General features: G+C 41.1%; 2 protein-coding genes and 1 long non-coding RNA gene across 9 annotated transcripts in view; all 3 read right to left on the reverse strand.

The window, feature by feature from the left end:
• Positions 1 to 29967: 29967 nt before the first annotated feature.
• LOC308323192 lies at positions 29968 to 34110 on the reverse strand. Its single transcript, XR_013964807.1, has 2 exons — positions 32422 to 34110; positions 29968 to 32276 (listed from the first exon to the last, which is right to left on the reverse strand). It is a non-coding gene; the product is annotated as an uncharacterized lncRNA (long non-coding RNA).
• Positions 34111 to 34284: 174 nt separating this feature from the next.
• Positions 34285 to 52215, reverse strand: LOC308327980 (peroxisome proliferator-activated receptor delta-like). Its single transcript, XM_080781645.1, has 8 exons — positions 52182 to 52215; positions 51421 to 51630; positions 46563 to 46714; positions 46148 to 46286; positions 42672 to 42886; positions 39880 to 40089; positions 38858 to 39101; positions 34285 to 36896 (listed from the first exon to the last, which is right to left on the reverse strand). The coding sequence occupies exons 2-8, from the start codon at positions 51533 to 51535 to the stop codon at positions 36649 to 36651; spliced, it is 1323 nt and encodes a 440-aa protein (XP_080637771.1). The 5' UTR covers positions 51536 to 51630; positions 52182 to 52215; the 3' UTR covers positions 34285 to 36648.
• An 18534-nt stretch (positions 52216 to 70749) lies between these two features.
• LOC308323153 (uncharacterized protein) overlaps positions 70750 to 72089 on the reverse strand; it is a 16274-nt gene continuing 14934 nt past the window's right edge. For 6 of the 7 annotated variants that reach the window (XM_080774807.1, XM_080774806.1, XM_080774803.1 and 3 more), the window contains 2 exons: positions 71974 to 72000; positions 70750 to 71569 (listed from right to left, as the gene is read on the reverse strand). In XM_080774807.1, coding sequence (XP_080630933.1) covers positions 71316 to 71569; positions 71974 to 72000 — 281 coding nt within the window. In that variant the 3' untranslated portion in view covers positions 70750 to 71315. The remainder of the gene's footprint in view (positions 71570 to 71973; positions 72001 to 72089) is intronic. The other variant, XM_080774808.1, reaches the window with a different exon arrangement.

The following is a 72089-nucleotide window of genomic DNA, read 5'->3' on the forward strand; positions in this document are numbered from 1 at the left end:
AATGGTCCAAAATGATGAGAAACAAGGCTAACTTTTTTTTCCCAAAATTTCAAAAAACATGGGCTATAACCCATCGTTTTTGTCATTTCGTCATTTTTTTCAAATCCTCAAAAATGATGAAAAACGGCGCGCTATAGTATGCCGTACGATATGGGCTATAGCCCACGGTCCAAAATGATGAGAAACGAGGCTAACTTTTTTTTTCAAAATTTCAAAAAACATGGGCTATAACCCATCGTTTTTGTCATTTCGTCATTTTTTTCGAATCCTCAAAAATGATGAAAAACGGCGCGCTATAGTATGCCGTACGATATGGGCTATAGCCAATGGTCCAAAATGATGAGAAACGAGGCTAACTTTTTTTTTCAAAATTTCAAAAAACATGGGCTATAACCCATCGTTTTTGTCATTTCGTCATTTTTTTCAAATCTTCAAAAATGATGAAAAACTGCGCGCTATAGTATGCCGTACGATATGAGCTATAGCCCACGGTCCAAAATGATGAGAAACGAGGCTAACTTTTTTTTTCAAAATTTCAAAAAACATGGGCTATAACCCATCGTTTTTGTCATTTCGTCATTTTTTTCAAATCCTCAAAAATGATGAAAAACGGCGCGCTATAGTATGCCGTACGATATGGGCTATAGCCAATGGTCCAAAATGATGAGAAACGAGGCTAACTTTTTTTTTCAAAATTTCAAAAAACATGGGCTATAACCCATCGTTTTTGTCATTTCGTCATTTTTTTCAAATCTTCAAAAATGATGAAAAACTGCGCGCTATAGTATGCCGTACGATATGAGCTATAGCCCACGGTCCAAAATGATGAGAAACGAGGCTAACTTTTTTTTTCAAAATTTCAAAAAACATGGGCTATAACCCATCGTTTTTGTCATTTCGTCATTTTTTTCAAATCCTCAAAAATGATGAAAAACGGCGCGCTATAGTATGCCGTACGATATGGGCTATAGCCAATGGTCCAAAATGATGAGAAACGAGGCTAACTTTTTTTTTCAAAATTTCAAAAAACATGGGCTATAACCCATCGTTTTTGTCATTTCGTCATTTTTTTCAAATCTTCAAAAATGATGAAAAACGGCGCGCTATAGTATGCCGTACGATATGGGCTATAGCCAATGGTCCAAAATGATGAGAAACAAGGCTAACTTTTTTTCCCCAAAATTTCAAAAAACATGGGCTATAACCCATCGTTTTTGTCATTTTGTCATTTTTTTCAAATCCTCAAAAATGATGAAAAACGGCGCGCTATAGTATGCCGTACGATATGGGCTATAGCCCACGGTCCAAAATGATGAGAAACGAGGCTAACTTTTTTTTTCAAAATTTCAAAAAACATGGGCTATAACCCATCGTTTTTGTCATTTCGTCATTTTTTTCAAATCCTCAAAAATGATGAAAAACGGCGCGCTATAGTATGCCGTACGATATGGGCTATAGCCAATGGTCCAAAATAATGAGAAACGAGGCTAACTTTTTTTTCCAAAATTTCAAACAACATGGGCTATAACCCATCGTTTTTGTCATTTCGTCATTTTTTTCAAATCCTCAAAAATGATGAAAAACGGCGCGCTATAGTATGCCGTGCGATATGGGCTATAGCCAATGGTCCAAAATTATGAGAAACGAGGCTAACTTTTTTTTTCAAAATTTCAAAAAACATGGGCTATAACCCATCGTTTTTGTCATTTTGTCATTTTTTTCAAATCCTCAAAAATGATGAAAAACGGCGCGCTATAGTATGCCGTACGATATGGGCTATAGCCCACGGTCCAAAATGATGAGAAACGAGGCTAACTTTTTTTTTCAAACTTTCAAAAAACATGGGCTATAACCCATCGTTTTTGTCATTTCGTCATTTTTTTCAAATCCTCAAAAATGATGAAAAACGGCGCGCTATAGTATGCCGTACGATATGGGCTATAGCCAATGGTCCAAAATGATGAGAAACGAGGCTAACTTTTTTTTTCAAAATTTCAAAAAACATGGGCTATAACCCATCGTTTTTGTCATTTCGTCATTTTTTTCAAATCCTCAAAAATGATGAAAAACGGCGCGCTATAGTATGCCGTACGATATGGGCTATAGCCAATGGTCCAAAATGATGAGAAACGAGGCTAACTTTTTTTTTCAAAATTTCAAAAAACATGGGCTATAACCCATCGTTTTTGTCATTTCGTCATTTTTTTCAAATCTTCAAAAATGATGAAAAACTGCGCGCTATAGTATGCCGTACGATATGGGCTATAGCCCACGGTCCAAAATGATGAGAAACGAGGCTAACTTTTTTTTTCAAAATTTCAAAAAACATGGGCTATAACCCATCGTTTTTGTCATTTCGTCATTTTTTTCAAATCCTCAAAAATGATGAAAAACGGTGCGCTATAGTATGCCGTACGATATGGGCTATAGCCCACGGTCCAAAATGATGAGAAACGAGGCTAACTTTTTTTTTCAAAATTTCAAAAAACATGGGCCATAACCCATCGTTTTTGTCATTTTTTTCAAATCCTCAAAAATGATGAAAAACGGCGCGCTATAGTATGCCGTACGATATGGGCTATAGCCAATGGTCCAAAATGATGAGAAACGAGGCTAACTTTTTTTTTCAAAATTTCAAAAAACATGGGCTATAACCCATCGTTTTTGTCATTTCGTCATTTTTTTCAAATCTTCAAAAATGATGAAAAACGGCGCGCTATAGTATGCCGTACGATATGGGCTATAGCCAATGGTCCAAAATGAAGAGAAACAAGGCTAACTTTTTTTTTCCAAAATTTCAAAAAACATGGGCTATAACCCATCGTTTTTGTCATTTTGTCATTTTTTTCAAATCCTCAAAAATGATGAAAAACGGCGCGCTATAGTATGCCGTACGATATGGGCTATAGCCCACGGTCCAAAATGATGAGAAACGAGGCTAACTTTTTTTTTCAAAATTTCAAAAAACATGGGCTATAACCCATCGTTTTTGTCATTTCGTCATTTTTTTCAAATCCTCAAAAATGATGAAAAACGGCGCGCTATAGTATGCCGTACGATATGGGCTATAGCCAATGGTCCAAAATAATGAGAAACGAGGCTAACTTTTTTTTCCAAAATTTCAAACAACATGGGCTATAACCCATCGTTTTTGTCATTTCGTCATTTTTTTCAAATCCTCAAAAATGATGAAAAACGGCGCGCTATAGTATGCCGTGCGATATGGGCTATAGCCAATGGTCCAAAATTATGAGAAACGAGGCTAACTTTTTTTTTCAAAATTTCAAAAAACATGGGCTATAACCCATCGTTTTTGTCATTTTGTCATTTTTTTCAAATCCTCAAAAATGATGAAAAACGGCGCGCTATAGTATGCCGTACGATATGGGCTATAGCCCACGGTCCAAAATGATGAGAAACGAGGCTAACTTTTTTTTTCAAACTTTCAAAAAACATGGGCTATAACCCATCGTTTTTGTCATTTCGTCATTTTTTTCAAATCCTCAAAAATGATGAAAAACGGCGCGCTATAGTATGCCGTACGATATGGGCTATAGCCAATGGTCCAAAATGATGAGAAACGAGGCTAACTTTTTTTTTCAAAATTTCAAAAAACATGGGCTATAACCCATCGTTTTTGTCATTTCGTCATTTTTTTCAAATCCTCAAAAATGATGAAAAACGGCGCGCTATAGTATGCCGTACGATATGGGCTATAGCCAATGGTCCAAAATGATGAGAAACGAGGCTAACTTTTTTTTTCAAAATTTCAAAAAACATGGGCTATAACCCATCGTTTTTGTCATTTCGTCATTTTTTTCAAATCTTCAAAAATGATGAAAAACTGCGCGCTATAGTATGCCGTACGATATGGGCTATAGCCCACGGTCCAAAATGATGAGAAACGAGGCTAACTTTTTTTCTTCAAAATTTCAAAAAACATGGGCTATAACCCATCGTTTTTGTCATTTCGTCATTTTTTTCAAATCCTCAAAAATGATGAAAAACGGCGCGCTATAGTATGCCGTACGATATGGGCTATAGCCCACGGTCCAAAATGATGAGAAACGAGGCTAACTTTTTTTTTCAAAATTTCAAAAAACATGGGCCATAACCCATCGTTTTTGTCATTTTTTTCAAATCCTCAAAAATGATGAAAAACGGCGCGCTATAGTATGCCGTACGATATGGGCTATAGCCAATGGTCCAAAATGATGAGAAACGAGGCTAACTTTTTTTTTCAAAATTTCAAAAAACATGGGCTATAACCCATCGTTTTTGTCATTTCGTCATTTTTTTCAAATCTTCAAAAATGATGAAAAACTGCGCGCTATAGTATGCCGTACGATATGGGCTATAGCCCACGGTCCAAAATGATGAGAAACGAGGCTAACTTTTTTTTTCAAAATTTCAAACAACATGGGCTATAACCCATCGTTTTTGTCATTTTGTCATTTTTTTCAAATCCTCAAAAATGATAAAAAACGGCGCGCTATAGTATGCCGTACGATATGGGCTATAGCCCACGGTCCAAAATGATGAGAAACGAGGCTAACTTTTTTTTTCAAAATTTCAAAAAACATGGGCTATAACTCATCGTTTTTGTCATTTTTTTCAAATCCTCAAAAATGATGAAAAACGGCGCGCTATAGTATGCCGTACGATATGGGCTATAGCCAATGGTCCAAAATGATGAGAAACGAGGCTAACTTTTTTTTTCAAAATTTCAAAAAAACATGGGCTATAACCCATCGTTTTTGTCATTTTGTCATTTTTTTCAAATCCTCAAAAATGATGAAAAACGGCGCGCTATAGTATGCCGTACGATATGCGCTATAGCCCACGGTCCAAAATGATGAGAAACGAGGCTAACTTTTTTTTTCAAAATTTCAAAAAACATGGGCTATAACCCATCGTTTTTGTCATTTCGTCATTTTTTTCAAATCCTCAAAAATGATGAAAAACGGCGCGCTATAGTATGCCGTACGATATGGGCTATAGCCAATGGTCCAAAATGATGAGAAACGAGGCTAACTTTTTTTTTCAAAATTTCAAAAAACATGGGCTATAACCCATCGTTTTGTCATTTCGTCATTTTTTTCAAATCCTCAAAAATGATGAAAAACGGTGCGCTATAGTATGCCGTACGATATGGGCTATAGCCAATGGTCCAAAATGATGAGAAACGAGGCTAACTTTTTTTTTCAAAATTTCAAAAAACATGGGCTATAACCCATCGTTTTTGCAATTTCGTCATTTTTTTCAAATCTTCAAAAATGATGAAAAACGGCGCGCTATAGTATGCCGTACGATATGGGCTATAGCCAATGGTCCAAAATGATGAGAAACGAGGCTAACTTTTTTTTTCAAAATTTCAAAAAACATGGGCCATAACCCATCGTTTTTGTCATTTTTTTCAAATCCTCAAAAATGATGAAAAACGGCGCGCTATAGTATGCCGTACGATATGGGCTATAGCCAATGGTCCAAAATGATGAGAAACGAGGCTAACTTTTTTTTTCAAAATTTCAAAAAACATGGGCCATAACCCATCGTTTTTGTCATTTTTTTCAAATCCTCAAAAATGATGAAAAACGGCGCGCTATAGTATGCCGTACGATATGGGCTATAGCCAATGGTCCAAAATGATGAGAAACGAGGCTAACTTTTTTTTCCAAAATTTCAAAAAACATGGGCTATAACCCATCGTTTTTGTCATTTTGTCATTTTTTTCAAATCCTCAAAAATGATGAAAAACGGCGCGCTATAGTATGCCGTACGATATGGGCTATAGCCCACGGTCCAAAATGATGAGAAACGAGGCTAACTTTTTTTTTCAAAATTTCAAAAAACATGGGCTATAACCCATCGTTTTGTCATTTCGTCATTTTTTTCAAATCCTCAAAAATGATGAAAAACGGCGCGCTATAGTATGCCGTACGATATGGGCTATAGCCAATGGTCCAAAATGATGAGAAACGAGGCTAACTTTTTTTTTCAAAATTTCAAAAAACATGGGCTATAACCCATCGTTTTTGTCATTTCGTCATTTTTTTCAAATCTTCAAAAATGATGAAAAACGGCGCGCTATAGTATGCCGTACGATATGGGCTATAGCCAATGGTCCAAAATGATGAGAAACAAGGCTAACTTTTTTTTTTCAAAATTTCAAAAAACATGGGCTATAACCCATCGTTTTTGTCATTTTGTCATTTTTTTCAAATCCTCAAAAATGATGAAAAACGGCGCGCTATAGTATGCCGTACGATATGGGCTATAGCCCACGGTCCAAAATGATGAGAAACGAGGCTAACTTTTTTTTTCAAAATTTCAAAAAACATGGGCTATAACCCATCGTTTTTGTCATTTCGTCATTTTTTTCAAATCCTCAAAAATGATGAAAAACGGCGCGCTATAGTATGCCGTACGATATGGGCTATAGCCAATGGTCCAAAATGATGAGAAACGAGGCTAACTTTTTTTTTCAAAATTTCAAAAAACATGGGCTATAACCCATCGTTTTTGTCATTTTGTCATTTTTTTCAAATCCTCAAAAATGATGAAAAACGGCGCGCTATAGTATGCCGTACGATATGGGCTATAGCCCACGGTCCAAAATGATGAGAAACGAGGCTAACTTTTTTTTTCAAAATTTCAAAAAACATGGGCTATAACCCATCGTTTTTGTCATTTCGTCATTTTTTTCAAATCCTCAAAAATGATGAAAAACGGCGCGCTATAGTATGCCGTACGATATGGGCTATAGCCAATGGTCCAAAATGATGAGAAACGAGGCTAACTTTTTTTTTCAAAATTTCAAACAACATGGGCTATAACCCATCGTTTTTGTCATTTCGTCATTTTTTTCAAATCCTCAAAAATGATGAAAAACGGCGCGCTATAGTATGCCGTACGATATGGGCTATAGCCAATGGTCCAAAATGATGAGAAACGAGGCTAACTTTTTTTTTCAAAATTTCAAAAAACATGGGCTATAACCCATCGTTTTTGTCATTTTGTCATTTTTTTCAAATCCTCAAAAATGATGAAAAACGGCGCGCTATAGTATGCCGTACGATATGGGCTATAGCCCACGGTCCAAAATGATGAGAAACGAGGCTAACTTTTTTTTTCAAAATTTCAAAAAACATGGGCTATAACCCATCGTTTTTGTCATTTCGTCATTTTTTTCAAATCCTCAAAAATGATGAAAAACGGCGCGCTATAGTATGCCGTACGATATGGGCTATAGCCAATGGTCCAAAATGATGAGAAACGAGGCTAACTTTTTTTTTCAAAATTTCAAAAAACATGGGCTATAACCCATCGTTTTTGTCATTTCGTCATTTTTTTCAAATCTTCAAAAATGATGAAAAACGGCGCGCTATAGTATGCCGTACGATATGGGCTATAGCCAATGGTCCAAAATGATGAGAAACGAGGCTAACTTTTTTTTTCAAAATTTCAAAAAACATGGGCTATGTTGTCATTTCGTCAAAACATGGGCTATAACCCATCGTTTTTGTCATTTCGTCATTTTTTTCAAATCCTCAAAAATGATGAAAAACGGCGCGCTATAGTATGCCGTACGATATGGGCTATAGCCAATGGTCCAAAATGATGAGAAACGAGGCTAACTTTTTTTTTCAAAATTTCAAAAAACATGGGCTATAACCCATCGTTTTTGTCATTTCGTCATTTTTTTCAAATCTTCAAAAATGATGAAAAACTGCGCGCTATAGTATGCCGTACGATATGGGCTATAGCCCACGGTCCAAAATGATGAGAAACGAGGCTAACTTTTTTTTTCAAAATTTCAAAAAACATGGGCTATAACCCATCGTTTTTGTCATTTCGTCATTTTTTTCAAATCCTCAAAAATGATGAAAAACGGCGCGCTATAGTATGCCGTACGATATGGGCTATAGCCCACGGTCCAAAATGATGAGAAACGAGGCTAACTTTTTTTTTCAAAATTTCAAAAAACATGGGCCATAACCCATCGTTTTTGTCATTTTTTTCAAATCCTCAAAAATGATGAAAAACGGCGCGCTATAGTATGCCGTACGATATGGGCTATAGCCAATGGTCCAAAATGATGAGAAACGAGGCTAACTTTTTTTTTCAAAATTTCAAAAAACATGGGCTATAACCCATCGTTTTTGTCATTTCGTCATTTTTTTCAAATCTTCAAAAATGATGAAAAACTGCGCGCTATAGTATGCCGTACGATATGGGCTATAGCCCACGGTCCAAAATGATGAGAAACGAGGCTAACTTTTTTTTTCAAAATTTCAAACAACATGGGCTATAACCCATCGTTTTTGTCATTTTGTCATTTTTTTTAAATCCTCAAAAATGATAAAAAACGGCGCGCTATAGTATGCCGTACGATATGGGCTATAGCCAATGGTCCAAAATGATGAGAAACGAGGCTAACTTTTTTTTTCAAAATTTCAAAAAACATGGGCTATAACCCATCGTTTTTGTCATTTTGTCATTTTTTTCAAATCCTCAAAAATGATGAAAAACGGCGCGCTATAGTATGCCGTACGATATGGGCTATAGCCCACGGTCCAAAATGATGAGAAACGAGGCTAACTTTTTTTTTCAAAATTTCAAAAAACATGGGCTATAACCCATCGTTTTTGTCATTTCGTCATTTTTTTCAAATCCTCAAAAATGATGAAAAACGGCGCGCTATAGTATGCCGTACGATATGGGCTATAGCCCACGGTCCAAAATGATGAGAAACGAGGCTAACTTTTTTTTTCAAAATTTCAAACAACATGGGCTATAACCCATCGTTTTTGTCATTTCGTCATTTTTTTCAAATCCTCAAAAATGATGACAAACGGCGCGCTATAGTATGCCGTACGATATGGGCTATAGCCCACGGTCCAAAATGATGAGAAACGAGGCTAACTTTTTTTTTCAAAATTTCAAAAAACATGGGCCATAACCCATCGTTTTTGTCATTTTTTTCAAATCCTCAAAAATGATGAAAAACGGCGCGCTATAGTATGCCGTACGATATGGGCTATAGCCAATGGTCCAAAATGATGAGAAACGAGGCTAACTTTTTTTTTCAAAATTTCAAAAAACATGGGCTATAACCCATCGTTTTTGTCATTTCGTCATTTTTTTCAAATCTTCAAAAATGATGAAAAACTGCGCGCTATAGTATGCCGTACGATATGGGCTATAGCCCACGGTCCAAAATGATGAGAAACGAGGCTAACTTTTTTTTTCAAAATTTCAAACAACATGGGCTATAACCCATCGTTTTTGTCATTTTGTCATTTTTTTCAAATCCTCAAAAATGATAAAAAACGGCGCGCTATAGTATGCCGTACGATATGGGCTATAGCCAATGGTCCAAAATGATGAGAAACGAGGCTAACTTTTTTTTTCAAAATTTCAAAAAACATGGGCTATAACCCATCGTTTTTGTCATTTTGTCATTTTTTTCAAATCCTCAAAAATGATGAAAAACGGCGCGCTATAGTATGCCGTACGATATGGGCTATAGCCCACGGTCCAAAATGATGAGAAACGAGGCTAACTTTTCTTTTCAAAATTTCAAAAAACATGGGCTATAACCCATCGTTTTTGTCATTTCGTCATTTTTTTCAAATCCTCAAAAATGATGAAAAACGGCGCGCTATAGTATGCCGTACGATATGGGCTATAGCCAATGGTCCAAAATGATGAGAAACGAGGCTAACTTTTTTTTTCAAAATTTCAAAAAACATGGGCTATAACCCATCGTTTTTGTCATTTCGTCATTTTTTTCAAATCTTCAAAAATGATGAAAAACTGCGCGCTATAGTATGCCGTACGATATGGGCTATAGCTCATGGTCCAAAATGATGAGAAACGAGGCTAACCTTTTTTTTCAAAATTTAAAAAAACATGGGCTATAACCCATCGTTTTGTCATTTCGTCATTTTTTTCAAATCCTCAAAAATGATGAAAAACGGCGCGCTATAGTATGCCGTACGATATGGGCCATAGCCCACGGTCCAAAATGATGAGAAACGAGGCTAACTTATTTTTTCAAAATTTCAAAAAACATGGGCTATAGCCCATCGTTTTTGTCATTTCGTCATTTTTTTCAAATCCTCAAAAATGATGAAAAACGGCGCGCTATAGTATGCCGTACGATATGGGCTATAGCCAATGGTCCAAAATGATGAGAAACGAGGCTAACTTTTTATTTCAAAATTTCAAAAAACATGGGCTATAACCCATCGTTTTTGTCATTTCGTCATTTTTTTCAAATCCTCAAAAATGATGAAAAACGGCGCGCTATAGTATGCCGTACGATATGGGCTATAGCCAATGGTCCAAAATGATGAGAAACGAGGCTAACTTTTTTTTTCAAAATTTCAAAAAACATGGGATATAACCCATCGTTTTTGTCATTTCGTCATTTTTTTCAAATCTTCAAAAATGATGACAAACGGCGCGCTATAGTATGCCGTACGATATGGGCTATAGCCCATGGTCCAAAATGATGAGAAACGAGGCTAACCTTTTTTTTCAAAATTAAAAAAAACATGGGCTATAACCCATCGTTTTGTCATTTTGTCATTTTTTTCAAATCCTCAAAAATGATGAAAAACGGCGCGCTATAGTATGCCGTACGATATGGGCTATAGCCCATGGTCCAAAATGATGAGAAACGAGGCTAACCTTTTTTTTCAAAATTTAAAAAAACATGGGCTATAACCCATCGTTTTGTCATTTCGTCATTTTTTTCAAATCCTCAAAAATGATGAAAAACGGCGCGCTATAGTATGCCGTACGATATGGGCTATAGCCCACGGTCCAAAATGATGAGAAACGAGGCTAACTTTTTTTTTCAAAATTTCAAAAAACATGGGCTATAACCCATCGTTTTTGTCATTTCGTCATTTTTTTCAAATCCTCAAAAATGCTGAAAAACGGCGCGCTATAGTATGCCGTACGATATGGGCTATAGCCAATGGTCCAAAATGATGAGAAACGAGGCTAACTTTTTTTTTTTAAATTTAAAAAAACATGGGCTATAACCCATCGTTTTTGTCATTTCGTCATTTTTTTCAAATCTTCAAAAATGATGAAAAACTGCGCGCTATAGTATGCCGTACGATATGGGCTATAGCCCACGGTCCAAAATGATGAGAAACGAGGCTAACTTTTTTTTTCAAAATTTCAAACAACATGGGCTATAACCCATCGTTTTTGTCATTTCGTCATTTTTTTCAAATCCTCAAAAATGATGACAAACGGCGCGCTATAGTATGCCGTACGATATGGGCTATAGCTCATGGTCCAAAATGATGAGAAACGAGGCTAACCTTTTTTTTCAAAATTAAAAAAAACATGGGCTATAACCCATCGTTTTGTCATTTCGTCATTTTTTTCAAATCCTCAAAAATGATGAAAAACGGCGCGCTATAGTATGCCGTACGATATGGGCTATAGCCCACGGTCCAAAATGATGAGAAACGAGGCTAACTTTTTTTTTCAAAATTTCAAAAAACATGGGCTATAACCCATCGTTTTTGTCATTTCGTCATTTTTTTCAAATCCTCAAAAATGCTGAAAAACGGCGCGCTATAGTATGCCGTACGATATGGGCTATAGCCAATGGTCCAAAATGATGAGAAACGAGGCTAACTTTTTTTTTTTAAATTTAAAAAAACATGGGCTATAACCCATCGTTTTTGTCATTTCGTCATTTTTTTCAAATCTTCAAAAATGATGAAAAACTGCGCGCTATAGTATGCCGTACGATATGGGCTATAGCCCACGGTCCAAAATGATGAGAAACGAGGCTAACTTTTTTTTTCAAAATTTCAAACAACATGGGCTATAACCCATCGTTTTTGTCATTTCGTCATTTTTTTCAAATCCTCAAAAATGATGACAAACGGCGCGCTATAGTATGCCGTACGATATGGGCTATAGCTCATGGTCCAAAATGATGAGAAACGAGGCTAACCTTTTTTTTCAAAATTTAAAAAAACATGGGCTATAACCCATCGTTTTGTCATTTCGTCATTTTTTTCAAATCCTCAAAAATGATGAAAAACGGCGCGCTATAGTATGCCGTACGATATGGGCTATAGCCCACGGTCCAAAATGATGAGAAACGAGGCTAACTTATTTTTTCAAAATTTCAAAAAACATGGGCTATAGCCCATCGTTTTTGTCATTTCGTCATTTTTTTCAAATCCTCAAAAATGATGAAAAACGGCGCGCTATAGTATGCCGTACGATATGGGCTATAGCCAATGGTCCAAAATGATGAGAAACGAGGCTAACTTTTTTTTTCAAAATTTCAAAAAACATGGGCTATAACCCATCGTTTTTGTCTTTTCGTCGTTTTTTTTAAATCTTCAAAAATGATGAAAAACTGCGCGCTATAGTATGCCGTACGATATGGGCTATAGCCCACGGTCCAAAATGATGAGAAACGAGGCTAACTTTTTTTTTCAAAATTTCAAAAAACATGGGCTATAACCCATCGTTTTTGTCATTTCGTCATTTTTTTCAAATCCTCAAAAATGATGAAAAACGGCGCGCTATAGTATGCCGTACGATATGGGCTATAGCCAATGGTCCAAAATGATGAGAAACGAGGCTAACTTATTTTTTCAAAATTTCAAAAAACATGGGCTATAGCCCATCGTTTTTGTCATTTCGTCATTTTTTTCAAATCCTCAAAAATGATGAAAAACGGCGCGCTATAGTATGCCGTACGATATGGGCTATAGCCAATGGTCCAAAATGATGAGAAACGAGGCTAACTTTTTATTTCAAAATTTCAAAAAACATGGGCTATAACCCATCGTTTTTGTCTTTTCGTCGTTTTTTTAAAATCTTCAAAAATGATGAAAAACTGCGCGCTATAGTATGCCGTACGATATGGGCTATAGCCCACGGTCCAAAATGATGAGAAACGAGGCTAACTTTTTTTTTCAAAATTTCAAAAAACATGGGCTATAACCCATCGTTTTTGTCATTTCGTCATTTTTTTCAAATCCTCAAAAATGATGAAAAACGGCGCGCTATAGTATGCCGTACGATATGGGCTATAGCCAATGGTCCAAAATGATGAGAAACGAGGCTAACTTTTTTTTTCAAAATTTCAAAAAACATGGGATATAACCCATCGTTTTTGTCATTTCGTCATTTTTTTCAAATCTTCAAAAATGATGACAAACGGCGCGCTATAGTATGCCGTACGATATGGGCTATAGCCCATGGTCCAAAATGATGAGAAACGAGGCTAACCTTTTTTTTCAAAATTAAAAAAAACATGGGCTATAACCCATCGTTTTGTCATTTTGTCATTTTTTTCAAATCCTCAAAAATGATGAAAAACGGCGCGCTATAGTATGCCGTACGATATGGGCTATAGCCCATGGTCCAAAATGATGAGAAACGAGGCTAACCTTTTTTTTCAAAATTTAAAAAAACATGGGCTATAACCCATCGTTTTGTCATTTCGTCATTTTTTTCAAATCCTCAAAAATGATGAAAAACGGCGCGCTATAGTATGCCGTACGATATGGGCTATAGCCCACGGTCCAAAATGATGAGAAACGAGGCTAACTTTTTTTTTCAAAATTTCAAAAAACATGGGCTATAACCCATCGTTTTTGTCATTTCGTCATTTTTTCAAATCCTCAAAAATGCTGAAAAACGGCGCGCTATAGTATGCCGTACGATATGGGCTATAGCCAATGGTCCAAAATGATGAGAAACGAGGCTAACTTTTTTTTTTTAAATTTAAAAAAACATGGGCTATAACCCATCGTTTTTGTCATTTCGTCATTTTTTTCAAATCTTCAAAAATGATGAAAAACTGCGCGCTATAGTATGCCGTACGATATGGGCTATAGCCCACGGTCCAAAATGATGAGAAACGAGGCTAACTTTTTTTTTCAAAATTTCAAACAACATGGGCTATAACCCATCGTTTTTGTCATTTCGTCATTTTTTTCAAATCCTCAAAAATGATGACAAACGGCGCGCTATAGTATGCCGTACGATATGGGCTATAGCTCATGGTCCAAAATGATGAGAAACGAGGCTAACCTTTTTTTTCAAAATTAAAAAAAACATGGGCTATAACCCATCGTTTTGTCATTTCGTCATTTTTTTCAAATCCTCAAAAATGATGAAAAACGGCGCGCTATAGTATGCCGTACGATATGGGCTATAGCCCACGGTCCAAAATGATGAGAAACGAGGCTAACTTTTTTTTTCAAAATTTCAAAAAACATGGGCTATAACCCATCGTTTTTGTCATTTCGTCATTTTTTTCAAATCCTCAAAAATGCTGAAAAACGGCGCGCTATAGTATGCCGTACGATATGGGCTATAGCCAATGGTCCAAAATGATGAGAAACGAGGCTAACTTTTTTTTTTTTAATTTAAAAAAACATGGGCTATAACCCATCGTTTTTGTCATTTCGTCATTTTTTTCAAATCTTCAAAAATGATGAAAAACTGCGCGCTATAGTATGCCGTACGATATGGGCTATAGCCCACGGTCCAAAATGATGAGAAACGAGGCTAACTTTTTTTTTCAAAATTTCAAACAACATGGGCTATAACCCATCGTTTTTGTCATTTCGTCATTTTTTTCAAATCCTCAAAAATGATGACAAACGGCGCGCTATAGTATGCCGTACGATATGGGCTATAGCTCATGGTCCAAAATGATGAGAAACGAGGCTAACCTTTTTTTTCAAAATTTAAAAAAACATGGGCTATAACCCATCGTTTTGTCATTTCGTCATTTTTTTCAAATCCTCAAAAATGATGAAAAACGGCGCGCTATAGTATGCCGTACGATATGGGCTATAGCCCACGGTCCAAAATGATGAGAAACGAGGCTAACTTATTTTTTCAAAATTTCAAAAAACATGGGCTATAGCCCATCGTTTTTGTCATTTCGTCATTTTTTTCAAATCCTCAAAAATGATGAAAAACGGCGCGCTATAGTATGCCGTACGATATGGGCTATAGCCAATGGTCCAAAATGATGAGAAACGAGGCTAACTTTTTTTTTCAAAATTTCAAAAAACATGGGCTATAACCCATCGTTTTTGTCTTTTCGTCGTTTTTTTAAAATCTTCAAAAATGATGAAAAACTGCGCGCTATAGTATGCCGTACGATATGGGCTATAGCCCACGGTCCAAAATGATGAGAAACGAGGCTAACTTTTTTTTTCAAAATTTCAAAAAACATGGGCTATAACCCATCGTTTTTGTCATTTCGTCATTTTTTTCAAATCCTCAAAAATGATGAAAAACGGCGCGCTATAGTATGCCGTACGATATGGGCTATAGCCAATGGTCCAAAATGATGAGAAACGAGGCTAACTTTTTTTTTCAAAATTTCAAAAAACATGGGATATAACCCATCGTTTTTGTCATTTCGTCATTTTTTTCAAATCTTCAAAAATGATGACAAACGGCGCGCTATAGTATGCCGTACGATATGGGCTATAGCCCATGGTCCAAAATGATGAGAAACGAGGCTAACCTTTTTTTTCAAAATTAAAAAAAACATGGGCTATAACCCATCGTTTTGTCATTTTGTCATTTTTTCAAATCCTCAAAAATGATGAAAAACGGCGCGCTATAGTATGCCGTACGATATGGGCTATAGCCCATGGTCCAAAATGATGAGAAACGAGGCTAACCTTTTTTTTCAAAATTTAAAAAAACATGGGCTATAACCCATCGTTTTGTCATTTCGTCATTTTTTTCAAATCCTCAAAAATGCTGAAAAACGGCGCGCTATAGTATGCCGTACGATATGGGCTATAGCCCACGGTCCAAAATGATGAGAAACGAGGCTAACTTTTTTTTTCAAAATTTCAAAAAACATGGGCTATAACCCATCGTTTTTGTCATTTCGTCATTTTTTTCAAATCCTCAAAAATGCTGAAAAACGGCAGCGCTATAGTATGCCGTACGATATGGGCTATAGCCAATGGTCCAAAATGATGAGAAACGAGGCTAACTTTTTTTTTTAAATTTAAAAAAACATGGGCTATAACCCATCGTTTTTGTCATTTCGTCATTTTTTTCAAATCTTCAAAAATGATGAAAAACTGCGTGCTATAGCATGCCATACGATATGGGCTATAGCCCACGGTCCAAAATGATGAGAAACGAGGCTAACTTCTTTTTTCAAAATTTCAAACAACATGGGCTATAACCCATCGTTTTTGTCATTTCGTCATTTTTTTCAAATCCTCAAAAATGATGAAAAACGGCGCGCTATAGTATGCCGTACGATATGGGCTATAGCCAATGGTCCAAAATGATGAGAAACGAGGCTAACTTTTTTTTTTTAAATTTCAAAAAACATGGGCTATAACCCATCGTTTTTGTCATTTCGTCATTTTTTTCAAATCTTCAAAAATGATGAAAAACTGCGCGCTATAGTATGCCATACGATATGGGCTATAGCCCACGGTCCAAAATGATGAGAAACGAGGCTAACTTTTTTTTTCAAAATTTCAAACAACATGGGCTATAACCCATCGTTTTTGTCATTTCGTCATTTTTTCAAATCCTCAAAAATGATGAAAAACGGCGCGCTATAGTATGCCGTACGATATGGGCTATAGCCAATGGTCCAAAATGATGAGAAACGAGGCTAACTTTTTTTTTCAAAATTTCAAAAAACATGGGCTATAACCCATCGTTTTTGTCATTTCGTCATTTTTTTCAAATCCTCAAAAATGATGAAAAACGGCGCGCTATAGTATGCCGTACGATATGGGCTATAGCCAATGGTCCAAAATGATGAGAAACGAGGCTAACTTTTTTTTTCAAAATTTCAAAAAACATGGGCTATAACCAATCGTTTTTGTCATTTTTTTCAAATCTTCAAAAATGATGAAAAACGGCGCGCTATAGTATGCCGTACGATATGGGCTATAGCCCACGGTCCAAAATGATGAGAAACGAGGCTAACCTTTTTTTTCAAAATTTAAAAAAACATGGGCTATAACCCATCGTTTTGTCATTTCGTCATTTTTTCAAATCCTCAAAAATGAGGATTTCAAACAACATGGGCTATAACCCATCGTTTTTGTCATTTCGTCATTTTTTTCAAATCCTCAAAAATGATGACAAACGGCGCGCTATAGTATGCCGTACGATATGGGCTATAGCCCATGGTCCAAAATGATGAGAAACGAGGCTAACCTTTTTTTTCAAAATTTAAAAAAACATGGGCTATAACCCATCGTTTTGTCATTTCGTCATTTTTTCAAATCCTCAAAAATGATGAAAAACGGCGCGCTATAGTATGCCGTACGATATGGGCTATAGCCCACGGTCCAAAATGATGAGAAACGAGGCTAACTTTTTTTTCAAAATTTCAAAAAACATGGGCTATAACCCATCGTTTTTGTCATTTCGTCATTTTTTTCAAATCCTCAAAAATGATGAAAAACGGCGCGCTATAGTATGCCGTACGATATGGGCTATAGCCAATGGTCCAAAATGATGAGAAACGAGGCTAACTTTTTTTTTCAAAATTTAAAAAAACATGGGCTATAACCCATCGTTTTTGTCATTTCGTCATTTTTTTCAAATCTTCAAAAATGATGAAAAACTGCGCGCTATAGTATGCCATACGATATGGGCTATAGCCCACGGTCCAAAATGATGAGAAACGAGGCTAACTTTTTTTTTCAAAATTTCAAACAACATGGGCTATAACCCATCGTTTTTGTCATTTCGTCATTTTTTCAAATCCTCAAAAATGATGAAAAACGGCGCGCTATAGTATGCCGTACGATATGGGCTATAGCCAATGGTCCAAAATGATGAGAAACGAGGCTAACTTTTTTTTTCAAAATTTCAAAAAACATGGGCTATAACCCATCGTTTTTGTCATTTCGTCATTTTTTTCAAATCCTCAAAAATGATGAAAAACGGCGCGCTATAGTATGCCGTACGATATGGGCTATAGCCAATGGTCCAAAATGATGAGAAACGAGGCTAACTTTTTTTTTCAAAATTTCAAAAAACATGGGCTATAACCCATCGTTTTTGTCATTTTTTTCAAATCTTCAAAAATGATGAAAAACTGCGCGCTATAGTATGCCGTACGATATGGGCTATAGCCCACGGTCCAAAATGATGAGAAACGAGGCTAACTTTTTTTTTCAAAATTTCAAACAACATGGGCTATAACCCATCGTTTTTGTCATTTCGTCATTTTTTTCAAATCCTCAAAAATGATGACAAACGGCGCGCTATAGTATGCCGTACGATATGGGCTATAGCCCATGGTCCAAAATGATGAGAAACGAGGCTAACCTTTTTTTTCAAAATTTAAAAAAACATGGGCTATAACCCATCGTTTTGTCATTTCGTCATTTTTTCAAATCCTCAAAAATGATGAAAAACGGCGCGCTATAGTATGCCGTACGATATGGGCTATAGCCCACGGTCCAAAATGATGAGAAACGAGGCTAACTTTTTTTTTCAAAATTTCAAAAAACATGGGCTATAACCCATCGTTTTTGTCATTTCGTCATTTTTTTCAAATCCTCAAAAATGCTGAAAAACGGCGCGCTATAGTATGCCGTACGATATGGGCTATAGCCAATGGTCCAAAATGATGAGAAACGAGGCTAACTTTTTTTTTTTTAATTTAAAAAAACATGGGCTATAACCCATCGTTTTTGTCATTTCGTCATTTTTTTCAAATCTTCAAAAATGATGAAAAACTGCGTGCTATAGCATGCCATACGATATGGGCTATAGCCCACGGTCCAAAATGATGAGAAACGAGGCTAACTTTTTTTTTCAAAATTTCAAACAACATGGGCTATAACCCATCGTTTTTGTCATTTCGTCATTTTTTTCAAATCCTCAAAAATGATGAAAAACGGCGCGCTATAGTATGCCGTACGATATGGGCTATAGCCAATGGTCCAAAATGATGAGAAACGAGGCTAACTTTTTTTTTTTAAATTTCAAAAAACATGGGCTATATAACCCATCGTTTTTGTCATTTCGTCATTTTTTTCAAATCTTCAAAAATGATGAAAAACTGCGCGCTATAGTATGCCATACGATATGGGCTATAGCCCACGGTCCAAAATGATGAGAAACGAGGCTAACTTTTTTTTTCAAAATTTCAAACAACATGGGCTATAACCCATCGTTTTTGTCATTTCGTCATTTTTTCAAATCCTCAAAAATGATGAAAAACGGCGCGCTATAGTATGCCGTACGATATGGGCTATAGCCAATGGTCCAAAATGATGAGAAACGAGGCTAACTTTTTTTTTCAAAATTTCAAAAAACATGGGCTATAACCCATCGTTTTTGTCATTTCGTCATTTTTTTCAAATCCTCAAAAATGATGAAAAACGGCGCGCTATAGTATGCCGTACGATATGGGCTATAGCCAATGGTCCAAAATGATGAGAAACGAGGCTAACTTTTTTTTTCAAAATTTCAAAAAACATGGGCTATAACCCATCGTTTTTGTCATTTTTTTCAAATCTTCAAAAATGATGAAAAACTGCGCGCTATAGTATGCCGTACGATATGGGCTATAGCCCACGGTCCAAAATGATGAGAAACGAGGCTAACTTTTTTTTTCAAAATTTCAAACAACATGGGCTATAACCCATCGTTTTTGTCATTTCGTCATTTTTTCAAATCCTCAAAAATGATGAAAAACGGCGCGCTATAGTATGCCGTACGATATGGGCTATAGCCAATGGTCCAAAATGATGAGAAACGAGGCTAACTTTTTTTTTCAAAATTTAAAAAAACATGGGCTATAACCCATCGTTTTTGTCATTTTGTCATTTTTTCAAATCCTCAAAAATGATGAAAAACGGCGCGCTATAGTATGCCGTACGATATGGGCTATAGCCCACGGTCCAAAATGATGAGAAACGAGGCTAACTTTTTTTTTCAAAATTTCAAAAAACATGGGCTATAACCCATCGTTTTTGTCATTTCGTCATTTTTTCAAATCCTCAAAAATGATGAAAAACGGCGCGCTATAGTATGCCGTACGATATGGGCTATAGCCAATGGTCCAAAATGATGAGAAACGAGGCTAACTTTTTTTTTCAAAATTTAAAAAAACATGGGCTATAACCCATCGTTTTTGTCATTTCGTCATTTTTTTCAAATCTTCAAAAATGATGAAAAACTGCGCGCTATAGTATGCCATACGATATGGGCTATAGCCCACGGTCCAAAATGATGAGAAACGAGGCTAACTTTTTTTTTCAAAATTTCAAACAACATGGGCTATAACCCATCGTTTTTGTCATTTCGTCATTTTTTCAAATCCTCAAAAATGATGAAAAACGGCGCGCTATAGTATGCCGTACGATATGGGCTATAGCCAATGGTCCAAAATGATGAGAAACGAGGCTAACTTTTTTTTTCAAAATTTCAAAAAACATGGGCTATAACCCATCGTTTTTGTCATTTCGTCATTTTTTTCAAATCCTCAAAAATGATGAAAAACGGCGCGCTATAGTATGCCGTACGATATGGGCTATAGCCAATGGTCCAAAATGATGAGAAACGAGGCTAACTTTTTTTTTCAAAATTTCAAAAAACATGGGCTATAACCCATCGTTTTTGTCATTTTTTTCAAATCTTCAAAAATGATGAAAAACTGCGCGCTATAGTATGCCGTACGATATGGGCTATAGCCCACGGTCCAAAATGATGAGAAACGAGGCTAACTTTTTTTTTCAAAATTTCAAACAACATGGGCTATAACCCATCGTTTTTGTCATTTCGTCATTTTTTTCAAATCCTCAAAAATGATGACAAACGGCGCGCTATAGTATGCCGTACGATATGGGCTATAGCCCATGGTCCAAAATGATGAGAAACGAGGCTAACCTTTTTTTTCAAAATTAAAAAAAACATGGGCTATAACCCATCGTTTTTGTCATTTCGTCATTTTTTTCAAATCCTCAAAAATGATGAAAAACGGCGCGCTATAGTATGCCGTACGATATGGGCTATAGCCCATGGTCCAAAATGATGAGAAACGAGGCTAACCTTTTTTTTCAAAATTTCAAAAAACATGGGCTATAACCCATCGTTTTTGTCATTTCGTCATTTTTTTCAAATCCTCAAAAATGATGAAAAACGGCGCGCTATAGTATGCCGTACGATATGGGCTATAGCCAATGGTCCAAAATGATGAGAAACGAGGCTAACTTTTTTTTTCAAATTTTCAAAAAACATGGGCTATAACCCATCGTTTTTGTCATTTCGTCATTTTTTTCAAATCCTCAAAAATGATGAAAAACGGCGCGCTATAGTATGCCGTACGATATGGGCTATAGCCAATGGTCCAAAATGATGAGAAACGAGGCTAACTTTTTTTTTCAAAATTTCAAAAAACATGGGCTATAACCCATCGTTTTTGTCATTTCGTCATTTTTTTCAAATCTTCAAAAATGATGAAAAACTGCGCGCTATAGCATGCCGTACGATATGGGCTATAGCCCACGGTCCAAAATGATGAGAAACGAGGCTAACTTATTTTTTCAAAATTTCAAAAAACATGGGCTATAACCCATCGTTTTTGTCATTTCGTCATTTTTTTCAAATCCTCAAAAATGATGAAAAACGGCGCGCTATAGTATGCCGTACGATATGGGCTATAGCCAATGGTCCAAAATGATGAGAAACGAGGCTAATTTTTTTTTTCAAAATTTCAAAAAACATGGGCTATAACCCATCGTTTTTGTCATTTCGTCATTTTTTTCAAATCCTCAAAAATGATGAAAAACGGCGCGCTATAGTATGCCGTACGATATGGGCTATAGCCAATGGTCCAAAATGATGAGAAACGAGGCTAACTTTTTTTTTCAAAATTTCAAAAAACATGGGCTATAACCCATCGTTTTTGTCATTTCGTCATTTTTTTCAAATCTTCAAAAATTATGAAAAACTGCGCGCTATAGTATGCCGTACGATATGGGCTATAGCCCACGGTCCAAAATGATGAGAAACGAGGCTAACTTTTTTTTTTCAAAATTTCAAAAAACATGGGCTATAACCCATCGTTTTTGTCATTTCGTCATTTTTTTCAAATCCTCAAAAATGATGAAAAACGGCGCGCTATAGTATGCCGTACGATATGGGCTATAGCCAATGGTCCAAAATGATGAGAAACGAGGCTAACTTTTTTTTTCTAAATTTCAAAAAACATGGGCTATAACCCATCGTTTTTGTCATTTCGTCATTTTTTTCAAATCTTCAAAAATTATGAAAAACTGCGCGCTATAGTATGCCGTACGATATGGGCTATAGCCCACGGTCCAAAATGATGAGAAACGAGGCTAACTTTTTTTTTCAAAATTTCAAACAACATGGGCTATAACCCATCGTTTTTGTCATTTCGTCATTTTTTTCAAATCCTCAAAAATGATGACAAACGGCGCGCTATAGTATGCCGTACGATATGGGCTATAGCCCATGGTCCAAAATGATGAGAAACGAGGCTAACCTTTTTTTTCAAAATTTAAAAAAACATGGGCTATAACCCATCGTTTTGTCATTTCGTCATTTTTTCAAATCCTCAAAAATGATGAAAAACGGCGCGCTATAGTATGCCGTACGATATGGGCTATAGCCCACGGTCCAAAATGATGAGAAACGAGGCTAACTTTTTTTTTCAAAATTTCAAAAAACATGGGCTATAACCCATCGTTTTTGTCATTTCGTCATTTTTTTCAAATCCTCAAAAATGATGAAAAACGGCGCGCTATAGTATGCCGTACGATATGGGCTATAGCCAATGGTCCAAAATGATGAGAAACGAGGCTAACTTTTTTTTTCAAAATTTCAAAAAACATGGGCTATAACCCATCGTTTTTGTCATTTCGTCATTTTTTTCAAATCCTCAAAAATGATGAAAAACGGCGCGCTATAGTATGCCGTACGATATGGGCTATAGCCAATGGTCCAAAATGATGAGAAACGAGGCTAACTTTTTTTTTCAAAATTTCAAAAAACATGGGCTATAACCCATCGTTTTTGTCATTTCGTCATTTTTTTCAAATCTTCAAAAATGATGAAAAACTGCGCGCTATAGTATGCCGTACGATATGGGCTATAGCCCACGGTCCAAAATGATGAGAAACGAGGCTAACTTTTTTTTTCAAAATTTCAAACAACATGGGCTATAACCCATCGTTTTTGTCATTTCGTCATTTTTTTCAAATCCTCAAAAATGATGACAAACGGCGCGCTATAGTATGCCGTACGATATGGGCTATAGCCCATGGTCCAAAATGATGAGAAACGAGGCTAACCTTTTTTTTCAAAATTTAAAAAAACATGGGCTATAACCCATCGTTTTGTCATTTCGTCATTTTTTCAAATCCTCAAAAATGATGAAAAACAGCGCGCTATAGTATGCCGTACGATATGGGCTATAGCCCACGGTCCAAAATGATGAGAAACGAGGCTAACTTTTTTTTTCAAAATTTCAAAAAACATGGGCTATAACCCATCGTTTTTGTCATTTCGTCATTTTTTTCAAATCCTCAAAAATGATGAAAAACGGCGCGCTATAGTATGCCGTACGATATGGGCTATAGCCAATGGTCCAAAATGATGAGAAACGAGGCTAACTTTCTTTTTCAAAATTTCAAAAAACATGGGCTATAACCCATCGTTTTTGTCATTTCGTCATTTTTTTCAAATCCTCAAAAATGATGAAAAACGGCGCGCTATAGTATGCCGTACGATATGGGCTATAGCCCATGGTCCAAAATGATGAGAAACGAGGCTAACTTTTTTTTTCAAAATTTCAAAAAACATGGGCTATAACCCATCGTTTTTGTCATTTCGTCATTTTTTTCAAATCCTCAAAAATGATGAAAAACGGCGCGCTATAGTATGCCGTACGATATGGGCTATAGCCAATGGTCCAAAATGATGAGAAACGAGGCTAACTTTTTTTTTCAAAATTTCAAAAAACATGGGCTATAACCCATCGTTTTTGTCATTTCGTCATTTTTTTCAAATCTTCAAAAATGATGAAAAACTGCGCGCTATAGTATGCCGTACGATATGGGCTATAGCCCACGGTCCAAAATGATGAGAAACGAGGCTAACTTTTTTTTTCAAAATTTCAAACAACATGGGCTATAACCCATCGTTTTTGTCATTTCGTCATTTTTTTCAAATCCTCAAAAATGATGACAAACGGCGCGCTATAGTATGCCGTACGATATGGGCTATAGCCCATGGTCCAAAATGATGAGAAACGAGGCTAACCTTTTTTTTCAAAATTTAAAAAAACATGGGCTATAACCCATCGTTTTGTCATTTCGTCATTTTTTCAAATCCTCAAAAATGATGAAAAACGGCGCGCTATAGTATGCCGTACGATATGGGCTATAGCCCACGGTCCAAAATGATGAGAAACGAGGCTAACTTTTTTTTTCAAAATTTCAAAAAACATGGGCTATAACCCATCGTTTTTGTCATTTCGTCATTTTTTTCAAATCCTCAAAAATGATGAAAAACGGCGCGCTATAGTATGCCGTACGATATGGGCTATAGCCAATGGTCCAAAATGATGAGAAACGAGGCTAACTTTCTTTTTCAAAATTTCAAAAAACATGGGCTATAACCCATCGTTTTTGTCATTTCGTCATTTTTTTCAAATCCTCAAAAATGATGAAAAACGGCGCGCTATAGTATGCCGTACGATATGGGCTATAGCCAATGGTCCAAAATGATGAGAAACGAGGCTAACTTTTTTTTTCAAAATTTCTAAAAACATGGGCTATAACCCATCGTTTTTGTCATTTCGTCATTTTTTTCAAATCCTCAAAAATGATGAAAAACGGCGCGCTATAGTATGCCGTACGATATGGGCTATAGCCCATGGTCCAAAATGATGAGAAACGAGGCTAACCTTTTTTTTCAAAATTTAAAAAAACATGGGCTATAACCCATCGTTTTGTCATTTCGTCATTTTTTCAAATCCTCAAAAATGATGAAAAACGGCGCGCTATAGTATGCCGTACGATATGGGCTATAGCCCACGGTCCAAAATGATGAGAAACGAGGCTAACTTTTTTTTTCAAAATTTCAAAAAACATGGGCTATAACCCATCGTTTTTGTCATTTCGTCATTTTTTTCAAATCCTCAAAAATGATGAAAAACGGCGCGCTATAGTATGCCGTACGATATGGGCTATAGCCAATGGTCCAAAATGATGAGAAACGAGGCTAACTTTCTTTTTCAAAATTTCAAAAAACATGGGCTATAACCCATCGTTTTTGTCATTTCGTCATTTTTTTCAAATCCTCAAAAATGATGAAAAACGGCGCGCTATAGTATGCCGTACGATATGGGCTATAGCCAATGGTCCAAAATGATGAGAAACGAGGCTAACTTTTTTTTTCAAAATTTCAAAAAACATGGGCTATAACCCATCGTTTTTGTCATTTCGTCATTTTTTTCAAATCCTCAAAAATGATGAAAAACGGCGCGCTATAGTATGCCGTACGATATGGGCTATAGCCAATGGTCCAAAATGATGAGAAACGAGGCTAACTTTTTTTTTCAAAATTTCAAAAAACATGGGCTATAACCCATCGTTTTTGTCATTTCGTCATTTTTTTCAAATCTTCAAAAATGATGAAAAACTGCGCGCTATAGTATGCCGTACGATATGGGCTATAGCCCACGGTCCAAAATGATGAGAAACGAGGCTAACTTTTTTTTTCAAAATTTCAAACAACATGGGCTATAACCCATCGTTTTTGTCATTTCGTCATTTTTTTCAAATCCTCAAAAATGATGACAAACGGCGCGCTATAGTATGCCGTACGATATGGGCTATAGCCCATGGTCCAAAATGATGAGAAACGAGGCTAACCTTTTTTTTCAAAATTAAAAAAAACATGGGCTATAACCCATCGTTTTGTCATTTCGTCATTTTTTCAAATCCTCAAAAATGATGAAAAACGGCGCGCTATAGTATGCCGTACGATATGGGCTATAGCCCACGGTCCAAAATGATGAGAAACGAGGCTAACTTTTTTTTTCAAAATTTCAAAAAACATGGGCTATAACCCATCGTTTTTGTCATTTCGTCATTTTTTTCAAATCCTCAAAAATGATGAAAAACGGCGCGCTATAGTATGCCGTACGATATGGGCTATAGCCAATGGTCCAAAATGATGAGAAACGAGGCTAACTTTTTTTTTCAAATTTTCAAAAAACATGGGCTATAACCCATCGTTTTTGTCATTTCGTCATTTTTTTCAAATCCTCAAAAATGATGAAAAACGGCGCGCTATAGTATGCCGTACGATATGGGCTATAGCCAATGGTCCAAAATGATGAGAAACGAGGCTAACTTTTTTTTTCAAAATTTCAAAAAACATGGGCTATAACCCATCGTTTTTGTCATTTCGTCATTTTTTTCAAATCTTCAAAAATGATGAAAAACTGCGCGCTATAGCATGCCGTACGATATGGGCTATAGCCCACGGTCCAAAATGATGAGAAACGAGGCTAACTTATTTTTTCAAAATTTCAAAAAACATGGGCTATAACCCATCGTTTTTGTCATTTCGTCATTTTTTTCAAATCCTCAAAAATGATGAAAAACGGCGCGCTATAGTATGCCGTACGATATGGGCTATAGCCAATGGTCCAAAATGATGAGAAACGAGGCTAATTTTTTTTTTCAAAATTTCAAAAAACATGGGCTATAACCCATCGTTTTTGTCATTTCGTCATTTTTTTCAAATCCTCAAAAATGATGAAAAACGGCGCGCTATAGTATGCCGTACGATATGGGCTATAGCCAATGGTCCAAAATGATGAGAAACGAGGCTAACTTTTTTTTTCAAAATTTCAAAAAACATGGGCTATAACCCATCGTTTTTGTCATTTCGTCATTTTTTTCAAATCTTCAAAAATTATGAAAAACTGCGCGCTATAGTATGCCGTACGATATGGGCTATAGCCCACGGTCCAAAATGATGAGAAACGAGGCTAACTTTTTTTTTCAAAATTTCAAAAAACATGGGCTATAACCCATCGTTTTTGTCATTTCGTCATTTTTTCAAATCCTCAAAAATGATGAAAAACCGCGTGCTATACTATGCCGTACGATATGGGCTATAGCCCATGGTCCAAAATGATGAGAAACGAGGCTAACTTTTTTTTTCAAATTTTCAAAAAACATGGGCTATAACCCATCGTTTTTGTCATTTCGTCATTTTTTTCAAATCTTCAAAAATGATGAAAAACTGCGCGCTATAGTATGCTGTACGATATGGGCTATAGCCCATGGTCCAAAATGATGAGAAACGAGGCTAACTTTTTTTTTCAAATTTTCAAAAAACATGGGCTATAACCCATCGTTTTTGTCATTTCGTCATTTTTTTCAAATCCTCAAAAATGATGAAAAACGGCGCGCTATAGTATGCCGTACGATATGGGCTATAGCCAATGGTCCAAAATGATGAGAAACGAGGCTAACTTTTTTTTTCAAAATTTCAAAAAACATGGGCTATAACCCATCGTTTTTGTCATTTCGTCATTTTTTTCAAATCTTCAAAAATGATGAAAAACTGCGCGCTATAGTATGCCGTACGATATGGGCTATAGCCCACGGTCCAAAATGATGAGAAACGAGGCTAACTTTTTTTTCCAAAATTTCAAAAAACATGGGCTATAACCCATCGTTTTTGTCATTTCGTCATTTTTTTCAAATCCTCAAAAATGATGAAAAACGGCGCGCTATAGTATGCCGTACGATATGGGCTATAGCCAATGGTCCAAAATGATGAGAAACGAGGCTAACTTTTTTTTCCAAAATTTCAAAAAACATGGGCTATAACCCATCGTTTTTGTCATTTCGTCATTTTTTTCAAATCTTCAAAAATGATGAAAAACTGCGCGCTATAGTATGCCGTACGATATGGGCTATAGCCCACGGTCCAAAATGATGAGAAACGAGGCTAACTAAATGAAAACATTTTAAAAAAAATCCGCAATTTCCTCAATTTGCGCAATTTGCGCAATTTCCATTTCCGCAATTTCCGCAATTACCATTTCTTGCAATTTCCGCAATTTCCGCAATTCCGCAATTTGACAAAAACGATGGGTTATAGCCCATGTTTTTTGAAATTTTGAAAAAAAAAGTTAGCCTCGTTTCTCATCATTTTGGACCATGGGCTATTGCCCATATCGTACGGCATACTATAGCGCGCCGTTTTTCATCATTTTTGAGGATTTGAAAAAAATGAAAAAATTTATACCATGCTACGGTCTGAACCACTCCATATATGGAGCTGAGTGACCCCAAGGTTGCACATGCAGTCGGTACTAGTGCTGTCGCCTCACAGCTACAACTAGAAGGTCCTTGGTTCGATTCCCGCTGGAGAAGCTGTGGGCACTGGGGTGTGTTCTCTCCTCCGCGCCGTCAGTGCCCATACCCGAGGGCAGGGTTTGCGAAAGGGCCTTTCTGTGTGGAGTTTGCATGTTCTCCCTGTGTCCCCTAGGGTATAGGTACCCTCACATGTTCTCCCTGTGTCCCCTAGGGTATATAGGTACCCTCACATGTTCTCCCCATGTCCCTATAGGGTAAATAACTCCAGCATGTGTGCCCTGCAGTAAGCTGAATTATAAAAAGTGTGAATGTAGTTTCTAGGTGAAAGTGACTTTTTGACGTGCCTATAGACAAATCCACAGAGGGTTGCCTGGGTGCGGCCATTACTGAAGTGTACCATTAAGCACAGCAGCACTGATTAGCTACACCTGGCCTACGGAGCACCTGCTCCATGGATTACACCTCAGTAATGGCCGCACCCAGGGAGCACCTGCTCCATGGATTACACCTCAGTAATGGCCGCACCCAGGGGGCACCTCTCAGTGGATTTGTCCATAGAGCTGCCATTGAGCCCCATTATAAATGTCTCAAATTTGAAAGCACTATATTTCTAAAACTATGAAACATTTCAAAGATTCCTTTTCAGGCAAACATGTCCACCGTAAGATGAACCTAAAAAGGTTTGAATGGGGTTTCTATAGGTGTAAGTATGTAGGACTAGTAGCATGCCAAAGTTTGTGCTATATTCAATGCAATATTGAATGTAATAATATGGTGTGTCCTGTAAGCCCATGTGGGCTGGGCGCCTTTGGTGCATGACACAAAAATAAAGAAATCAATCTATCTATCTATATTGCTACATTGAGAATGCATTGGGCGTTTAAATTAAATCATTTCTAAAACTATGAAACATTTCAAAGATTGCTTTTCAGGCAAACATGTTAGATGAACATTTTAAAGTTCGACTTATTCTAATACACAATTTCAGTTTAAGGGTGAACAGTTAAGGGTCCCAGTCTTTTGGTATGACGCGGCCAGGGATCGAACCCCTGACCTCCCCATTTCAGGGCGGACGCTCTAACCACAAGGCTACTGCCTGGCAGTTGACACAATCATCAGGATTCACCACTGGACCATTGTCACATGTCCCAGGAATGAGTGGAGCAAAGGAGTAGATCCCAGCACCCTTTTTATTTAATTTTTTGAGTTGTGCAACCACTCCAAGGAACAGCAATGTCCGTGTTCACCTATGTGGCCATGAGCACCAGTATATGACTATGAGTACCAGTAGGGGCGCTGTTGTGCCAGAAACAGAGCGATAGTATTAGTGCTGCACTGTTGCCTGCTAATGAGAGAGAGAGAGAGAGAGAGAGGAGAGGAGGGGGGGGGGGAGGAGAATAGTGCACCACTCAGTTCACTCGGGTGTGATTTTTAGGAATATGTTTTACTATAATACCCACATTTTTCACTGATGTCGTCCCATTACTAGCTACCCCCCATGACATCAGTTTTTCTTATTTTTCATTTCATGTTGAAATATTAAAGAAAAGAGTACCTCAAATCGATGAGCATAATGATTTATTTTAAAGTTTGTTCATTCCATCATTTGTTTCTTTTACTAAACATTGATTGAGACCCTCGGAAAATCCATAACCGTAAAAATCTCCACTTTAAATTATGAACTTAAAAAAAAGAAAAGAAAAAAGAAAGCAAAACAAAAAAAGAACATCCTTGTGTTATGAAGTGATCAGCTGACGTGTGCATAGATGGGTTCATTTGGTTAACAACAATAAGACAAGAATAATACAGTTCGTATTGATAGAGTTGGTATATTATAAGAACAAAATCATTCACAACGTAGGTAAATGTTGAGTAAACATAAAATCAGGCAATAATGAAACGTCATCATACACAGAACAGACCCTGTGTTCATGTATATATAATATATATTTTTTTATATAAGCTTTTCACAGTATTTCAACAACTCTAAACAAATCCCATGGTTTTGAGACCAAAAAAAGGGATCTACATAAGAGAAAAATAATAATAATACTAATAATAGTACAAATATATTGAGATTAGGGAGGTTGTAAGGACCTATAGGCCTACATATTATTAATATGTAATACATATTAATATGTATAGTTTGACAAAATGGTGTCATTTTGAGACGTACCCGAGTACATTTACTGCTTTACATTTACTTAAGTGCTGTAAGTACAGTTTTGGAGGTATACTTTTACTGTAGTTTTACTGTACTTGAGTTTTTACCCTCTCCCAATACTGTATATGCTTCTGCAAATAAGTGTACTTTTTACTCCACTACAATCATTTTAAAAAGTTTACTTAAAAGTTACTTTCTAGATTTTTTTTTTAGATAATTATTTTAATAACATACTTTAACCAATTAGGTCCAATTGAGCCCCTGTTAATTAATAGCCAATCTACAAGCTCGGCATTGTGAGGTCGAGACAAATTAGTAGAAAAAAAAGGAAAAGAAAAGAAAGAAAATAAACGTTATTAATTAATTTATTCATATTTCGATGCCATGCCACTACTTTTACTCAAATAACATTTTCAACACAGGCCTTTTACTTGTGACAGAGTATATATATATATATATATATATATATATATAGTACTGCGTTTAAGTGCTTGGAAAAACAAAAACTCCACTGTCGTCCACTATCCGGAACGCGATTGGCTGGACATAATGCAACGTCAAGACGCCCGATTGGCTGACATGTGACGTACTGTATATGGCATACGCGAATGGGGTTAATTGGGATCATATGAATATGAATCTCATATCACATATGAATCATATGAATATGAATCATATGAACTGGACGAAACGAATCCAAACACGGAGGAAGCGGAGATCAGTTCCATCACATTTGAAAGCGTTTGTGGAACCAGTTTTGCACACCGTCAGAGCTGACATGTGGATTCATGTCTAAAACCGAGAGAGAGAGAGAGAGAGTGTACGGGTGTGTGTACGCCTGTACGGGTCCGTTTGGTTCCAGTTTTACACTCTCTCAAGAGTTACAATTAACCCATTCTGACCTGAGATCAGATTCATACCAGGTTTCCACTGGACACACACTGGTCTGATGAACCCATTCTGACCTGAGATCAGATTCTAAAAATGTCAGTCGTTCTTCGATTTTTCAAAAATAGCAGACCTACAAGCTCGTAGCGCGCCACTCGGTGGTGCGATATGAGCTTGTAGATCTGCTATTTTTCAATAGCTAAAGCATAACATGATGCTAACACCAAAATGGGTGCCAGGTCAGAATGGGTTAACCGAGACGGTCCCTGGACCTCAGTTTGAGAACCACTACAATATGTACGCGATGCTGTCCGTATATACGATTACATTTGTGTAAGACCAAAATGATATATTATGTATGATTCGATTCTTATGTTTTAGCCACACTCAAACACCTTTTTAAATTCAGTTGAGCGGTGTCCCTCAGGGCTCTTAATTGGATTGGGGTTGCAATAGTTAATCAAACTAATCAATTAAATTGATTATAAAAACATTATCAATTTTAATTAAATAATAATGAAAAGATATCAATGCAACAGCAAAAAGGGCAACACATGTTCCATCTATGAGATTATAGATCGGCTATTTTCGCACATCATTGTACAAACGGCATACAACATTGCATCGATATAGCCTATATATTTTCTTACAGACAGAACAAAAAAACAGGCTTCTCCAATTATTCGATTAGTAAAAAAAAAAAAGCAATTGATCGATGAATCGCTGCGTAAATTAACGATAGTTGCAACCCTGTACGACTGTAGCCTGGGCAGCATTACTTTTGGGGTTCATGATCCGGTCGGGAGCAGATGATATCGCTACGTCATGTTGTAGTCATTGTTTTGTAGTCATCAGGATGATATCGCTACGTCATGTTGTAGTCATTGTTTTGTAGTCATCAGGATGATATCGCTACGTCATGTTGTAGTCATTGTTTTGTAGTCATCAGGATGATATCGCTACGTACGTCATGTTGCAGTCATTGTTTTGTAGTCATCAATCTTTTTCCTCAAACCGATTTTTCTCAATAAAAGCTGCAGGCTATACGAGAGCTTTTATTGTTATTCTTCCAGTTTGAGGGAAAAGGAAGTCCCGGATGATTCTCCCTGCCTGATGACTACAAAACAAAGACTACAAACATGACGTAACGATATCATCCGCTCCAGACCGGTTCACACAGAACCAGGCTTTCCTCCGAGGTGGAAAGCCCTGCATGGTGAAGAGAGGTTCGTACAAGGGGCTCTAGTATTTCCCTCTACACCAAATCTCCTCGGCCGAAAATAGCTGATCTTGTTGAGAGTGTACCAGAATAGGTACGGCAGGGTTCAATTGGTAAAAGCAACCGCCAGTCGAGCCTTTGAGCTTTTCACATTTTTTTGCTTAATAGCCCAGAAAATGTTACAACATAAAGCGCTGGCGTGGCCCAGGGGTCTTTGACCCCTTAGCGGAGAGAGAGATGAGGCAATATGATGAGACTATGTGGGACCCCCACTAACTGATGAGACCATATGTAGTGGGGGTCCCCGGGTCTCTCACAACACTGTTTGACAGCACTATCATCAGTGATGCAAATTAGTTTTTTGTTGCTTTGTTTACACACAATCTCTTCTATGTATGTATTTCTGGACGTTTTTAACCACTTGAACCCTCAATACTTTGTAAACTTGACCTTTGAGCTTGTAGATCTGCATTTGTTTTGTTTTGGCTTTAACTTTTGTTTTAGCTTTTTTAAAGCTAGTAGAAATCTCACAACTGAAAACTGTTGCTATAGGCCAACTCCCCGAATCTATGATTTAGTGAAGTCTGTTGAACATTTCCCAGACACGGGTTCTGTGTTAGTCTGAGTAAATCGATTTATCTGATTAACCACTTGACCCTGTATTATTAGTGCCCATAGCCAATCTACTAGCTCACTACAAGCTTGCAGGTTTGCTATTTTCACTATTTGGAACATCATCGTTCGTTAATCACAATTGAGGCAAAAGTTTGAAATAATGGTGATATTGATTTGAAGTCGTATGGCCCAGCCCTATACAGCAATATGTAGACTTATAAATGTTCCGTTCACACACACACACACACACACACACACACACACACACACACACACACACACACACACATACAGCCAACTATAGTTGAAGAAAATCACAAGATCTGAGGCTTTAATTAACCTTTTGCATTCATGAAATATCCCAGACCATTATGGAAGATGCCTCAGTCTGAACATGATATCACCAATTCAAGCAATAGTATTCTATTGAATAGAATATGTATTCTAATGCTAGTTTAGTTTGACCCATTCTAATACTCTTTAAATCAGAGTAAGAAAAATAAAAAAAAGAAGAAAAGAAAATAGAATAAAGACTGAAATCAGTCTGGCGAGTGAGAACTTTAATCCAAGTACTGTACATAAAACAGTGGTTCTCCAACTTTTTTTTAATTTTAAGGACCTCCCATAAACGTACAGGTTACACACATAACTGTCCATTTGAAACAACTCTTACCCCATTTAGGCCTGACGTAGAAATTTAAAAAAATGTCTTCTGAATCCTGACAGTTTTCTGAAATACCTATGTTTCTATATCACTCCGACCCCCCTATCTGAAAATATGTTGTTCCAGGGGCACCCCCAGAAGCAAAAGATTTGAGTTAAAACCGGTCGCTCTGAAAGAATATTCGAAAGTTTGCGTGACATTTTCACGATTTTTTGAAAACTAGCAGACCTACAAGCTCGTAGCGCGGCACTCGGTGCCGCGCTACGAGCTTGTAGGTCTGCTATTTTTCAACAGTTAAAGTTTTAAATATAGCTTTAATTTGCTTAAAACAGAACGCAATTTTGAGAAACCTTTTCAAACCAGTTTTCAAGTAGCCCAGTTCAAACTAGATTCCCCCCACCCCGATAAACACTAATAATTTGTGTTTGCCTCTTTCATAGGCAATATATTTCACTGTCTGGTTAATGTTTCTATTATTTTAAAACATTTAGGACTGAGGCCCGATTCTTATAAACGCCTTCTAAATACTGACCTTAAGTTTTCTGGAAAAAAAAAATATATATATTTTTATTCAAACATTTCTAAAATGTTATGTCGCTATTATACTGTCCCGTCCAGGTTGGGGTAAAACACCCCGCAAAACATCCCGCCTAGAATTTGGTTAATAGTATAGTTAGTTGGTTGATTACTTTTTAACTCAGTAATGGTTATATTTTGTGTTCCTTTCATTTTAGAGGTATTAAAAGAGTCAAAAGGTAATTGTCACTTTGGAAATGTGCAGCTACCCTGTGTGTGTACACTAACTCGTACTGTATTTTTGGTTTGTTTAACCAACATTTTGGGGACCCCCTTGTGACCCGAGCCACAGTTTGAGAACCACTGCTATATGGGGACCAATGGGAACACAGTGTTTCTGTGGACGCCATCGATTCGTCCGTCTGTGTAACAAACTTCTCAATGTAAAACAAAGAAGATACAAAGTCTTGGTAACATGAGCGCCCCCTGGTGTCCATCCATGGTTTGAGAATGGGGTCTTGACCTGCTTGTTTTAAAATTAAAATAAAACGCTCCCAACCTCGGCGATAAGACTACAACAAAAAAGTATATATTATAAAAAACACTGATCATCCGCTAAACAGAAAGAGAGACACCAAAAAAAAAGCAATGAGGATTGTGGGCGTTGTAGTTCTTGTAGGTTGTCCCATAAGAGTCCGTAATTCACCTGGAATAGCATGTTTGTTTAGTTTCCCGGTAGAGGTCGACTGGCTAAGCCAGGTTTCACACATAACATCCATTCCTGTTTTAACAACAGTCTCTGTTTCCGTCTGGAAAACATGGGAAGTCATAGTCGGAGCATCCGTTGTTGTCGAACAGATTGGGGTTTGTAATTAACTCACACAGCACCTTTTCTTTTTTTTTTGCTCATCACTTCACAATTTGATTTTTAATCCGTGGAAACGTGAAGGTTTTGTCATTTCCGACCGACCCCAAGCCCCACCCACTCCCCCTGTCGGAGTCTGATGGATCCGACGTGTATCGGAGGAGTAAAAAAGCCAGGTTTTACGCTTTACCGAACTGTATTGCTGCCATGCCAGGAGGAGAAAAAGAAAAATCCTATTCCGTTATAAACCTTTTCACGTTTTAACAAAATAACATCATTCTGTTATTATAAAAGTAACATGTTGTTCGGGAGCCGATAGCCGATTGGTTAAGGCGCGTAACGTAACGTATAGGCTCCGACGCCTTGACGGCGAGCCGTGCGTTTGGATTCCTTTAGCCAGGGCAGTGATGGGACGTCACTCCCAGGGATGGGATGTCACTCCCAGGGATGGGATGTCACTCCCCCAACCTTCTCTCCCCCGTTTCCCCGTCAACTTTCACTAGTTGGACCATCAACTATAGAAAAAGGCATGAAAAGCCCCAGAAATATCTTTTTAAAAAAATATATAGAAAAACTAACTTTTTCACGTTACAATGCGATAGGATTTCTCCCCCCTGCTACCCCCCCTCCCCCTCCCTCCCTCCCTCTAGGAATGGCAGCAACACGCTACACGTTCGGTAGACTTGGCCTGCTTCAGCGGTGTCGCAACACGACCGCACGCAAAAAATATATAACTATATCAAAAGACCTTAATAGCCCGGCAGTCCTTTTACGATCTCCAAAAAAGGCCATTTTTTGAGCACTGGCTGTTTCTCGCGTCAAGCTTGCCACTCCTTGCCACTCCTCAGTGCACGTCATCGTGGACATCTCCCATAGATCCTCCAGCTGTCCCAACACTAGCTAAGTCTCGTTGTATTTGGCCGAAAATGATTTATTTTATATATGATTATGGTAAAATACCGGTAAAGCACAGAATGTCACTGCACTGAGAGACATGCAGCTGCTGTACACTCCCACAGCTGCTCTATACATCTCCTTACAACAGTGGCTTTTACCGGATATCTTTGCCGTTTGTGCTAAAATAACACTGTAAAACCGCCATTATTACCCTTTTCATGTCACGCACCGCCCCCTAGAGGGCGTTCGTTGGTTCGTTCGGGGCACCACCAGGGGTGCAAACAACGCACCACAGTTTGGCGAACACCCTCCTGACTCCTCCTATCCGGGAGGGAGAGAGTCCAGCACGTTGTCCTCATTGAGCAGCAGATCAGATCTCCAAACACCAGATCGTCTCCACCACCATCACCACCGTCAGTACATGTCCTTGTAGATCTCCTGCAGCAGCGGGTGCAGCGAGGTCTCCGACTCCGTCTTCTTGATCTTGGTCACCAGCTGGGCGTTCTCCGTGACCAGCTGCCGCAGGTCGGCCATCTTCTGCAGCAGCTTGGGGAAGAGGTAGGCGGAGTCGGCGTGGTTGGCCTGCAGGTGGTGGTCCAGAGCCTGGAGGATCCCGTCCTGGATCTCCTCCACCTGCTTCACGTTCATCAGCCCCGGGCGGTCTGGAGAGGAGAATTTTGCGTTAACACCCCGATCACCCAGGACCAAGTTCACCGTCCTCTCAATTATTAAAGGCCTATTCATAGTCTGGATTTTCGGTGGTGAGCTGACCATCGCGACCACCGCAAAATAACGTTGAGCGGTGGTGGTGAGTAAAAACAGAGAGAAGGGCTGGAGTGGTGGCGGTGGTTTGCTCTTCACCGCGGCTTGTGACGTCATGTTGTAGTTCGGTGGTCACCTCAGTGATATCACGTTGTAGTTCGGTGGTCACCTCAGTGACGTCATGTTGTAGTTCGGTGGTCACCTCAGTGACGTCATGTTGTAGTTCGGTGGTCACCTCAGTGATGTCATGTTGTAGTTCGGTGGTCACCTCAGTGACGTCATGTTGTAGTTCGGTGGTCACCTCAGTGACGTCATGTTGTAGTTCGGTGGTCACCTCAGTGACGTCATGTTGTAGTTCGGTGGTCACCTCAGTGACGTCATGTTGTAGTTCGGTGGTCACCTCAGTGACGTCATGTTGTAGTCCGGTGGTCACCTCACCACCGAAAATCCAGACTATGTATGAGCCTTAACACCCAGCGCCCAGGACGAAGTTTTTATCCAAAAGACGAAGGTTATTGATATCACAACCGATCGATCACATCGCTCCACAGCCTGGGAGCGCCTGTTGCGCAACATTCGATGTTGCGCAACAGTGGGACGTCGTCGAAAATGCCCCCCCCTGTTTAGCCGACGAGACCAAAAAAACGTTAATAATTCTTGATCTAAATCATCCAATCGTCCAATTCTAAGAAAAGACCCTGTGTTAGACGGCCCACCGCGGTCCCGTCGCTAGTGGCGTTAGATTTAATCTTACCTCCCATTGTTGTCGATCGGCACTAGAGTGTTTTGGCTACATCTAGCTGCATTTAGCTGCTATACATCCTCATCCGGTCCGTCGGTAAAACTGCTGCTGTAAATCGCTGGGCGCTATGATTTAATGGATTAAATAACCCCGGGCAATCGGGCGCTCAATGTTAAAGCCCAGCTGCACGTTCCACGGGTCCGCCTGCAGTCCCATCTCTTACCACTAGGTGCCCAGTGCTTCAACGTTGGAGCAGGGCCGGCGGCAGAATGAAATGACTGAGGGGTCAATTGAGATTGTTGAGGGGGGCAACAAAATGATCAGCGTTGTTAAATCAAGCAGGCAGTGCCAGTTCTAGGACTCAGGTTGCAGGTATGCAAGATTATAATGCTAGTGTTGGGGCAACAGATTTTTTATTTTAATTTGCGATGAAAATGCTTCAATCTGGTGCACTTTGAGATACAAATAAAGAGGCTAGATCTATAAAGAACTACACACTCTGATGATGGAGAGGGCCACTATATTTCAAACTCACTCCAGAGGGCCACAATGCATATAGTCAAAAATAGCTGATCTACAAGCTCAAAACGTGTCGCAATGTGATGCATTTTGAGCTTGTAGACCTGCATTATTGCTATTTTTTTAATTGGAATCCTGAATTATTTTCACCTATTTTTCAATTGGAATACTGAAAAGTAATCTTTTTTAATTTAAAAATACATTTATATGTTATGTTAACTTTATGATTATGAACTGAAATGTAAATACATTGGACATAAAAAAAAAAGACTAGTACTAGTCATTAAGCTACTAATATAGACTGAAGTATTTAAAGCGGGTCATGTTTGGAATTGTAACAGCTGAAATCAATAACGTATCAGTATTCCGATATTAACCTGCAGGCCGCATTAAGTGAACTGCGTCTGTGCTCAGAGAATACATTCTTCAGCGTGTCCAACAACAGTCCACACACAGCCCACTTTGACACTCTCTGGTCGGGTTGAGGGGTCAAGTACCCCCTTTGACCCCCCGCACCGTGGCGCCGGGCCTGCGTTGGGAGAGCTGCAGTGGGAGGGGCTTGAGTGCGACGCTCTCTAATACAAACCGTTCCTCTCTTACCTCCACACAGAATGATGGCGGCCACAAACAGCGCCAGGTCGCTGTCGTCCAGCTCCAGGGCGTTGAACTTGACGGCGAACTCGAACTTTGGCTCCATGATCTCGCTGAAGGGCCGCCGCAGGCTGCGCAGGAACTCGCGCGTGACGAAGCCCCGCCCGTTGGCCACCAGCAGCCCGTCCTTGTTCATCAGCGACGGCAGCATGGCGAAGATGGCCTCGTGCACGCCGTACTTCAACAGGGTCACCTGGAAAACACACCCCAGTGTGAAACAGTGTTGTTTTTGGCAGCACATTTTGATTTTAGTTTTAGTCCGTAGTCTCATTTAGTTTTCATTTAGTCACAATTTAGTCACCTGGAATGTCTTAGTGTTAGTCTAGTTTTAGACTAACCCACAGAGCCTAGTCCTAGAGTAGTTCAGGAGGAACGGATTGTGTGGCTCTGGTTTTTCCCCTAATGGGACTGATCGAGGGTATAGCTACTGGGACGTAAGTCGGGACTTGATCAACACCAGCTGGGTCGCCTGAGTGAGGGGTATGATGTTGGGAGACCCGAAACCCAGAGGACCTTGGGATACATCACTGAGGATACGTCCCAGGTGAAACCCAGAGGACCTCGGGATACATCACTGAGGATACGTCCCAGGTGAAACCCAGAGGACCTTGGGATACATCACTGAGGATACGTCCCAGGTGCATCCATGCAATGTTTTTTTTTTGTTTTAGTCATATCTGTCCCGTACAGTTTTTGTTTTACGAAGGCTTAAAGGCAAAACAGTAAATGTAAATCGTATTAATATGCTCCAATGTTCGACGACAATTAAATCGTTAACAACAATTATTCAGGTAAAGTAAAAGGTCAGGATCGTGACAAGCAGATTAGACTTGTGTACAGACAGACAGACAGACAGACAGACAGACAGACAGACACGACAGACACGACAGACACGACAGACACGACAGACACGACAGACAGACAGACAGACAGACAGACAGACAGACAGACAGACAGACAGACAGACAGACCTGGTCGTTGAGGAAGAGGTTGACGAAGCCCGGGATGCTCTTGGCGAACTCGGTGAGCTCGCGGACCGTCTCCACCGTGGTGCACTGGCAGCGGTAGAACACGTGCACGCCGATCTCCTTGTTGGGCGGCGTGCCTCCGTTGATCAGCTGGTTCCACACCAGGCCGTTCTCCGCCTGCCACAGCGTGTCCATGTCGTGGATGACAAACGGCTGCAGAGCAACAAGAAAGGAAAGGAAAAAGAAAGGAAAGTTACCATGTTTACCCAGGGTAACTGGACTAAGCTCAATAACTTGTTTACAGCCAGGCCCTGCTCATAGAACATTTCATGGTAGGGGTTCAATGCCTTGTCCAAGGGCACTTCAGCGGTGGTAATTTGAACGTGCCGGTCCGGGGATACGAACTATAGCGACCTTCCGATATCAAGACCGCTCCGCACACCGTTCGGCCACAGCTCATAGCTAAGATCTTGTAGATCTTAGCAGATCTACAAGCTCATAGCATGCCACCGAGTGGCGTGCTACGAGCTTGTAGGTCTGCTATTTTTTAAACGACTGACATAGAAACATAGCTTTTTCAGAAAACTGTCAGGATGTAGAAAACATTTTTAGAATCTGATCTCAGGTCAGAATGGGTTAATGGTGGTCTGTGGCTCAAATGCTGAGTAAATATTGGGCCTCGATATGGAAAAAGTTGAAAACCAACTGGTCTAATGAATAGTTTAAGCAGTTTGGGCAGCACCTCCGTGGGCCACTGGGAGGCGCCGTATCCTGTACGAGTTCATATAGCAGTGGTGGAATGTAACTAAGTGCATTGACCCATTGGGCCATTGCTGTACTAAAAGTACCTCAATTCGGAGGTACTTTTAAATTTACTTTTTTTCCCCAATACTCCTATGCATCTACTACAACTCAGAGGCAATACATTCTTTTTACTCCACTACTAAATACTTGAAAACTGTAGTTACCAGTTTACTCTGCAGATTTAGATTTATTATTGCAAAACATACATTAACCAATCCCGGCTTTATACTGTTGTGCATACTAATGCGACAAAATACACAGCTGATCCACAGGCTCACGATGTGTCTGTGAGCCTGTAGATTATGCTGTGTATTTTGGTGTTTTCACTGTTTGTTTAGGTAGACTCCCCCCCCCCCCACAAAAACCTCCCTGTCAACCCAAACAAACAGTGAAGACTCTAAAATACAGAGAAACCAGATTCTTCCAAATCATGACAGTTTTCTGGAAATAAAAACTATGTTTCTATGTCTGTATCTGTATCTGGCTGTGGACCCACATCTGAAAATAAAAAATATATTAATTGTAACCAAAAAAAAGAAGGTTCGTCGACTACCCTTTTTCACTGATGGAAACTAAATGAAAACTAAGCCATGATGACTAAAACTATAAGACTAAATATTGTGACAATTTTGTCGACAAATTAAAAACTAGACTAAAATGTTAGGAAGTGACTAGTGGACAAGAGATCCACTATAAGTAAAAGACACGAGTCATTTTACACTTGGTTGCATGCTGAAAATAGTCGATCTACAAGTTCACAACGCGTCGATTAGTCGACTAAAATCGCATGACATTTAGAAAAACTGAATTTAACTGTATTCAAAAGACTATGACTAAACAAACAAACAAACACTGTTGTTTTGTGATGCCAAACACAGGGCAACATTACGTACTAGGCCTTTAACTAAAACAAATCTGAGTACTTCCAAACACTGGAAGACACAACAGTGGAGAACGGAAGGACCCTGTGAGGGCCTTATGGGGCTATTTTTAACATTTTCACACTTTGGTGTTTACTGTACACTGACACACGAGCTACTTCCCCGGCTTCCTCCCTCAGACACAACATGATTAAGTTACAGTGTGACCTACGGCACATTTTGTGGAGTCTGGTTAGAAAGTGGTTCTCATGGAAGCGTTCTCATGTCAAGGATAGCTATAGAGGCCTGCTGTCACCATTACACATTTAACTTGACGTTAATTGTGGTTTTTTTGGCTGTGGAACATACTGTATGAATACAAAATCACATTTCTATATTTGCCTCGTAGTAAATGGTGTATTTATATAGCGCCTTTATATCCAAGGTGCTTTACAAAATTGCATTCACACACACACCAAGGACACTTTAATTGACACTAACTCTGGGGGAGACCACAGGGTTCGAACTGGGAACCTTGCGGCTCCCATCCGGATCAACGACAGGTCTTCTACAGGTCTACTCAAGAGGGACAACGCGACAACGCAAGCGTTAAAAAGAAAGCTAAACCGAATCCGGGTCTGGTGAGTCGCGGGGCGTGTGCACGGAAGGCCCTTTAAACCGGATTAATGCTCTTTAATCAAATCTCGTAATCCCGCGATTGGCATACCGGTATAGCTATCAAATACCAAATAGCTATCCTCGAGATATCTTGAGGTTTGGCATGGAACAAGTTCATATTAACATTGCAGCAATAGTTAAAAAAAAAAAGATGCATCATTAGCCCTCATGATAGGATCATTAACCCATTTTGATCGGGAACCAATTTTGGTGGTTACATACATTGTTATAATTTATCTGTTGAAAAATAGCAGATCTACAAGCTATACAACTTGTAGGTCTGCTATTTTTGAAAAATCTTTCAAATGTGCCTCAAATCTTTCCGAAATTGTCGTGATTTAGAAAACTTTTTGTCAGGCTTGAATGGGTTAAGAGTAAGACTAGGCAATTTTCACTCTGATGGCGGTTATTAATTATTTAGCAGAATACAGTATTTTATAGTAGTATACGTACAGCGGTGGAGGAGGTCTTGCCGGTCAGGATGCTCCGGGCCTTCTTTTTGGTCATGTTGAGGTTCTTCAGGTAGGCGTTGTTCACCCTCTTGGCTAGCGACTTGAAGTCCGTGCCGCTGGGACTGCCGCCGGCGCCCGGGCTGCCGCTCTCCTCCGCCAGCAGGCCCGCCACCAGCTTCCTCTTCTCCGCCTCGGGCATCCTGCCGTAGCGGATGGCTGTGGAGGAGAGAGAGAGAGAAGGCAGGGATGGGACGGGACGCGCAGAGAGTGTGTTAGAGAGGCAGGGGCTGACATACCGCAACATATTACTCCAGTTTTTGGCTTCACTGCACTGGCTTCCGGTTGTTTTTAGGATTGATTTTAAAATTATTTTACTTGTGTATAAAGCTCTCAATGGTCTCGCACCTTCCTACCTACATGACTGCCTGCCTAAATATGTCCCAAACCACCCCCCTAAGGTCTTCCACTGCTGGCGTGCTCGCTTTGCCTAAAAAAATGGCAACTAAAAAATACAGGGAAGCAGCTTTTTGCTTCTACGGGCCGTGGGCATGGAACAAGCTCCCACTGTACCTTCGACAGGCAGCCTCTGTAGACATTTTTAAAGCACAGCTCAAGACCCACTTCTACAACATTGCTTTTAATTGATCTTTTATTTTTTGTTATTCATGTCCTCACTGTATTGCATTACTGCTTGTTTTTTAATGTCGTTGCCTTGCTTTTCTTTTTTTCTCCATTGCTCTGTCAAGCACTTTGAGCTGCATTTAATGTCATGAAAGGTGCTATACAAATAAAGTTTTATTATTATTATTATTATTAAGAATAAAATAGCAGATCTACAAGCTCTCAACGCGTCGCTGCTGCAACACGTTGAGAGCTTGTAGATCTGCTATTTTCGGAGGGCGCAACCCCTGGAGCACTCTTTATCTACTGGAGATGCAACGGTGTAACGACATGGGATTTCGAAAAACAAATGAAAATGTTCAACGCAAAATGCTGCGTTCCAAAGTTCTTCCAGTATATCTGGCATGGAAAGGAAAGGAGGGCATTTTGCATTTATTTCACCGTGTAGTAAATGCTGCATCCGTGATCTGGAAAAAGGGCAGTCGTTTAACAGACATGTAGAAGGGCAGGGGCTCAAGCCCCCTTTGATGTCTATGTGTGCACGTACGTGCCTGCATGGAAGGGACCAGGAAGTGTCACTGCGGTCAGGTGGAAACCGTGTAGTGTGTGTGTGTGTGTGACTGTGAGTCTCAAAGGGCCCCTACGGAACTGGCCCCGTAAAATATGATTCCTCCACCCACCCCTTTTTCCCCCTCACTGTATAGCCTAACCCTAACCCTAACCCTGTATGGGTTTTTCCCTTTTTACGATTTCCTGTTTTTTTGGCTATATAGAAGTGTATATTTGTACGTCTCTACATTAATTGATTAATTATTAATTAATTGAACACCCCTTTTTCCCCCTCACTGTATATCTTTTTTTTTGTTTCCCTTTTTACCTCCTCTACGACGATTTCCTGTTTTTTTGGGCTATATAGAAGTATATATTTGTACGTCTCTACAGTCTACATGTTATGATGAATTGAACATGGTGGACCCTCTTGTAAAACAAGTGTAATGCTTTATGGTGTCGTCCACAGTTAATAAAAGGACGATATTCTTTTTATATCAAAACCGTTCGCATCGCTCCAACAGGCTGTGGAGCGTCTGTTGGGCAAACATTCGGTGTCATTTCAGGTTGGGACGTTTTAGCGGATCAGATCGAAAATCTTAAAAACGTGAATAACTCATGCCGTCCAATTCTAATCAAAGATGATGTTTTAGACGGGAGCCGTCACGGTCCCGTCACTAGTCACGTTAGAATGAATCATACCTTCCGTTGTTGTCGATCTCGTCTTTGTATCGAGCTGTGCTTCAAATGTACTGTAATTCTCCGATTGGTTAACCCATTCTGAACGGGAACCCAGTTTGGTGTTAGCATCATGTTATGCTTTAGCTATTGAAAAATAGCAGATCTACAAGCTCGTAGCGCGCCACCGAGTGGCGCGCTACGAGCTTGTAGGTCTGCTATTTTTTGAAAAACGAAGAACGACTGACATTTTTTTTTAATCTGATCTCAGGTCAGAATGAGTTTATCAGACCAGTGTGTCCGCCAGTGGAAACCTCGTATGAATCAGATCTCAGGTCAGAATGGGTTAATCAGACCAGTGTGTGTCCAGTGGAAACCTCGTATGAATCTGATCTCAGGTCAGAATGGGTTAATAAATACTTCAATCAATCAAGCAGTCTGTCTGAAACAGTTACATTTCAGGAAACAATGAAAAAAAATCACATCCAAGTGAACCGAGTGGTGCAACTATACATGTATAGTTACTGTACTGTACTCTGTATACTGTGTATACTGTGTCCAGGTACTCGTACCTTACTAGTGTACTGTATGTGCCACTTTACTCTGTGCTGTACTCCAGAGGTTCTCAAACGGGGAGGTTTCAAGTTATTTTATTATAAAAAAGTATTTATTTAAAAACCAGACAGAGTGGAAGTGGGAGTGTGTGTGGCTCACCATTGAGGGACACCATGAGACACAGACAGAGTGGAAGGGGGAGTGTGTGTGGCTCACCATCGAGGGACACCATGAGACACAGACAGAGTGGAAGTGGGAGTGTGTGTGGCTCACCATCGAGGGACACCATGAGACACAGACAGAGTGGAAGTGGGAGTGTGTGTGGCTCACCATCGTGGGACACCATGAGACACAGACAGAGTGGAAGGGGGAGTGTGTGTGGCTCACCATTGAGGGACACCATGAGACACAGACAGAGGTGGAAGTGGGAGTGTGTGTGGCTCACCATCGAGGGACAAAATGAGACATAGACAGAGTGGAAGGGGGAGTGTGTGTGGCTCACCATTGAGGGACACCATGAGACACAGACAGAGTGGAAGGGGGAGTGTGTGTGGCTCACCATTGAGGGACACCATGAGACACAGACAGAGTGGAAGTGGGAGTGTGTGTGGCTCACCATGAGACACAGACAGAGTGGAAGGGGGAGTGTGTGTGTGTGTGTGTGTGTGTGTGTGTGTGTGTGTGTGTGTGTGTGTGTGGCTCACCATTGAGGGACACCATGAGACACAGACAGAGTGGAAGTGGGAGTGTGTGTGTGTGTGTGTGTGTGGCTCACCATTGAGGGACACCATGAGACACAGACAGAGTGGAAGTGGGAGTGTGTGTGGCTCACCATCGAGGGACAGACAGAGTGGAAGGGGGAGTGTGTGTGGCTCACCATCGTGGGACAGACAGAGTGGAAGGGGGAGTGTGTGTGTGTGTGTGTGTGTGGCTCACCATCGTGGGACACCATGAGACACAGACAGAGTGGAAGGGGGAGTGTGTGTGGCTCACCATCGAGGGACACCATGAGACACAGACAGAGTGGAAGTGGGAGTGTGTGTGTGTGTGTGTGTGTGTGTGTGTGTGGCTCACCATCGTGGGACATGCCCAGCTGCAGGCACTTCTGGAAGCGGCAGTACTGGCACTTGTTCCGGCTCTTCTTCTGGATCTTGCAGCTGCGCTCACAGCGCTCGTACTCCAGCTTCATCCGGATGGTCCTCCGGAAAAAACCCTGGGAAAAAACACCAACCACACACGACACCGTCAAGTCCTCACAGTGCACAAACACACCCTGGAAAACACGAACCACACACAAATGAAGCCAACTGTTTGTTCACAGCATGAAAAAGTTGGAAAATAAAAGTTGAATGAGTTGTAAATCTTGGAGTTGTTTCCTTAATGTCCTTTGGAGTGGAATTAGAGTTTGACTTGACACTCACGCTACAGAAACAGGAGATAGGCTCCTGCCCCTATGGGCCTCATGGCTCGCCAAAGGCTACTTACTCACCTTGCAGCCCTCACAGGCGTGGACGCCGTAGTGGAACCCCGAGGCCTTGTCTCCGCAGATCCGGCACTCCACGTTGATGCCGGCCCCCATGCCGTCGTCCTTACCCAGGAGCAGCTGCTCCGACAGGGAGGGAGACGAGGTCTGGGAGGCCTCTGGAAACACAACCATGGACCCATTACCACAAAAAAAACATTCAAGATCTCTCCACTCCCTACTTTAAGCCTGGGGTTCCACCTATGCTTTCTATGGCATAGGCAGCTCCCGGCAGAATCCGCCGGCAGAATAGACACAGCTGCGTGACATGAGACTGATTAATTAGAGCGACAGAGAGTGTGTGTGTGTGTGTGTGTGTGTGTACGGGTGTCCGTGTGTGCTTCAATTTAACAAAGGTGCAGACGGTCAGAAATCAGCAGAGAGTGATCGACGTTTGCGCTACTCTATGCCGTATTGAAGTGGTCTCGGTCCCAGACTTTATTTTTCTCCCAGGAAATAAAAACGTCTGGGTTTCCGAGGTTACTCCCTACTTAGCCCTGGGGGTCCACCTATTATGGCATAGAGGCAGCTCCCGGCAGAATCGGCCGGGAGAATCTAGACGCAGCTGCGCAACATGAGACTAATTAATTAGAGCGACAGAGAGAGAGAGAGGAGTGTGTGTGTGTGTGTGTGTGTGTGTGTGTGTGTGTGTGTGTGTGTGCGGGTGTGCGTGGACTCAGGAATCAGCAGTGATCGACGTTTGCGCTACTCTTAAGAGTATCTATGCCGAATTTAAGTGGACTCGGTCCCAGACTCTTTCTTTATTCTTTCTCCCTGGAAATAAAAACATCTGGGTTTCCGAGGCCACTCCCTACTAGTTCCTACCCAAACTCTTAAAAAAAATCCTAAATGAACGGCTGACCTAAAAACAGGAAAACAGACATGCATACATACATATGGACCCTAAAACAGACATCCATACATATGGACTCTAAACAGACATAGGGACACACATAGAGCGTCGCAGTCCCGCCCCCTTTCAGAACGACGAGTGGCCCAGGAAATTATTCTCCATTCATTTTCTCCATAGGCTTTTCTTAAAGTATTTATTTAAAGACGGTTATGCCGCGGACAAAGCCAACTCGGAATGGTGACAAATCATGACAACGAACACAATGTTTTGGGCCGATCAAATAATTTATAAGCAGAAAAACAAAACAAATAGTGTTGTCGCCTGCCTTTATTTTCTTCTTTCTAATTATTTGATCGCACCCAAAATATTGTGTTTGTTGTCATGATTTGTCACGATCCGAGTTGGCTTTGTCCGCGGCGTAACAGTCTTTAAATAAATATTTTTTGAAAAGCCTATGGAGAATACTGGCAGGATATTCATTCCACTTTGGAGACCATTCTGTGTTTTGAGATACCTCTGTCTGTTTCTTTTCTACTGCTGGGAAATATCCCTGAAGAGTTTCTAACACATGATAAATATTTAATCAAGATCCTCTTAGCATCAAGTAAAAAAGCAATCACACGACGCTGGTACCAACAGGACCCACCAACGAAAGATCAATGGATGGACATTATTGAGGAACTGTATTCTATGGAAAAACATTCATACTGAGACTACAAGAGGATAAATTCTATAAAAAATGGGAAAAGTGGAATCTCTTCTCTCAGCCTAGTAATATGAAAAATGCAGCCTTTTTTCTTTTATTTGTTGTCCTTTTTCTTTTATTTTTCTATCCCGTATTGTCTTGTTAGTTGAGTTTTTGTTTGTGTCTGTTCTTCCTTCAATAAAAATTAAGTGAAAAAAAAGAAAGAAAAGCCTATGGAGAATCATTTCCTGGGCCACTGGATTTCCTGGACTGCGACGCTCTATTGCTGTGCATTGGAGTGGCTGCAACACTCAAAAAACTGGAAAAGAAAACTATAAAAAGTGTTTGGAGTGTTTGGAGGAACGTGCATGGGAATCAAACAGGTGAACGAAATCAACCAATCAACAATCAATCACAAGAAAGTGTATGTCATCACGCAGCACTGTTGATATAAAAATACACACATGAACAATGTTGGCATCTATTGTTATTTTTCCCATGATGACATATGATGGATATGCATATTTCTCATTTCACCACTGTCACCAGCCCTTGAACATGGTTCTCTTTACATCCGGGAGCAGTGAGTGCAGACAGTTCATTTTAAATCGGGTCCCTGTGCTATGGTTCTGTGAAGGCTCTGGGTGTTAAATGAAGGCCCAGGGTTTTAAGAGTGGCAGGGCCTTGGGGTGGCTAGCTAGCTGCACTCCCAACAGTGGCTGGAATGACAGGAATGCTAGAGGTTGAGACCCTGAACTCTGAGACTCTAAGGCTCTGTGTGTGTGCGTGCGTGAGTGAGTGTCCGCGTGTGCGCATGTATGCGTGTGCGCATGTATGCGTGCGTGCGTGCGTGCGTGCGTGCGTGCGTGCGTGCGTGCGTGCGTGCGTGGATTACATGTAGCCTCTAGCTGTTTGACTGTGCTGTTTTGCTTTGTCTTCAGTATGAAGACAGAAGGAACAATCCATTTGTTGAGATACTACGTTGTGTAAAAAAAAAAGCCCATTGTATGTTGTTTTGTTTTCTTATTCCAATATGATATATACCGGTAGGTAGTCAATAATATTGTTGCTGTCGGTTTATTAAAAAAGTTTTTACATTGTTTTTTCGTAAACCAATGTCCTACATTGTCATGCTTCTGTGTCACACAAAAGTAGCAAAAAAAACAGATCTACAACTCACAATGTGTCGGGATGCAACACGTTGAGAGCTTGTAGAGCAGCTGTTTTTGCACCATTTGAAGTTTGAGTGAAAATGTAAGTGCTTACGTTTGTTTGTGTGTTTTTTTTTAATAAATATTGAACCAATGAAAATAACGTGACACTAAATAATAACTACATTGGACAAAGAATAATTAAAAAAAGGAACACTTGGACGTACAGTAGGTTTCCTCCCGACAGAGACTGTAGATATGGAGTGTTCTGGGACAAAGAAAAAAGTGTTTTTGTTTCCATTGCAATAATCTGTATTATTCTATCTTATCTTATCATAATTTTTTTTTAAATAGATTTTTAAAATATTGAAAATAGACAGCTATTGTAGAGGATGAGTTTCATTTTGTTTTCTATTGTCCACTATACCATGATTTAAGAAACGTTTTATTTGAAAAAATTCAGGTTAAGAACCCAGATCTGTTTTGGATGTCTGGGTGTTTTATGTTAAATTGGTTGTTCAGTAATGACGTTTTTGTTTTTTGGAAAATTCATAGAGAAGGCATGGCAGTTACATTGGAGAACGATGTATCCATGAGTAACTGTCTATTTGTGTATATGTATTATTATATATGTACAATTTTGTGAGTGTCTTGTAAGCCTGTGCGGGCTGGGCATCTTATGATGTAGGACACTTTAATAAAAACACTATCTCTCTCTACTACTACTAATACTTTTGTATGAAGGAGTAGGGGATTCATTTACCCAAAAGAAAAGCATAAAAAGATGGAAAGAAATGTTGATACGAGGTTTCTTTGTGATTATGTGAGCACAGTCTGTGACTTGGTGACAGAATAGGCAGTGCTAAGAGAACGCTAAGCCAGGTCGGGGTTTAAAGCGTGGGAACAGAAATAAAAAATAAAATAATAACAACAACCTTGGGAAGGAATGAATTAGCCAGCAGGAAGTCAGAGGAGACCGTGTTCCTTTGAACAGCTCAAAACACTATTCACCTCACCTGGACTGAGAAACTTTATACCAGGGAGGAAAGCACACATATACGCCTTCGCGTCTCGTCCTCTTTAGACAGTTCTTGGAGTGGCCCAGGAAATGATTCTCCATTCATTTTCTCCATAGGCTTTTCAAAAAGTATTTATTTAAAGACGGTTACGCCGCGGACAAAGCCAACTCGGATCGTGACAAATCATCTACAAACCCTCCCGCTCACTCAGATCAGCCAACGCAGGGAAGCTGGAAGTACCCTCACTAAAAACGCCGGGACAACGCTCCACACGTCCCAAACTCTTCTCCCTTCTGGCTCCAAAACTGTGGAATGCACTTCCCATTGCAGTCAGAACTGCAGCATCACTCCCAATCTTCCGCCGTAGTTTGAAAACCCACCTTTTCAGACTCCATCATGGCCCATAGCACTTACCCCACCCCCTTAGATAGCAATTCTGTAGACTTAGATAGCATTTGATACAGACTTATAGCATGTTATGTAAACAGCATAAGTGCATTGTATGTAGTCATAGCACGTCATAGTACATAATGTATATCATAGTAGTATAGATGTATAGCTTATATGTATAGTTTCATTATAGATATTCCACTGTTACTTTCTTAGCTTACGCATGTTTCATGATAAATGTTTTTATGCGATGTATTCCCATGCTTTTTGTTCTTGCTTAATGTAAATCGCTCTGGATTAAGAGCGTCTGCTAAATGCCTAAATTGTAAATTGTAAATGACAATAATTACAATGTTTTGGGCCGATCAAATAATTAGTAAGAAGAAAAAACAAACAAATAGTGTTTGTATACTGCCTTTATTTTCTTCTTTCAAATGATTTGATCGGCACAAAATATTGTGTTTGTTGTCATGATTTGTCACGATCCGAGTTGGCTTTGTCCGCGGCGTAACCGTCTTTATATAAATACTTTTTGAAAAGCCTATGGAGAAAACGAATGGAGAATAATTTCCTGGGCCACTCGTCGTTCTGAAAGGGGGCGGGCCTGCGACGCTCTATTAGGGGCGGCCTATTAGGGGCAGCCAATTAGGGGCGGCCAATTAGGGGCGGCCTATTAGGGGCGGCCTATTAGGGGCGGCCTATTAGGGGCGGCCTATTAGGGACTCACCTGTACAGCTGCTAGAGGGGGCGGGGCTCCCAGTGGTGGTACACGTATTCTGGCACTTCCTCCCCTTTTCCTCTGGCGGCTCCGCCCTCTCCTCCTCTGGCTCCGCCTCCTCCATTTCCCACGAGGCCTCGTCCTTCTCATTTGGCTCCTCCCCTTCTCCCTCCGACTCCTCCCGATACAGCTCCGCCTTCAGCGTTCCCTCGCCCGAGCCTGGATCACAGTTATCACATTGCTATACAATACAAAAAGGTAGTTCTGACCAAGCATTCCGATTGGTTGAAATAGGCTCTCCAGCCATGTTCAAATGAGCATGACAGCACACCTGGCCGTTCTCAAATGACCTCAACCCATGGCTGCCAAGACTCCACTTTTGGCAGAGCAGAGCCGGCTAAGCGGCTAGGCTAATAGTTCACAGACTTAGTAGCTAAATCTGGCATAAAAAACGAAACAAAAATGAATATCGAATTTACAATTGGGGCTGTCAGTCACGATAATGACCTTTTTCTTGACAATTAAACCGTCATCGCAATATCAATTAATCGTGTGGATTTCAGGGCGTTTTAAACAAAAGTTACATGGAGCAGATACAGTATGACAAAAAACTTAACAATACCGGGGGAAATACATACGGATATTCCGGAGGATACAACCGCCGATAGCTTCTCTGCCTTAAGTTGTGACCAGGCTTTTCTTTTCACAGATAAGTAATCCTGGGACCGAGGCTAGTTAAACTGTGATGCTGGCGACAGGCCTCCCCTCACCTCCTCTCCTGTGCACCTCCTTGATGTGGGAGGTCCCGTTGACGAGGCACCCTCCCCCTCCTCCTCCTCCTCCTCCCCCTCCCCCCCCTCCTCCTCCTCCTCTGCGAGCATGGTGGCGCGACCTCCTCCTCTGTCTCTCCAGCAGGGGGTCTTCTTCTACCAGGGGGTCGTCCTCTGCTGCCCCCCCCTGGGCTGCTGCTAGTACTACTACACCCCCCCGGGTGCTGTTGTTGATGGTGGGGGGCGTGGCATCCATGGTCGCTGCGTTAAGCCCCTCCCCCCCCCCGCCGCACCGCAGCGCTACTCAGCCGTCCGCCGTCGTCATAGCAACCGCATCACCGAGCCTGTAGGGGGAGACAAAAAGGCTCCGTAAACAAACTATACTCAGTTTAACCCATTTTGAACGGGAACCCCTTTTGGTGTTAGCATAATGTTATGCTTTAGCTATTTAAAAATAGCAGATCTACAAGCTCATAGCGCGCGCTACGAGCTTGTAGGTCTGCTATTTTTGAAAAATCGAAGAACGACTGACATTTTTAGAATCTGATCTCAGGTCAGAATGGGTTAATCAGACCAGTGTGTGTCCAGTGGAAACCTCGCATTAATCTGATCTCAGGTCAGAATGGGTTAAGAGCCATAAACGTCAAGACGTCTAATTGCCAATTATGTACCGGATGCCACGGACAACAAGACGTCTTCCCTTGGGAATAAAAAATATATATATATATATATTATTATTATTTTTTATTTTTATATTATCTTCTTTTTATTTATTTTATTTTTATCCATATTTTGAAAATTCCTCTAATCTGGTGTACAGGTGATGACATGCACATTACATGCATAATAGAATTACAAATTATTTCTTTTGTTATAATGAAAGAGCTGTGTTCAGACCTGCAAGGACCCCCATAACTCTGAGAGTGTACAAATGGAACCCAATAGCTCTGAGTGTACAAATGGTACCAAAACACTAGCCTGGGCACTATTTCATTTAGGGTATATGATCCTGTCGGGAGCGGATGATATCGTTACGTCATGTCGTAGTGTTGTTTTGTAGTCGACAGGCAGGAACAACAGGGCAGGCGGCAACTTCCTTTTCCCTCAAACCGATTTTTCTCAATAAAAAAGCCCTCGTATAGCCTGTAGCTTTTATCGGTTTGAGGGAAAAGGAAGTTGCCGCCTGTTGTTCCTGCCTGTCGACAGACAAAACAATACTACAACATGGGCACACTTCAGCGGACAGCCGCGGACATAAGAAGCTGTGTTTTACGTCATTTCCGAGTTTTTAAGACAGCTGGTGGATGGAAAAGAAGCTCCACCTCCGCGGCTGACTGCCGTGGCGAGGAGAGCGTTTCTGGGAATCTGTCCGTCGCGGAGCCTAGGTGGAGTTTCTTTTCCATCTTTTCCAGCTGTCTAAATACTCGGAAATGGCGTAAAACACAGCTTCTTCTGTCCGCGGCTGTCCGCTACAGTGTGCCCAGAGGGAGAGAGACACCTGTCACTGGTTCCAGGGTGTCTGGTGTCGTTCTGCTGTTGATCACACAGCACATTGACCTTTGACCTTTACATAAAGCCTTTACCCTACTTCTGTCGGAGTGTGTGTGTGGGCGCATGAGCGAGAGAGAGAGAGACTACACTGAACTATAGGCCTCACTATCATGACATTTAACTTGAGCATGAAATGTCACACAAATAATTGTGATTAACTTTTTTAAATTGTGCTTTTGGTATTCGTAAATACAAATAGCATTTCGGTTTGGCTTTTAGGCTTCTTAAAGACTGACCAGATATGACAAATAACTTATAAGAAATGACATACAATATTGTATAACTTTACGCTTTCAAAATAGTAACACAAATAAATATAGAAATCGTCAATCTACAAGCTCTCCTGATTGGATGAAATGTGTAACCCACCTGAACATTTAATTTCGGTTTACTAATGAGTGACAGAATGGAGTAAATCTGAGTGTGTACATGGTGTATTTGGTTGCATTTGTATTTTGTACCATCTCAGAGTTACACCTGGACAAATTAATTCATACTAAATGATGTAGTCGATGTTATATGAATGTACTATGTCGATTCATTGATAATGATATACAAGACGTTTAAAAAAAAACGCATCTCTATTAATCAACCAACCAGCCATCCATCTTCGACCGCTTATAAAGAATCGAGTCACAGGGGGTAACATAACAGTTCCAGCTGAGATTTCCAGACCTTTTCCGACATTCCAACATTAGCAACGTCCTCCTGGGGGATCCCGAAGCGTTCCCAGGCCAGTGTGGAGATATAATCCCACCCCCCCCAATCTGGTCCTTGGTCTGCCATGTGGTCTCTTCCCAGTGGAACGTGACTGTTTAATTGCCCAGTCCTAGAAGGTACAGATGTTATTGCCAGTAAGGCTTGTTGTCTCTTGACCACAATGTAAAATGTAAATTAGATAGCATGTGATTTAAACAGATGCTAGGTTTCAATGTATACAGATTACAAATGTGTGATTGTAATCGTGTTTGAAAAGTCGTGCAAATGTGGCGCAAGTCTTTGAATATCACCGGTATATATATTCTTTCAGAGCGGAGGTTTTCAAATCTTTGTCCCTTTGGAACAACATATGTCCAGATGGGGGTCCGCAGCCAAATGCAGATCATTCTGGGGGTCCTTGACATGAACAAGGTCGAGCACCACTAATATCGGGTTAAATGGGTTAAAGTTAGTAGACTGATTCCATGTTATTTTTTTTCCTTTTTTTATATATATATTTTTTATCCCACGATTTTGTAATCCATTTTTCACCCCTGTGTCAATCATCTAATGTGATCCTGGGCTCTACACACCCTCCACCAACCTAGTCCCCATATATGGGGGACAAGGGGAGAGCAACGGACTTGAACTCATGCTTCCTTCATGCCTGAGTGTCCAAGTTGCTCCTTTACACCTGACAGGGGGGGGAGTTTCCCTGGTTGGACGTCGTAGCGTGTGGAAGGAACACATTATTCCAACCAGTTCCTTTCCCCTCCATCAGGCGCCCCGGCTGGCCAGGGGGAGGCAGTTTAGTGACCAGGATTACTGCATGTTTTTTGTGAGGGTACCTACCCTATAGGGGACACGGGGAGAACATGCAAACGCCACACAGAAAGGCCCTTTCGCCAACCCCGCCTTCGGGTATGGGCACTGATGACGCGGAGGAGGAAACACGCCGCCATAGCCCACATCGTCCCGAGCGGGAATCGAACCCAGGACCTTCTGATGCCATGTTCTTGGTTTACTGGTGATCCTAGTTAACTGAGGCACTACACCAGGGGTCCCAACATTTTGTCCACTTTTTCCACTAGAGAACTACTTTTGAAATGACCAGCGCTTAACAAGATCTACCGACCAAAATAGTATTATTTCATTGCTGAAAATACTTTAAAAAAAAACAATTGTGTAAAATACGTAAAGAACTGTGGAAATGTCTGTAGTGACTAAACTGTGTCTCTGCATTTAATGTATATGCGTTACCGTTAACCGTTTACCTTGCTTATTATTGTAAGTAAGAGCGTCTGATACATGCCTACATTGTAAACTGTGCAGATAGCTCATCCTGTCCACACAGTGTGTATCGGTATTGGAGCTTGTTGTGCGATCGCTATTCTCGGGTCTGAGTCCAGCTGTGAAGGAAAAGCATTTGCTGACTCTGCTGCACACTGACTGACAGACAGCCACGCAACAATGGGCAGTTCACAGAGGACACATACAGTACAGTCGCTGGTGGTGGTCAACTACATCAGGGGCTTTCTCAAACTCAATGTACAACGATAGGCATTTATCAGACGCGCTTATCCAGGGTGACTTACAATAAGCGAGGTAAACAAACACAGAGAGAGAGAGAGAGGCAGTGTAGTGCCTCAGTAAGAATCTACCAGGGGGCGGTGGCTCAGGGGTAGAGTGCCTGGATGGCAACCGCAAGGTTGCCAGTTCAAACCCGGGCTCCCCCAGAGTTACTGTCGAAGTGTCCTTGAGCAAGACACTGAACCCCTAATTGCTCCCGATGTGCTAGTTGGTGCCTTGCATGGTTTCTGCTGCCATCGGTGTATGAATGGGTGAATGTAATGCACAATCTATGTAAAGCGCCTTGGATAAAGGCGCTATATAAATGCACCATTTACCATTTACCATTTACCATCAGTCTAACCAATATATACTATCAAAAATAATCTTGTACATTGAAACCATAGGATACCACGTAAGCAATGAACATGTACCAAAATGTGTTCTTCGCAGGTCCAGTACACACAGGGTTTAACCCATTCTGAACGTGTTAGCATCATGTTATGCTTTAGCTATTGAAAAATAGCAGATCTACAAGCTCATAGCGCGCCACCGAGTGGCGCGCTACGAGCTTGTAGGTCTGCTATTTTTGAAAAAGAACGACTGACATTTTTAGAATCTCATCTCAGGTCAGAATGGGTTAAGTGCTACTAGTGAATTAGCAGCTCCACAAAAAGTTAATTCATGTAGGACGGTTTTCCGTTTCTGTTTCTAAAGAGTTCCACAAAAAATGCACAACATTTCAAGTTTGAGTTGAGAGCTTATAGATCCTCTATATATATTATCAGGTAAAATAAAAAGAAAGGTACGGTCATCTAAGTGCTTTTCGACCGGCCGGCAGCTTTGTGGCACCGGGAGGCAAACTGCAGCCGTGGGATCATAATATATTGGGAGGCAGTGATCGAGGGCCAAGTCAGGTGGACCGGCTTATGAACAAACACTAGTTCTGAACGACCGCGACCTTTCTTAAATACTATAGTCTGCCCAGGAAAACTTCAAACACATACAGTTTCACACATTGTTTCTCTCTGCTGTGTTGCTTGCAGTGTGTTTTAACCCATTCTGAACGGAAACCCATTTTGGTGTTAGCACTATGTTATGCTTTAGCTATTGAAAAATAGCAGATCTACAAGCTCGTAGCGCGCCACCGAGTGGCGCACTACGAGCTTGTAGGTCTGCCATTTTTTGAAAAATCGAAGAACGACTGACATTTTTAGAATCTGATCTCAGGTCAGAATGCGTTCATCAGACCAGTGTGTGTCCAGTGGAAACCTCGTATGGTCAGGTCAGAATGGGTTAAATACTAGTCTGCCCAGGAGAACTTCAAACACATACAGTTTCACACATCGTTTCTCTCTGCTGTGTTGCAGCGGGCGAGCATTGGGTGACACGTCGCCTTATCGCCCGCTATCGGGTGAAAAGATGAATTATTTTTATCTTTTTGGGGCGACGTTTCTCCACCCACTTTCCGGCCGTTCGCCTGCTATCTGCGGTAGTCGCCGGGCGGGTCCGATAATAAATAATGCACATCCGGGAAAATTCGTCTGGCTGTCGCCTGCAGTTGAAACGCACTGGCATCTAAAGAGCTGACTGACCAAATCTCACGATACTGCCATGAAGGGCCAGAGACGATGATACTGTACATATATATATTGATGTGTGCACATCGAAAAAAAAACAAGTTATTAGAAAACAACCTGCGATAATGTCTTCTTTTATGTTCCTGAAGTGATTAACTGACAAAAAAGGTCCGACACACGCACACACACATATGTACACCCCTGATTGGACTTTGAAGGGAGCAGAAGTAAGAGCACACAGTTCCATCACACACACACACACACACACACACACACACACAGGAACACAGTTAAGTGCGTGCACACACACACACACGGTAGGAGCACACAGTTCATCTGTTCTGAGAGAGACACTGAACCACAGGCCACAGTTTGTTTAACACACACACACACACACACACACACAGTTCCATCACACACACACACAGGAACACAGTTAAGTGCGTGCACGCACACACACACGGTAGGAGCACACAGTTCATCTGGTCTCTGAGAGAGACACTGAACCACAGGCCACAGTTTGTTTAACACACACACACACACACACACACACACACACACACACACACAGGGGTGCAGAGTTCAATAACAAATATTGCTGTGTTTGGAATACTTTGCACATGTATGTATGTGCTCTCTTCCTCCAGTGGATCAGTGACTCTCATAACTGTTGCATTTCAAGGACCTACAGTTTGACGTGTGTGAAGGACCCCTAAATGAATGTGTATTTGGCTGCCGACGCCAATCTGAAAAGTCCCTCCATTTCTTGTGACGAAGCTCTCAATGGAGAGATTGATTGATTGATTGATTGATTGATTGCAGTAAAGAAAGAAAAGTGAGTAAAAAACAAAACAGCCTCAGTGGAAAGAAAGGCTACACAGATGGCAGCTATAGAGGGGGTCCCTGCTTCATCTCTCTCTATAGAGGGGGTCCCTGCTTCATCTCTCTCTCTCAGCTATAGAGGGGGTCCCTGCTTCATCTCTCTCTCTCAGCTATAGAGGGGGTCCCTGCTTCATCTCTCTCTCAGCTATAGAGGGGGTCCCTGCTTCAACTCTCTCTCTCTCAGCTATAGAGGGGGTCCCTGCTTCATCTCTCTCTCTCAGCTATAGAGGGGGTCCCTGCTTCATCTCTCTCTCAGCTATAGAGGGGGTCCCTGCTTCATCTCTCTCTCTCAGCTATAGAGGGGGTCCCTGCTTCATCTCTCTCTCTCAGCTATAGAGGGGGTCCCTGCTTCATCTCTCTCTCAGCTATAGAGGGGGTCCCTGCTTCATCTCTCTCTCTCAGCTATAGAGGGGGTCCCTGCTTCATCTCTCTCAGCTATAGAGGGGGTCCCTGCTTCATCTCTCTCTCTCTCAGCTATAGAGGGGGTCCCTGCTTCATCTCTCTCTCTCAGCTATAGAGGGGGTCCCTGCTTCATCTCCCTCTCTCAGCTATAGAGGGGGTCCCTGCTTCATCTCTCTCTCAGCTATAGAGGGGGTCCCTGCTTCATCTCTCTCTCAGCTATAGAGGGGGTCCCTGCTTCATCTCTCTCTCAGCTATAGAGGGGGTCCCTGCTTCATCTCTCTCTCAGCTATAGAGGGGGTCCCTGCTTCATCTCTCTCTCAGCTATAGAGGGGGTCCCTGCTTCATCTCTCTCAGCTATAGAGGGGGTCCCTGCTTCATCTCTCTCAGCTATAGAGGGGGTCCCTGCTTCATCTCTCTCAGCTATAGAGGGGGTCCCTGCTTCATCTCTCTCAGCTATAGAGGGGGTCCCTGCTTCATCTCTCTCTCAGCTATAGAGGGGGTCCCTGCTTCATCTCTCTCTCTATAGAGGGGGTCCCTGCTTCATCTCTCTCAGCTATAGAGGGGGTCCCTGCTTCATCTCTCTCTCTCTCAGCTATAGAGGGGGTCCCTGCTTCATCTCTCTCAGCTATAGAGGGGGTCCCTGCTTCATCTCTCTCAGCTATAGAGGGGGTCCCTGCTTCATCTCTCTCTCTCAGCTATAGAGGGGGTCCCTGCTTCATCTCTCTCAGCTATAGAGGGGGTCCCTGCTTCATCTCTCTCTCTCAGCTATAGAGGGGGTCCCTGCTTCATCTCTCTCAGCTATAGAGGGGGTCCCTGCTTCATCTCTCTCAGCTATAGAGGGGGTCCCTGCTTCATCTCTCTCAGCTATAGAGGGGGTCCCTGCTTCATCTCTCTCAGCTATAGAGGGGGTCCCTGCTTCATCTCTCTCAGCTATAGAGGGGGCCCCTGCTTCATCTCTCTCTCAGCTATAGAGGGGGTCCCTGCTTCATCTCTCTCAGCTATAGAGGGGGCCCCTGCTTCATCTCTCTCTCAGCTATAGAGGGGGTCCCTGCTTCATCTCTCTCAGCTATAGAGGGGGCCCCTGCTTCATCTCTCTCTCAGCTATAGAGGGGGTCCCTGCTTCATCTCTCTCTCAGCTATAGAGGGGGTCCCTGCTTCATCTTTTTCTCTCTCAGCTATAGAGGGGGTCCCTGCTTCATCTCTCTCTCAGCTATAGAGGGGGTCCCTGCTTCATCTCTCTCTCTCAGCTATAGAGGGGGTCCCTGCTTCATCTCTCTCTCAGCTATAGAGGGGGTCCCTGCTTCATCTCTCTCTTTCAGCTATAGAGGGGGTCCCTGCTTCATCTCTCTCTCTCTCAGCTATAGAGGGGGTCCCTGCTTCATCTCTCTCTCTCTCAGCTATAGAGGGGGTCCCTGCTTCATCTCTCTCTCAGCTATAGAGGGGGTCCCTGCTTCATCTCTCTCTCAGCTATAGAGGGGGTCCCTGCTTCATCTCTCTCTCAGCTATAGAGGGGGTCCCTGCTTCATCTCTCTCTCAGCTATAGAGGGGGTCCCTGCTTCATCTCTCTCTCAGCTATAGAGGGGTCCCTGCTTCATCTCTCTCTCAGCTATAGAGGGGGTCCCTGCTTCATCTCTCTCTCAGCTATAGAGGGGGTCCCTGCTTCATCTCTCTCTCAGCTATAGAGGGGGTCCCTGCTTCATCTCTCTCTCAGCTATAGAGGGGGTCCCTGCTTCATCTCTCTCTCAGCTATAGAGGGGGTCCCTGCTTCATCTCTCTCTCAGCTATAGAGGGGTCCCTGCTTCATCTCTCTCTCAGCTATAGAGGGGGTCCCTGCTTCATCTCTCTAGGTATTATGTAGGAAAATATGCAAAATAATCGAAAATATGAAAAAGCTACTACTGTGGAAGGGTTATCATGTATTAATTTACTTGTATTGATCCTATAAACAATTTAATGTATAGGTCTAGTTTTTCCCACCAAGTTTGGAGACTAAAAAATTGAAAATCTTGAAAATGTTAGATAAATGTTGGAATGTTGGAAATCCTAGAAACAATGTAATATAGGGTATAGTTAATTTTGGAGCTCTGGCTCATGGACTAAGAACCAAAAAGAACTGAACGGAACCAAGCGGTGGAAAAGGGGTCTCAGATACAGTAAGGCTCCTTTGCCTGAAAAACATTGTAGATTTACAGTAACCCATTAACCCATAATTAGACCCGACACCAGCTTGTACAAAATGTCCCCCCCCCAGAAGCAAATATTTGAGTTAAAAACGTTCTCTCTGAAAGAACATATATTCAAAGATTTACACCACGTTTTCACGATTCTTCAAAAATAGCTAAAAATATAACAATGCTTAAAACACAAAATGGGTTAACATCCTTATTTAGGAGCTCAATAAACAAACACATTAGCACTTCTGATGAAAGCGTCTATAGCGTCTCTGCCCCGGAAATCAGCTGGTTGGCTCTTCAAAAATAAAGGGCTTACGGTTACAGCTGAAAACAAGCGTGGCGTGTGAGAGGCAAACACGGCAGAAAATGAGTTAACCCATTTAGGCCTGAAAAAAAATGTCTCCCAAATCCTGACAGTTTTCTGAAATACCTATGTTTCTACTACTGTATACAATATTTCATGTCAAGAGACCCCAAAAATTATCTGTAATTTGCCTCCGACCCCCCATCTGAAAATATGATGTTCCAGGGACCCCTCCAAGAAGCAAAGATTTGAGTTAAAAACGTTATAAAAAAAATATATTGCAAATTTGAGGCACATTTTCACGATTTTTTCAAAAATAGCAGACCTACAAGCTCGTGGCGCGCCACTCGGTGGCGCGCTATGAGCTTGTAGATCTGCTATTTTTCAATAGCTAAAGCATAACATAATGCTTAAAACACCAAAAGGGGTTCCCGCCCCAAAATGGGTTAAAAAAACATGAAGTTTTGTTTTGATACTTTTGAGATACGAGGTTTCTTCTTCCCCGAACAGCAGTGAAGAAGTTAAGTGCATAATGTTTTGACTGTGGGGGGTAAACAAACAACAGCTCGATATGGACAGAGGAGGCGTTACTCAGCGTTCTGTGTCCACAGAAGCTCGCGCAGACAAACAAACAAAACTACCATGTTTTCATTGGATCCGGATCATCAAGGTCACCACATTCAACAGGTCACAACATTCTGCTCCCCCCCCCCCCCCCCCCCTTCCTTGTTTTTAGTCACACACCTGTATGTCAAATGCTTTTCTTAATTCAGTTTTACTTATATGTGTGTATATATGTATGTAGGCATATGTGTATGTATATGTATGTAGGCCTATGTGTATGTATATATTTATTTATTGTTTGTTTCCTTGATGTTTGTACTGAAAATTTCTGACGAACCGAAATCATTTCGGCACTACAGCGCCGAAACAGCGGTAAAATAGGAGTATGAATCGGCCCTTAGGCTGTGCAACAGTGACACTTGGTGGTGAACAAACGCTGAAACGCTATTTTCGTGCTCGGGACAGACCCAGCCACCCAGCCAGGGACAGACCCAGGGACAGACCCAGCCACCCAGCCAGGGACAGACCCAGGGACAGACCCAGCCACCCAGCCAGGGACAGACCCAGGGACAGACCCAGCCACCCAGCCAGGGACAGACCCAGGGACAGACCCAGCCACCCAGCCAGGGACAGACCCAGGGACAGACCCAGCCACCCAGCCAGGGACAGACCCAGGGACAGACCCAGCCACCCAGCCAGGGACAGACCCAGGGACAGACCCAGCCACCCAGCCAGGGACAGACCCAGGGACAGACCGGCCCAGGGTTTCCTGCACAATGTTGTTGGCATGGTGCTGCGCCATGCTTGAAATAAATCGCGCCATGCCAAGCTGCCAAAGCTTGGCATTAGGTGATGTGTCACCCAATGCTCGCTGCCTTTTTTTAGGGGGCTATAGTGAATCATGGTGTTTGACAACTTGTAGATTTATGTACTGTTCTTTATGAACTTTTAAACCAATGACCTATTCCTTCAGGAAAGGATTCCATATAAGCCTTCTGGCTTCTTCCTTTCCTTGCATTGTATTTTTGTTTCTTTGATATGTTATTGTCTATTTTTTGTACTACATGCTAAATAAATAAACCATAAACCAAACCAAACCCTGAGTGCCTCCCCAGTGTCCCCTGAGTGCCTCCCCAGTGTCCCTCTGAGTGCCTCCCCAATGTCTCCCCAGTGGCTGCAGTTTCTCCCCAGTGTCTCCCCAGTGTCCCCCCTGAGTGCCTCCCCAATGTCTCCCCAGTGGCTGCAGTTTCTCCCCAGTGCCCCCCCCAGTGTCTCCCCAGTGTCGTCATCCCTCCAACCCCCCCCCCCCCCCCCCCCCGAGATTATTGCCACGACAGGGATGCGGTCAGGAACGAGACGTAGTCGAATTCCGCAAGCATCACTGAAGTGGCAATAATCACGTTAAACCACACCCTCGAGTGTAATATTGCAATTATAAAACAGTTACCCTTAAAACTAATAAAATGGCTGAAAAAAACATATTTTTTTGAATGACAGATGTAGTAGACAAATGTCTACTACATGTCCCAATAAACTAGCTAGCCTAGCCACCCAGTTTGCTGGGAGAACAGAGCAGCTGCATTCTTTGTTTTGATTAGGTGTGGAGTGGTTTTGAGGCGCTTCCTATTCATGCCAGTCCACTTCCTCACAAACAGTCCGGTTCCGGATGTTACCCGTCTGTGTTTATTCATCTCCATGCCCAAATATGGAGGAATGACGTCATAGTATTGACAGCAGTATTGTCTTTAGCTAATAGCTATCCTGCAATATGACGTAATCATGGAATGACATCACAACCATATCATTGTTCTTTATAAATAACAGTGCGATGCACTAAACATCAGTTAGTGATTTGCAACAAGGGAACCTGAGCTGCCTTCATCCTAACAAGTTATTCTGTAAGTTAGTTGTCAACGTTCATTGACGGTGGAGCTGCTGTGTGAAATGCTTCACTGGACGATACATATGGAAGGAGAACATAGGAAGGACCAGGCTGCTGTGGTGGTCGGACACGAGATCTACTGCTTTGGAGGAGACGTAAACCAGAGGAGACGAGATCACACTGAAGTACACGTATTCAATACAGCGTCATTATGTTGGAAGAAGTTGACCCTAGGGACCCCTGGAACAGGAGAACCTCACCTTGAAGTTCCCTCCAGGCGCTACGGTCACACAGCTGTGCTGATAGAATATACTGTCTACCTCTGGGGAGGTTATGCCTTCAAAAACTATAAACATGAGTACAACAACCATCTTTATGCATTTGATGTCGATGCCCACAGATGGTTCAAACCACAGGTTTCTGGGACCGTTCCAGAGGGGAGGGGATACCCCTCAGCCTGTGTCTTGGGGAAGGTCATATTTATCTATGGAGGATGGAACCAGGTGGAACCAGCACCCACTAATGACAATGACATACAAGCTGGACACCACCACAATGGTCTGGTATTTAATCAACACCAGAGGAACTCCACCTCCTGATTCACACTCTCACTCTGCCACCATCATCGGGACAAAGATGTTTGTATTTGGGGGCTGGAGGTGGAGTCAGTACCACGACACCATCAGAGTGTTTGACACAGAGACCAACGTCTGGATGAACACACCTTCTACACAGCGCTGGGGACGCTGGGGTCATTCAGCCTTTACCTACAATGGAGAGCTGTACATATTTGGTGGCTGTAATTATAGCAATGACCGTTACTTCAATGGTCTGTGGACATTCAACCCAGAAACCTTCTCCTGGAAGAAGGATGAGCCCAAGGGGAAAAGCCCACATGGGATGACGAATATGTGCTGTTGCGTGCTGGGAGATCGTGTCATGATCTTTGGAGCAGACAACAGACCAGGTGACCTGTATGTCTTAGACTTCAGTCCCAGCCTCAAGACATTATGCATGCTAGCAGTTATTCATTACGGTCTGGAGCAGTCTGGACTCCCACACAACATCAGGTGGGAACTGGCAGCCATGACTAGCAACAGCAGCTGAGAAAATAAACATACCGTATATTACCAAATAACAGCCCATGCTCAAATAGCCGCCCAGCACCTAATAACGGCCCAGGTTCTGACACCATTTTGCGTAATAACCGCCTCCTTCAAATAACCGGCCCTCGGTCCATATAAGCGCCCATGGGCCGTTATTTGCAAACTTAATCATTTATATTATTATATGCGTGTTCACCGTGTTGAGTTTGCAGATCTCCGCACGACACTCACCTCACAACAGCGCAACACCAGTCCTCCACATCCATAAAATGAATCTAATATCTATAGACTATAGTTTCACAAGTGCCTATGCAGCCTATATGCACAACCAATTGTTTTAATGCAAAGTGGTATATATTCTGTGAAATGTAAGGGACAGACACAGGGACAGACCCAGGGACAGACCCAGCCAGGGACAGACCCAGGGACAGACCCAGGCACCCAGCCAGGGACAGACCCAGAGACCCAGAGACCCAGGGACCCAGCCTGGGACAGACCCAGCCAGGGACAGACCCAGAGACCCAGGGACCCAGCCTGGGACAGACCCAGCCACCCAGCCAGGGACAGACCCAGGGACACAGGATCAGACCCAGGGACAGACCCAGGGACAGACCCAGGGTCAGACACAGGGACAGACCCAGGGACACAGGGACAGACCCAGGGACAGACCGAGGGTCAGACACAGGGACAGACCCAGGGACAGACCCAGGGACAGACCCAGGGACAGACCCAGGGTCAGACACAGGGACAGACCCAGGGACAGACCCAGGGACAGACCCAGGGACCTCCGACCCACCACTCAAAAACATGTCCGTCTACAACCTTTTTTCACTGACTAAAACTACTGGCTGATTTTACACTTCCTTGCTTAAAATAGCCGATCTACAAGCTCACAATGCGACGCGCTGTGGGTCTGTAGATTGTACAGTATGTGGACCATGGAGACATTGAATAATATATTAGAAGAAGAATGATCAAGAATTGATAAAGGCTTCTAATATATTATTCAGGCCCAAGATCTATAATTCTCACACTATTAAGGCCAGTAGTGACACACGCTGCACAAAGTGCCCCTTTTTTTCACTTTGAGCACCTGCCCCTCTAAATGTCTGTGCACTGCACGCCACGCCACTGTCTGCAGCTAAACCTATTTAGAGCCACTATGACTTCAGTGGGATGTTTTTACGCTCCATTCAGTGACTGACCGGTCACACTGACCCCCTCCGATGCTTGACCTTTCATTGTGTCACCTGAACAACCAGCACAATTTGTTTCCTCTACAACTGCCTCGCTAATCACTATAGTTCACGCTGTCCTTCCTGTACTGTCTGACATCACTTCCTGTGCTGTTAAGTACTAGTGACAGACGCATATAGCAGTGGTTCCTAACTTCCTATTAACTGTTTCCTGTCAACGACCCCTAAATTAACACTAATTAGCCAGCGGACGAAAAAACGTGTGTTTGTGTGTGTAACAATAACAATAGCACACTAATAAGGACACATACTAATAAAACACTTCCTCTGACGTCATGATGGTTATCATTGATCAGCGTTGCCAAGCTGTTTCTACAAAGCAACACGCGCACAGCCGCACGCACGCACACACACACACACACACACACACACACACACACACACACACACACACACACACACACACACACACACACACACACACACACACACACACACACACACACACACACACACACACACACACACACACACACACACTCTAGCATCGAAGCCAATTGAACCACTATAATCGTATGCTGCATTGGCTATTAGAAATAGAATATAGCAGATCTACAAGCTCGTACAGCTAACATGTTTGAAACATTTCAACTAGGCTAAACTAACACATTTTGGCACAACACATTTTCAGATGGGGGTCCGTGGACAAATTATACATATGAACATTAGCAGTTGAGTTGTGCTTGAAATGTACTGCAATTTGACAAACTGTTAATAAATACTTCAATGAATCAATCAATCAAAGCAAACCATTCCAAATAAGAAACTACACACTTTAGAAACATTAGCAAGCATGCACCCATAAATCTGCAACTGCAAATGGAGGACATTTGTCAACTCAACGGCCTATGCACCCTAGAGGAGCAAAGGGCTTATAAGTCAAGTAAGTCATGAATCGCAACTATACCAATATTTGCAAGCAACTTTAAACAGAACAACGCAGCCCAAAGTCACTTACAAGAAAGCAGACTTGGCGACAAAGTCATCGATTATGATCTCTATTGATCGCATTGAAGACTCTGCAAAAGTTGCATGTGTGCCTGCCGAGTTTACCTTCAGACTGTTACAGTTCTACGATCAAAAGAATACAGTAAAGACCTATGGGTGCTATATTGGACTAAGGACACTGTTGGCACCTCTGGGTGGCTGCAATTACACACATATTATACACATAATGTGACATCACATCATTGCAACACTACAGCATTTGCATACATGTGAGAAATTAAAGACCAAAATGCAAATAATTTTCTTGATGTGCAACATTGTTTTCTCCGTCAACAGTAAACAAAACAGTACAAGTGTTTACAGGTTAACTGAAGCACATTTCTAAAGTGACAATTTAAGGACGTTTAAAGACATTTGTATTACCTCTATAATAACAACAACAACAACACCATTTGTGTCAACAGTAATCAATAAACTATGGGCCTCTATACCTTATATATATATAAAGGCATTGGCCAAACTGTCAAATATTATCTAAGAAAGAAATATGCACAAGACAAGATTGTGGAAAAAATAGCTGCTCTACAAGCTCACATAATATCAGTTGTCTCCGGATGTACAAGCTCACAACCTGTGAGCTTGTAGATCGGTTATTTTCCCCACAATATTTAGATCTGTGGAACTCAGTCAAACTATATCAATCTAATGGCTCAACTCCTACCATTTCCAGTGCTTGTCAGGGCGGTGGGGGGTCCCCAGTTCAAACGTGGTTACCGGTGGGGAGGACTCAGGGAGGGGGGACTTTGAGAAGCACTGATTCATAAACAGACAGCTTTATTTTGACAGCTTTAGGGCTAGGAAACGCTTAGCAGCGTAGCAGTTAGTGGCGAGGTTACACCGGAATTGGTACGCCTATAGAATTATGTGAGCCCAGCAGAGGTCACTGTTTTGCCTCCCCCCCCCCCCCCCCCAGTATATTCTGTTCACTGTCGTCGAATGCATAATCCATGGATGTATAATTGTAGGTAATAAATAGATCATAATATAACCTGATAATATAATATCCTGATATCATATCTATAAGGTATATTATTATCCAAGTACTACAATGTTTAAATAAAATAATGTAACATGATAACTATTATAGTTATTTGTTTTCATAATTCTATACATAAGTTCAGATCTCAAACTTTTGCATGTCAAGCCCTCCGCCCTCCCTAGATTTGTGTTGTTAAAATGTTCCAAAAAAATGTAATATTTTATTTATTTATTCATCAAAACGTCTTGAAAATAGCAGATAGTTTATGTATTTGTTGTAATGTATGGCTTGTATGCAATGCATTTATTTATAGCAACTTGTTGCAACAGGTGAGCTCTATTTTCAATCAGCTGTTGTACGGTTGTACCCCCTGGAACCCCCCCAAGGACCCCATATTGAGAACCACTGATATGTTGGACCCCCTGGAACCCCCCCAAGGACCCCATATTGAGAACCACTGATATGGGACCCCCTGGAACCCCCCCAAGGACCCCATATTGAGAACCAGTCCACTGATGTGATACAGTACTAGATCAACATTGACACTATTTTCACTATTTCTCCACAGATGACTCTCGTAACTGTGATCAATATATTATAATTTATTATAACAAATAACCTGAGAACCCAAAGCGTTTTCCCTCTCACCTCTGGGGTAAAACAGCGCCGCCTGCAGTCACATACTTCCACGGGTCACCAGTGCGGGCGCGACAGGTGGAAATCCTCGCCACAACAGTCAAACGTTGTTCTGCTGGATGTTAACCGACATACCAGTTGTCTCCTTGTCCAGAGCAGAGGTTTGTGCACAATGGCGGCGTAGCCCGCTTCGTTTTACTGTGTTTTAATCGCTTCTATTCGCCATAATGTCGGATAAGTTCAACGACACATGTTTACACACACACACACCGCGGCGGAATACATTCCCCAAACTTCTGTTGTTTTCTTCTCCGTAGTACCTCTTCCATTTGACACACTACGTACGTTACGTTACTGCGTCGTCACGTCATCCGCGACGTGCGTCCCCATCACATTATAGATAGTGGAGGGGGGGGGAATTAAAAAATAAACTCAAACCATTATTCCATTCCATTTCCATAATTTAATTTCACATAATGTAATTCATTTAAAACATTTTTTGAGGAAAGCCCCTTGAGGGCTCAATTAATTCTTGTTTTAAAGGAGGGTCCTCAAATGCTTATGTTTATAATGAAGGTGCAATTTGTGTGGGGGGGAAAGTAGGCTGTTTATTATTTAAAAATAAAGACATGGATATTGTTGATATTCGGGTTCCTTGCTTGGCCCTTCATGGCCAGGCCTAGGTCTGGTCCATAGCCCTAATGCTCAATTCTGCCCTAGGGCTATGGACCGGAGCTAGGCCAGGCCTCCACCACACTGACTTAGACCACCTGAGTATGCATGATGTGAATATGTGATGTATGAGCCATATGTATGGATGCATAAACATTAAACAGTATCGTAATATCACTATTGAAAAAAGATCATTGCGTCTTATTCAGGTCTGGGTCTGTATACTGCCACACTGTGGCGGCACACTGTAATCACCTGATGTGTTCCATTTAACTCTGGAGTCTGTTTGATTGATTTATTGAAATATGTATTAACAGTTTGCAGAATTACTGTACATTTCAAGCACAAAATCAATACAAAGACTGTTAACTGTGAGTGGACGACCCAGTTAAGCATTAGCCTACACTTGTTTACAAGAGGGTCCACCTTGTTAAATTCATCAGAATTAGTAGGCCTACTTTGTAGATTGGAAGTGGAACTACATTGACCCTAAAAAGGGGCTGTACTACTGGTGTGTCCCTGGAACACATTTTCAGATGGGGGTCGGGGGTCAAATACATGACATACTTGATATGAAAAAGTATGAAAACTACTGATGACATTTTCAGAAAAAATTCAGGATTTAGAAGACATTTGTTAGAATGTGCTCTCAGGTCTCAAATGGTGTAAACAGTTTCTGTCCATATAAGAAGAGACCTTGAGCTCCTACACTATGAGAGAACCGTCTGTCTGTCTCCAGGTGTTCTTTTTGGACATTTTAATGAACTAAATATCCCACAACATTCAAGGATGTAGGCCTGCGGAAAATAATTACCCCCACGCATTTATATCTGCATGTTAGATTACACACACACACAGTTCTATCAGTATGCAGTTATATCACACAAATCTTTATTAACTTTTATAGCAACAGCATTTGCATAAAATGGCCATATTAACCATCTATCTATCTAATCTAATCTAATGACATAGAAAAAAGGGGGGAAACTGTAGATGAGGAGTGGAGGGATGTTGAGGTTAGGCATGGGCAATCATATCGGTATAGGACCAATATCAAAATAACATACAGTATCAGTTTTAGGTGATTTTATAATATTGTTGAAGATTATATATTACGCACATTATATAGGCTAAATTATATAGGCTTATAGCCTTTTGTGATGATGAAGGCTGGAGATTCTATCAGTGTTTTCTTAAAAAAAAAAAGCTTTCTGGTGAAAAGAAACTTTTAAATACTATATTCAAGTTGTTTATGTTGGGATATGGGTAAACATTTCACTAGTTTTGGAATAAAGAGGCGTTGCTTTTTCAAATCCAGTGTTTATTTCAGAATGGACAAAATTATTATTATAAATCTTTAATACGATCTTCATATCGACACCGGTTAGTATCGGTTTCGGTTATCGGCCATAACAGCCAGAATCAACTTGAACAACTAGAACAAAAATTGCAAAGTGTGGTTGCCGCATTCGCTTACATGGGCCCTTCCCACTTGACTGAGTACTTGAAAATGTTAGACTTGAAAATACGCTTGAATAGTTTGGTTAGCTACTACAAATGTTATGCAAAGCTCGGCCAATCACAGCGGAAGTTAGGTAGGTTACTCCGGAAGAAGAACAATAAAAAGGTATGACAATAACTAATAAATAAAACAGTAACTATAGTGCAACCACACTAATTAAATCCATACCGGACAGGAATGTCATATTGCTCATTAAGTTGAGGACAGGTGGTGAAGTTTCTTAACCCATTTTGGACGGGAACCCCTTTTGGTGTTTTAAGCATAATATCATACTTCAGCTATTGAAAAATAGCAGATCTACAAGCTCATACCGAGTGCCGCGCTACGAGCTTGTAGGTCAGCGAACGGTTAGCGATTCAATTCCCTGTAGAGAACGGGGTCGGTCGTCTCCAGAGCTCTGCAGAAAGCGTCTTTGGCCCTGGTGGAGTTCAGGAAGGAATGGAGTTTCCTCATCTTCTCGTGGGGGGTGCTGGTGGCCCTCACCGTGTTGTAGGCTTCCCCCGAGACCACGCGCTCGTTGAGCACCAGGTCCAGGATGTGGTCCACCGTCTTCACCTCGTTGACCAGGCGGGTCCGGTTCCGGTCCACAAAGTGATCCCTCGCTGAAGCACACGAGCAATGAAAAGTCCAGCATCAGTGGAAATATAAGCCTTCCAGTACATCGATGTTCAATATGCTGTCATGTATACGTGACACTGTTTTTTAATAACTACTGTAACTAGATGCACAAAACCTCAACCTCAACCTAAAATGTTTATATATATATATATATATAAACATTTTAGTTGGTTTATATAATTATATAAAAGACCCGTGGGAGGTGCAAGTCTAGTTTGCAGGCAGACATCACGGACAACTTACTGCATCAACTTATTTATTAGTGCTAATAAATAAGTTGATGCAGTAAGTCGTCCGTCTCTGTTCCCTGGAGTGTGCAGTCCCTTCCTTGGAAGGTTTATTCCCTTTTTGAGATATATATATATAGACTAGTTTAAACAGCACTCACCTCGTGCAAATGCTGGTGCCGCTGCTGCTGTAAGAAATAAAAAGGCATTCAAATGGGGGTGAGGGAAGGGGGTGTTTGATGAGCCTTTGATTGAGGTCTGAGGCCTCAATCACACG

The sequence above is a fragment of the Protomyctophum bolini genome, assembly GCF_963924005.1.
Source record: "Protomyctophum bolini genome assembly, chromosome: 2".
Lineage (NCBI taxonomy): Eukaryota > Metazoa > Chordata > Actinopteri > Myctophiformes > Myctophidae > Protomyctophum > Protomyctophum bolini.

Excerpts from the sequence above, each read along its gene's own strand:
- LOC308327980 (XM_080781645.1), bottom strand. The coding sequence starts at position 51,535 with ATGGAGGAGGCGGAGCCAGAGGAGGAGAGGGCGGAGCCGCCAGAGGAA. Across the intron at positions 40,090-42,671 it reads GCAAGACCTCCTCCACCGCT|CCGTTTGTCATCCACGACAT; the intron begins GTACGTATACTA and ends GTTGCTCTGCAG. Across the intron at positions 39,102-39,879 it reads ACCTCTTCCTCAACGACCAG|GTGACCCTGTTGAAGTACGG; the intron begins GTCTGTCTGTCT and ends TGTGTTTTCCAG.